This window comes from Oryza brachyantha, chromosome 3 (assembly GCF_000231095.2).
Source record: "Oryza brachyantha chromosome 3, ObraRS2, whole genome shotgun sequence".
NCBI classification, from domain to species: Eukaryota; Viridiplantae; Streptophyta; class Magnoliopsida; order Poales; family Poaceae; genus Oryza; species Oryza brachyantha.
The window spans coordinates 20,315,569-20,378,906 of NC_023165.2; the positions used below are offsets into that span (position 1 = coordinate 20,315,569).

General features: G+C 40.1%; 5 protein-coding genes across 10 annotated transcripts in view; all 5 read right to left on the reverse strand.

The window, feature by feature from the left end:
- Positions 1 to 1,414, reverse strand: part of LOC102722566 (glutathione S-transferase T3-like) — a 3,891-nt gene extending 2,477 nt beyond the window's left edge. Inside the window, exons 1-3 of one of the 2 annotated variants that reach the window (XM_015834917.2) lie at positions 928 to 1,414; positions 696 to 715; positions 9 to 306 (exon numbers count right to left, since the gene is read on the reverse strand). In XM_015834917.2, coding sequence (XP_015690403.2) covers positions 9 to 250 — 242 coding nt within the window. In that variant the 5' untranslated portion in view covers positions 251 to 306; positions 696 to 715; positions 928 to 1,414. Of the gene's footprint in view, positions 1 to 8; positions 307 to 695; positions 888 to 927 lie in introns of those variants that run through there. The other variant, XM_015834918.2, reaches the window with a different exon arrangement.
- A 5,504-nt stretch (positions 1,415 to 6,918) lies between these two features.
- LOC102722846 (patatin-like protein 3) lies at positions 6,919 to 8,545 on the reverse strand. Its single transcript, XM_006651563.3, has one exon. It carries the CDS (start codon positions 8,497 to 8,499, stop codon positions 7,171 to 7,173), a length of 1,329 nt encoding a protein of 442 aa, XP_006651626.2. The 5' UTR covers positions 8,500 to 8,545; the 3' UTR covers positions 6,919 to 7,170.
- Positions 8,546 to 13,323: 4,778 nt separating this feature from the next.
- LOC102714358 (histone-binding protein MSI1 homolog) lies at positions 13,324 to 20,410 on the reverse strand. Its single transcript, XM_006650269.2, has 6 exons — positions 19,924 to 20,410; positions 16,378 to 16,704; positions 15,312 to 15,464; positions 14,339 to 14,463; positions 14,080 to 14,175; positions 13,324 to 13,690 (listed from the first exon to the last, which is right to left on the reverse strand). Exons 1-6 carry the CDS (start codon positions 20,281 to 20,283, stop codon positions 13,462 to 13,464), a joined length of 1,290 nt encoding a protein of 429 aa, XP_006650332.1. The 5' UTR covers positions 20,284 to 20,410; the 3' UTR covers positions 13,324 to 13,461.
- A 2,841-nt stretch (positions 20,411 to 23,251) lies between these two features.
- Positions 23,252 to 29,776, reverse strand: LOC102714902 (phosphatidylinositol N-acetylglucosaminyltransferase subunit P-like). Of its 5 annotated transcripts, none has more exons than XM_040521762.1 (5): positions 29,395 to 29,741; positions 29,152 to 29,296; positions 26,829 to 27,062; positions 23,865 to 24,017; positions 23,252 to 23,708 (listed from the first exon to the last, which is right to left on the reverse strand). In XM_040521762.1, exons 3-5 carry the CDS (start codon positions 26,948 to 26,950, stop codon positions 23,603 to 23,605), a joined length of 381 nt encoding a protein of 126 aa, XP_040377696.1. In that variant the 5' UTR covers positions 26,951 to 27,062; positions 29,152 to 29,296; positions 29,395 to 29,741; the 3' UTR covers positions 23,252 to 23,602. The 5 variants fall into 5 exon arrangements, with proteins under 5 accessions (XP_040377696.1, XP_040377695.1, XP_040377697.1 ...); XM_040521761.1 differs by having other exon boundaries at positions 26,829 to 26,994; positions 29,395 to 29,740; XM_015835399.2 differs by lacking the exons at positions 23,252 to 23,708; positions 23,865 to 24,017; positions 26,829 to 27,062 and adding exons at positions 27,328 to 27,646; positions 27,755 to 27,873; positions 27,979 to 28,307 and having other exon boundaries at positions 29,395 to 29,776.
- A 6,590-nt stretch (positions 29,777 to 36,366) lies between these two features.
- LOC102699298 (homeobox-leucine zipper protein HOX32) lies at positions 36,367 to 41,881 on the reverse strand. Its single transcript, XM_015834501.2, has 18 exons — positions 41,452 to 41,881; positions 40,573 to 40,732; positions 40,200 to 40,315; positions 40,009 to 40,099; positions 39,820 to 39,915; positions 39,631 to 39,744; positions 39,449 to 39,532; positions 39,109 to 39,264; positions 38,921 to 38,995; positions 38,706 to 38,812; positions 38,436 to 38,628; positions 38,162 to 38,350; positions 37,996 to 38,076; positions 37,777 to 37,911; positions 37,364 to 37,689; positions 37,098 to 37,203; positions 36,852 to 37,001; positions 36,367 to 36,722 (listed from the first exon to the last, which is right to left on the reverse strand). The coding sequence occupies exons 1-18, from the start codon at positions 41,730 to 41,732 to the stop codon at positions 36,576 to 36,578; spliced, it is 2,607 nt and encodes an 868-aa protein (XP_015689987.2). The 5' UTR covers positions 41,733 to 41,881; the 3' UTR covers positions 36,367 to 36,575.
- Between the last annotated feature and the right edge of the window lie 21,457 nt (positions 41,882 to 63,338).

The window sequence follows — 63,338 nt, forward strand, 5'->3', positions numbered from 1 at the left end:
GTGCGTACCAATTCTGCATGTGTGAATACGGAGAAGGCATATCCTGTATGTTACGATGATTTGAGCTCCTATCGGTAGGTATGATTGTAGGAGAGCTAGAGCTACTGACATGGTTGCCATTAATGGTTGTAAGTATCCAAGATGGAGAGAAGGGATAAAAATTTGCTCTGGGAGGAAAGGCAGTGCCGGCACTGGTGGGGGAAGACTGAACCTCCGATTGGTCCTTCTGTCCACCATCCATGAATCGCATGACAATGTGCAGGGGCAGGGATGACGGGCAGGGCTGTGCCGTAAAATTTGGAGGTCCTGTGCAAAATCTTAACAAAATCTTGACATAGCACTAAATTAATTGATGAAAATAAAATGAAACTACTTTGGACTGTATTATATATTTGATAGCTTAGTGTTTGATCACCATATGGACCTTCTGATTCTTCTATTCTCCTTTTTTCTGATGCTTATTATGGCCATAATCATATTTTTTTTAATTCGATTTGCTGAAGACATGGATTGAAAAATTAAAATATCAGATAAACCTATCAAATATCACATAGCATACAAGATGTAAAGACTAGAGAAAAAAATAAATTTAGTGCACATTCACAGAGTAGATAAAACGATAAACCAATTTATCTATGTACCAAAATTAAGATTTGGGATGATTCAGAGTTTAAGGTCAGTAGATCAGTACTCACCAAGACTCCAATAGTTGAGACTAGCGGACAAGAAGCAGCAGCAGCCAGCAGCAATGTAGCACCATGGCAGCAGTGCAGACAAGATGCAGATGCAGCAGCAGTCAGCAGCAGTGCATCACCATGGCAGTAGCGCAGAGGTAGACAAGATCCAGCGGTCAGTACTGCACCGACGAGCAGTCCAGATGCAGCAACAATCAGCACTAATGCACTATCCTGACGGGGGCGAGCTTACCGGTGGCTGCCGATGGAGCTAGACGAAGGGGGCACCTCCGCTGGAGCTGGATGAAGGGGACGCCGCCACCGTGCACTGGAACGAGCACGACGCCGGGGGTCACTGGATCTGAGGGGGCGCCGCTGCCAGGCACTCGAATGAAGGTGACAACGACGGAGACTGGCTAAACGGTGACCGCCCTATAGCTTGAAGCAGGCCGCCGACGCCGGGTGCTAGAAGTAGGCCACCGACCGCCGACGTTGGGTTCTTGAAGATGGGCGAGCCGCCGGGGATCTGCAGGCAGGCTAACACCGGGGATTTGGTCCTCGATTTCGCGCTCTCTTGCTGAATGTTCCCGCTCCAACGCTCTGTATTTTTCGCCGTAGCACATTTGATCTGCTAGCTGACTCTACGCAGAGACGAAGAGCGTGCAAAGCTAAGATTTCGCTGTCTCCCCGCTTTTTTCTCGGCAAGAATCGTCTCTCCAGCCGGCTGCATGCAAAACAACAGGTATTCTCTCTCCTACCCTCTCTCTCATCCATGTCAGCAATTTATTTGTGAGAGAGACGCGAGAGAGACAACAAATAGCAACCTTTGTACGTGCCCTTAGGGATGGTTAATTTGTATATTTTGTTGTAATCAATATTAATTATGATAATATTGGTGATAATCAACGTATTCTTTTATTGATTAATAATTTACCATTCCCATTCCATCCATTCACGTCCATACGACCTAAAAAAATTGTTCATTCTACTCATCCAACCAAACAAATAATCATATCTAACAAAACAAGGAGACCATATCCCATCTAAACTTGTCCATGAACTAAACACACACTTCACACTTTTTCTACACAAATTTGGACAAATGCTTATCTAGTTTCATGTAGAAAACTAAGTATTTTGATGATAGACATAGTATTTTTCAGTGTTGGATAGATGCAAATTATCGAGTGTCATATGGACATATGGTGTCATTGTTTCGTTGAAATTAAACATAAGTGAAATAACTTACTCTCTCTGATAAAAAAGAGTTAAGTTTTAGTCTATCGGCGATTTGGGGACTGTGGTCTCCCCACTACGTGGCTTGTGGTGTTTTTGAAAGAAAATCAAGAAGGGTTTAGTTAAGCCATTCCAGTTGGACTAAGCCAACAGAAGAACTTATGTTATTTCGAGAGTAGGTGTGCAGAATTTTGTGCATGCACCCACCTTGTCTCATGAGTGTTATTAGTCGCGTCCTCATTACCGCTTTTAGAAACCGAGGGGCGGTGTCCGCTGTAAACCAGGGTAATGATCAGTGATTGTTGATGTGCTCCTGCTAGGTGGGTCTCGGTCACAATTGCCCCTACGACTGACATCCCAATTTACCTTTTCTGTCGTACATTCTGCATATTGTCGTGCATACCTCAATAGGACATCTTCATGTGTTTGACATCGCTGGTCCCGTCACCGTTCAATAACAGGAACAATATGTACCTACGAAATGCCTCCCTAGGAGATACAAGCAGCATTAATTATGCTCATGTAGTCGACCATTCTAAGGCAGTGTGGTATCCCCTTAAGATTATAAAAGAATGACCGTTCATAGACGGAAAAAAAAGAAAGAGCTTGGGTCTCCAGTCTCGGTAAACAACCACCGAACCATAAGAGCATCACATGACTATGGTATTACACATCCATATAGCCAAACCTGTATACTTGCTTTGCCTCGGCCTCTGCACAGGAGACAACTCTCCCTCTCGTTTTTTCCTAGGCCGAACCCAAAGGGGTTCCACACGACTCTCTACTAAAGAAGCAAGCCCTCTGACATAGTCTATCTAACATATACCTATACCAAGCTACAAAGACTAGAATATCCTTAACCTTTTTCAAACTTGAATGCATTTGTCTCCTATTTTTTAAATATTAATACATTTGTCTTCTGCGTTAACATACTCCAATGTAATACTTGTGTAAAATCGAAGTCTTTGTGAGATAAAATAAATGAGTTAAAATTGAAATCTTTCTGCGACAGAGGTAGTATTAATAATTAACACATAATTCATGGGTAAAACTTTTATATAAGTGTTCTTATTGATAAAAACAAAAGGTAGAAATAAACTACGAAAAAAATCATAAAGTCAACTTTAAATTTAAGTTTTGAAATTTAAACTTTGGTTTATAAGCGTAAGCATAAGTAAAAAGATGGTCTAAGTGTAAGTATAAACAAAAATATGAAGATGAGGTCTAAGCATGATTATAAGAGAAAAGATACGAGCATAACCAATAAAACTCGTATGGTGTTTCTCGACCTTAATGTCTACTTCACCACCCTTTGTCTTTAAATGTAATCAACTGACATGTGAGCTCAATAGCACGTGGAGCTTATGTGTTAGTGTGCAGTACGGCATAGAAATACGGTAGATAATCTGAACTCTTGTGTCTTTGTTTTCTCGTTATCTTTGGGCTCTCGCATGTGTTAGTGAAAAAGAGAGGAGGGAGATCCGTCTCGGCTCTATCTCTTGATTCCATTTTAATTATACCATTGTGCACAGTTATACGTTGTGTATAGATCAAATCATTAATTAAATGAATGAACGAATACACAAATCATATTTGAGATAATCAAACAAGTTGTATTTTGTCTATATATGTATATATGCGGGGTAGAAATATTGTATATATAGAATAATCGTGTAAACAATTGTTTAGTGTTGTTAGGAATTTAGGTCAAATACTAATCTAGACACCGGGGAATAGAATGCTCTGGTTCCGATTCCATTCCTTAATTATCGACGAACGAATTATAAACACGAAATCACATATAAAATTTCGAAATTTGAGGATCGAACTCGAAGCCTTGTGGATTAATTTATCGGTCCCAGGATCGTCGTCCATCGGTTGGTTAATCGTACCACGGGTATGCGAGGACGAACAACGGTGGGAGGTCTCGCGAGATCGACGGCCGGGCTTAGAGCAAATTCAACAGTAAAACCAACTACTAGCTTTAATTCATCTATAGTTAATTTATATAATAGTTATCAACAAAACATTAATATATAGCCCACATATTATACACACTAAGTGTTTTGAAGTCCGTGTCGTAACTAGTTATAAATTAGTAGCTTGCTGCTCTCTCTTCTCTCTTTTTTCTTTAAAATATATTTGTAACGAGATTATAGTCTTGTTACTGTTGAACCTGCTCAAAATTCGTGACGACTAGCGCACAGAGGAGAGATCCATCCCCCACGAGGGGATCGAATCACTGTCGCGCGGCGCCGATCGGTCGCGACGACGCGAGACTTGTCGTCTCGTATCTCCCCGCGCCGCACGCCGTTTCGTCCGCCATGGGTGTTCTCTTGTCCATCCGCTCCGCGCGCCCGCTGGAACCGAGCCGAGAGAAAACCCAACAAAATCCCGGGTGGATACGGCGCTAGGCTGGCGCGCACCGCGCCGCGACACGACGGCAGCCCAGCCGAGAGGCGACAGATTCGGTTACTACTCGTCGCGGCGCGGGTCACGGCCGAGCGACTCGGCGACTTTTGCGAGCCAGGTGGAAGAGGACCACCCCACCCAACCACCCGCCCGTTCATCTCGTCGTCGTCGCTAGTCGCTACCTGTGATCGAAATCCCGATTGATTGGCCAGAATACTCGGGCTCCAGCTCACGTACGTACTCCGCCGCGACCAGCGACCGCACGGGGAACCCTCCCCCAGCTAAACGAGCCAAGCCAAGCCAAATGCCCACGGATAAAGCGGCCCGCGAAGCGCGTACCTGCAGCCTGCCTTGCTACTGCGTGCGTTCGTTGTTCATCAGTTTCACGTGGATTTATTTCACCATCGACAACAAAAGGTTCCATGTGAAAATGTTCAATCATCTATTAAAATAATGGAGGGGATGTTCATGTTCAACTCCCACCGAAGGAACAAGGGGTTGCCGGCGAGCTCCGAGATGATTGTTTCACTTTTCTATATAAAGATACTTTTCTATATAAAGATAAACGACATATTTACGGACAAAAATAATTTACAAATAAAAATTTTAAATACGTATTTGCAGTAATTTAAGAGCCAAACCAAAAAAAAATAAACTTCGATAAAAAACCTAAACTGAACTCCAAATTTAATGCTCAAAAAAATTTTGACTTATAAGTAAGCAAAAGCGAGAAGATTGCTCAGAAATGATCTTATTTTTGCAAACAACAAATATGGCAAAAATTATTGTATAATCGCAACAGAGTAAAAGAACTACCCGAGGGGGGTTAATGGTAGCTAGATAAAAACCAAATCTTTTCACGGAAACAAAATATTACCTTCACAAAAACCTTACCGAAGCCTCTGGTCGCACTGCGAATGTATCACCGGTCAGACCGCCGTTATGTGGCCGGTCAGACCGCTCGCATAACCTCGGTCAGACCGACGTTGTGTGGCCGGTCAGACCGCCAGCCTACCTGCGGTTAGACCATCGGAATCCTAAAAAAACGCCGATCGATAAAGCTTCAAGATGTAGATTGAATCTCTCGATTTTTATTGATCAACCAGTGTTTACAAAGTGCATAGAAAGCACTCCTAACCAAAACTTTCGATCTAGAATCGAAATAGAGTCGAAACCCTAACTTTTCTCTCAAACGGCACCAAAAAGCTCTCCGGGAGCATACCTCCCAGTACCTATTTATAACCTCGATGTCGGTATACAAGGCCCACGTATCTAGCACATATTAGCACTCTCAATCTCGTGGAAAACCAATCCTTATCCGTAACTAACCATATCTCTATCTTTAATACAACAAATCTTCTCAAATCCGGACTCTATCCGATCTCAACTTCCATATCCCATACGCACACAATATCTCCATCGTATGCCACATAGAATCTTCACCACCACGTGCATTGAACTCTAGCCTAAGTATCCCGCATGATATCTCGACCGCCGGACGTCAACTTATCTCCAGGTTGATTCACGATCCATCACCGGCAATACTCTCCTGAGGCATCAAGTCACCTACACATGAATCAAACAAAGAAACCATATTTTAAGACCAAGCTATCTTCAAGTTGACTCATGATTAGCAAAACAACAGTATCCATACGTATAGAAACCAACTAGAAGTCGAATTCACGAAGAACAAATCCGAAACCGAAAAGAAACCGAAAGCTGAAACTTTCGTGGCTAACCTGCCGATCTAACCACCCAGACACTTGCGGTCTGACCGCAGTTGTCTGAAAGGTCTGACCGGCCATATACCTGCGGTCTGACCGCCCGATCAAATTTTCACAAAAACATTTAACTGACAAACCATCAATTTGTTCATCATAAAAACATGTAGATCACTCCATGATCTTACAATTATCTTATTTCAAAATAGAGCTAGTAGAAGTTTGGAAAAGGAATACAAATCATTCAAAACTTAGAAAAAAATAGTCATTAAAAGAGTATCTTTTAACGCAGCCTTAATATTAGCTAAATATGTGAGAAATGATTATATTATAAAATATAAGTAATTAATAGCTATTAGACATGATAAAAAATTATAAGGTCAGTCTCAGCAAAGGTTTTATGAAACTTTCAATATGATTAAACGATATGCACACAAGATGCGACATTAAATTTACAATGAAACATAGGAGTTACTGAGTTAGTTTCAAGGAATGAAACTTGGTGGACTTCCACCAATTATCGACAAACCTTTATTTAGAATAATGTGTTTTATATGTGCACATTTAATATCGTTTGGATGCGTCCTTTTAAGTTAGGGGCGGCACTAGGCGTAGGACAGCTTAGTCTTGAGCCCCACGCCTAGCCAAAAGTTATATTGAAGAATTAATTTTTTAGTTAAAATTTAATTAAAGATTTATATTTTATTATTGAGCTATAGGATTAATAAATTTCTAGTTCAGCACCTGCTTTAAGTGATATGCTAGCATAAGAAAATATAATGAGAAATTTAGTATTGAGAGCATTTGTTTATCAGTCGACTCAAATATGTTTTAATCACTGACAGAAATGAAATCTTGTATCTGACTATGCCTAAGTATTATAATTATAATAGTTTCAGTTCGATTGAGAGTTATTGTACTCGGTGAATTTAGCATCACAACACTTCCATTTCGAAACAAACTTTGCAGGACGCGCGTTAATTAGCGTCCCACCAAAAAGCTGAAGCAAAAAAAACAAACGAACAAATTAAACAACACGTCGCTGTCGTCGCTCGTCAGTAAAAGCCTCAGCGGCATGCACGTACGTACACGTCACGGCCCTAATGTAAAATCCAGCTTCGCTTCAACTATTGGCGGGAGCCGTACGACGCCGGCGACGCCAACGTCGACGCCGTCCTCGTCGTCGTCGCCGACGACGCCGTGGTCGCCGACGACAGCCGCGGCGTGCCCACCTGCTTGATGACCACGTTCGGAAGCGGGCTGCGGCGCCGCCGCTCGTGCTCCTTCACCAGCTCCGCCGCCACGGCGTCCACCTTCTCGGCGTTCGTCCTCTCCGACATCCTCCGCCCGCGGAAGAGCACGGACTCCACGTTGCGCTGGGACAGCATCGCGCCGGCGGCCGCGGCCGTGTCGGCGTGGAGTGCGGTGGTGGCCGTCTTGCTGGCCTGGATGCGCACGTAGTTGCTCCCGCTCGTGTGCCCGAACGCCATGGCGACGGACTCGTCGACCATGTCTGCCACGCCCTCGGCGGCGACACGCGCCAGCTCACGTGGCGACGGGGAGCGTGTGGGCATGGGCGTGTTCCACCCCGCGCCGGCGGAGGAAGAGGAGGAGGCGGCACCGGTGCCGATGGAGAGGACGAGGAGGTCGTCCACGCTGGTGGCGAGGGGGAACTCCTGCTTGTTGTGGAGCACGTGTGTGATGGCCGCCGCGGCCGGGTTGCCCATGGCCGCCACGCCGCCGGACGCCGCGGCGATGGCCGTGCGCCCGTCGACCGACCTGACGGCAGCAGCAGTGCTCCCAGCGGCGCAGGTAGCCGCGCAGACGTCCCGGAGGCTGAAGTCGAAGCTGTCGCTCTCGACGGCGTCGGCGCGCGAGAACACGAACGGAGCGGCCGTGGCGAGGTCGTAGCACGGCACGAGCAGCGGCGCGACGGTGTCCTTGAGCGTGGCGTCGCCGAACACCCGCCGGAACGACCTCTCCGCCCCCCGCGCGCCGCCGCGGAACAGCCTCGCCCACCGCCCGCGCCGGCCGGCCCAGTCCCTTCCAACACTAGCAGCCACGAACTCGAGCGCCTCCTCCGCCGTGTACCTCGGCCTCCCGTCGGCCCCCCTCAAGAACAGCATCGCCGCGAGCACCCCTCCGGCGCCAGACCCCGCCGCGACATCAAAGAAATCCGCGACCCGCGCATCGGAGTCCCCGACGCGCTCCCGCAGCCGGGCCTCGAGCCGCGCCAGCGCCGCCGCGGCGAGCAGCGCGTCGGCGGCGCCCGAGCCGCCGCACCCGTCGATGGCCAGCACCCGCACCCGGCCGTCCACAAACGGCCTCGCCGGCGTGCACGGCCCGGGCGACGACAGGCACCCGCCAGCTCCAAACAGGAACTTGCTCTCCAGCAGGGAGAAGATCTCGTAGCTGAGCTTGTCCACGTCCATCACGGCTACCGGCGACGTCGCCATTGCCAACACGAAAGCCAAGGTGCTGATTTGGATAGCGTTCGAATCAGCTGGTGATGATGTGATTGATAGCGTGATACTGCGACGCGTCCCGCCTCGAGCTCCAGGTGATATATAGAGACGACGGCGTAGCCACGTGGACGCGTACGGACGCATCCCTAGCCGTCGGATCGGGAAGGGAGGGGCCAGGATACGACCGCGCGCGCGAAGGTGGCGCGAAACTGCGCGATACGCATCCGGCTTCCGGCCGACGGAGGGGAAGCTTCCGTGCGGGTGGGGAGGGACCACCTGTCAGTGAACGATGGGCGGGGTGATCGCCACGTGGGCCCGGGATGTCAGTGGGGGTGGGGCCCGGATCACCGACGGGATCGGTGCGTTGTCCGGGGAGGGCGAGACAACGGCTGACCGGAGCGGGATGCCGCAGCGGGATCGTGACACGTCAGGTCGGGGGCCCACGCGTCAGCCGGCCAGCGAGGCGGCTTGCCTTGGCGGCAGTCACATTTTCCCCCTGCTTTCACCCGCCGCGCTTCAAACGGTGTGTTTTTTAAAATAATTTTCAATAAGTTTGTTATCCTAAAAAAATTTAAATAAGTTTACTATCTTAAAATTGTTTTAAATAACTTTATTATCTTATATTGTTAAAGTAGATCTTTAACTTATATAATAATTGATTTATTATTTATATTATTATATAAGTAAAAAGTTAGAGCTGTATTTTTTACGATCTTTTCAAATAAAAAATAATTTATAAATATAAATGTTTTCAGCTATCTTAAAAATACAAAATAAACTTGAAAAATCTTATAATCAACCATAAAATTTTATTTTAGCTTATAATTAGGAACAAATGCAAAAGATGAGATGGATGACATGACATATATATTTGATGCGCAATGAATGAAGGTGGCGTCGGCGCCGGATCTGGGGCGGCGCGAGGCCCATGCGTGGCATGCACACGTGGAGATAGAGAAATGGCACTGTGCAAGCTCAGCTCGACCTGCGTGTACGATCCAGTACAGGTCCGAGTAGCTGAACAAAGATCTGTGTGACTGACTGACTGAGATGTATATTTTAAAGAGATAAGAGGAAAGAGAAGAGATATGGATTATTAATTTGTAGTATAGCTGCACATGGACTCTAAGATAAAATATGTATATGACATGTGAGACAATGTATTAATATTTCGTACATAACTATGATATAAATTGACTATAGATAAATTGGATTTAGTAGCTGGCTATACTGTTAAGTTTGTTCATTGTCATCAAAGGAGATGTACTTTATCAGCAGTACTGGCAGGCGATCTGGCACTGGCTACTCGTGCGATGTGGCTCTCATCACTCCTTGAGTTCGATCTCCTGTACGCTTTGTTTGTGCCATTGTCGTCCCAGAATCGCCCATTACTCATGACCTCTTTAGTTCTAAAAAGTATTTTAAAAAATATCACATCGAATTTTTAAATTTGATACCTAAATAGAGCATTAAATATATATAAATTCATACCTAATTACTACGTGATTAGTTATAAGTGCTACGGTAACCTATATGTGCTAATGATAGATTAATTAGGCTCAAAAGATTTGTCTCGCGGTTTCTTGGCGAAATTTATAATTTATTTTGTAATTATACTACGTTTAATACTTCAGTATGTATGTATATCTGATGTGATGTTTTTTTAAAAAAAATTATAAACTGTCCAGGTAAAATCGAATAACCCCCGGTGGTATTATGTCCAAGAAACAAAATCAATTTTGCTGACATAGCTACAGAACCGGGGATAGCATTGTTTTGCTTTTTGTTTCCCGTGATAAGCCAAAATATTTTAGAATTTGATTTTTTTTTGAAGTTGAGCTTATGATATTTTTTATTATACTTTGCTTTACAACCTTTACTTTTTATACATAAATTATTTTTATTTGCTAATAAGCCATTTCGTTATGGGAGCCTAGGTACGAGAGAGTTTAGAAAGATAATACCGATCCATCCAAACATAATATAGTAATGACAATTTTTTCTGTATTTACCATTTTAAGTGAGTTTAAAATTTTTACATTTTTTGAAAGGTATAGCTTGGGACGCACACGAACACACACCACACTTACACACAACACAACACACACATACGCATTCTTACCACACGCTTAGGATTTTGGGGTGCGCACGCATGTGAGGGAAAAATTCATGGGTGAGACACGCGAGTTAGACCCCACTCGCGTAGGCTGCTCGGGCGCCCGCGCGGCTAGCCACCGAGCGTTGCTCGGTTCTCTAAAACTTTCATATTTTAGTTCTCAAATTTTTTTTTCCAAAAACATCACATCGAATTTTTGGACACCTAAATAAAGCATTAAATGTAAATAAACCAAAAAAACTAATTGCACAGTTATGGAAGAAATCTTAAGACGAATCTTTTGAGCCTAATTAGTCTATGATTAGTCATAAGTGTTACAGTAACCAACATGTGCTAATGACGGATTAATTAGGTTCAAAAGATTCGTCTCGCGGTTTCTAGGCTAGCCGTGAAATTCGTTTTTTCATCCGTGTCAAAAACCTCTTCCGATATCTAATCAAACATTTACATGACACAACGTCATCTTATTATCGACTCGAAAAATTATACTTGAAGCTCGACCCGCCAGTCTACTCAACGTGAACGTGTCACAACGCGGCTACGCCAACCCAGGAAAAACGGGGCTGTACCTTGTTGGTTCTAACAAAAACAAAGCGAAGCCATTGCACGTACGACTCTCGCTCTAATTTAACTTGTAAGACAACACAATTCGTGCTAAAAATTGAGTTCGTAGATATGTTAGGGTTAGGCGGGCGTGCAGCTGGCTTGAGGTTGAATTAACAACCATCAGGTGGTTGAGGAGCTGCCGCTGCCTGATTTGTACTTAGATGCTGTCGCTTGAATCTCTCTCTGTGCCTGCATTATACTAGTACTATTTTACTTGATCTGCTCCTTCTGTGAGCTTTCGTCAACACACACACACACACAAATAAGAATTGCAGATCGTGCACACGTGCAACAGGATACAGTGTTTAAGCTAAGCAAAGCCAGCTCGTGTCTAACTGGCCTTGTTATCCTTTCTATTCCACTTAAAGTGCATGAAGGCCGGTGATGTTCACTTCATCCCACCAGCAAAAGAGAACATATAATTTATAGGTTTATTATAGAGTTGATGGTATGCATTAATGTATATTTGTAGATATATGCCATATTGATGACTGGGCATGCCAAGAATATTAGGGCCACGTTCGGCATTTGGAGTACGAGGGTTAGTTATCCGACGTAGAAAATACAGTAATAGATTAGTACATAATAAATTAATTATAAATTATATAAAATATAAAATAGATTAATATGATTTTTTAAAATAACTTTCGTATAGAAAATTTTCGTAAAAAATACATTGTTTAGCAGTTCAGGAAGAGTGCACATGAAAAACGAGAGAATCTAGGGTTAGTAGTGGGGGATCCAAATGCGGCCTACGTATACCTACATTATTCATGAATATTTTTTTATTTTGTAAACCTTTTATCTTTTATTTTAAAACCAAACTCCATCTGTTTTTATTTCTAGATCTAATATTTTATCCACACCAACCTGCTTGATTAACAATACTGTTACGTCATGAGGAGTGTTTGGCCATGTCGATTAAATTGGTATGGTAGAACCATTACCACCCCAAACAATGCCGCTATGCCAAGAGCGGTAGACATGATAGTGTTGCCATGCCAGTTAAACTGGTGTGTCCAACGGTTCAAACATGCAAATAAAAATCAGTGCAATTTAGTTTCAAAATTAAAAACAAAAGTTTCAAACGCATATTCATTTGGAATTTTGGGTTGATATAAAGAAAAAAATTGCACGGAACTTGACAATCAATATCAAAATGCTCGTGCAACTGATCTATAATACTGAGACCAAATGATGGCAACTGTGATAATTAGATTACAAGTAAATATAAGAAATAGAAGTGATTAGAGGAGAATTAGAGCTGTGGTGCTGAAGTCATGGATATGCTCACAAATACAAATACAGTTTTACATGTGTCCTTTTTAAGAATTCAGTGAGACTCATGAATATATTATCGGGTTTCTCCTCTTGAACGTTTTTTTTTTAAAAAAAAAGATGTACTTGTATGTGCGCGCTGTGCGTGCATCTTTCATGCCGTTGCATCACATATTTTTGTGTGGATTTGACAGGTTTGGATTACGTGGAATTTATATAGAGCTATGGCTGTGGCTCGTAACATCGCTACGTCTATCAAGCAAATTTATTTTTAATTTGAAACAGTTGTGCTCAGCAGAACGTAGAGTGTATACAGTAGCGAATTAAATCTCTGCAAGTGACTATTACTATTATGGGTTTGCCAATACAATCAATGACACTATACATCATAAAATGGAGCAGATCTAAACTATTTGCCTGTGCATCATGTAGTTGGCACAGAAGAAATGGTTGAGAGCTTACTCATGTACCAAACTAATCCCAACAAAAGAATTTCTTTTAAGAACTTTTGGGGGTCCAGCACACAGCTCAGTTATCTCCTGACAAATCAATACAAGCAATTGGTCTTGGCAGATAAAGGTAAATCAAAGACCAACCTTAAGAAAGGGAGAACAATCCGACTAGCACATTTAGATCTCTACCCTTTCATAGAAAACGTTTAAGCAACCTTAAAAACCATTTTGAATCAGCTAAACCAACCTAGAAAACATCTAAAATCCCAACCCCCCTTTCTTCAGCATATTGACATAATAGGTATGAAGATAATCAATGGCTACAACACTGGAATGAACGGGGTACAATGGCAATCAGAGGTAGCTAACTGGTATTGTATTAAGACTGACATTCTGTCGGTAAACTGCCAACCAGGCTAACAAGTTACAACACAGGAGGGTACCTAAAGTCACACAGTTAAGGTTTTATTTTGTTCATATTCTCGTTTTCTACCCAAGGTTTCAGGGAGCCTTCGCAGGGTCATCACTTGGCACATCATCCTCATCATGGTAGATGTTCTCCGCCATTTGCCATATCTGAAGGATGTTGTCCTCAGCGACACTTGCAATCACCCAGTCCTCGCATGGGTTCCAGGAGAAATCAGAGATCTTGCTTGTATGACCTCCATGAATGAACAGGAGCTCCGGAGGGCCATCTTCCGCGTCCTCTGGTGTCTGTTCCTGGTCAATTCTGTAGAAAAGAAGACGTCAATCAGAAAGCAACTTTGTAAATGGGATTACACGGTTGACATAGGTACTAAAAGTAGAGAACCAATTAATAGAAACAGGGTGCAATGCAAGATCAGGATAAGGTGTGACATAAACAATTCTACACAGAAGATGGTGACATAGTCAGCCAAAATGCAGCACTGCACAAGTACTGGGTACATATGCATCAAGTATTACCAACTGGAGGGAGTAGTTATGAACAGTATCACCTATACTAATCCAATGGGAGCATGCTCACTATCACTGATAAAAAGCAAGATAAGAACTGTGCAATCTCCCAAAAGAAATGCACCAGAGGAAGTGAAAAATACTAATAGCCTTGGAACTTTCTTGAAACTTGGGACTTTTTACCTGCTTAGATCCCAGACCATTAACCTTCTGCCCAGACAACAAGATGCAAGTATAGTCTCATTCTTTGGGCTCCATCCAACTTGAAATACTTCCTCCCTGATTATGAAATATTTATAGGTTTAAGACCAGTAATGATAACCAAAAGGCACAGCATGAGCAACAAAGTGAGCCATGCTATGCTTTGAAAAGCTATTTTCACAGCTACAGAGAAAACAGCTTTCAACAAAAAAGTTATAACATTGGGTTACTAGAAACTTACTTGTGGCAATCAAAGGTGTGTAAGGAAGTATCAATCTTCCGAAGATCAAATAGTTTCACAGTCTTGTCAGTTGAACCAGTTGCCACAACCCATTCATTGAAGGGGTTGAAAGCTAGACAATTCACCTAGAAAGGAAGGACAATACTCAATACAAAAATAAACTATTTTTGCACCGTTTTTAGGGAGCCATGTGCAACCCTAAACATAAATGAAGTCTATCATGTCCTCTATGCAACTATAGATGCGGAATTAAATGTCAAAAAAAAACTTGTGCAAGTTGTATTTGTAATATTTAAAAAATACATGAATATTATGTTACAAATCAATATATATTTTTATTTATGTTAGATTGACGAGAGTATATATGTGCATATATATAATTCAAATTTAAGTGCTTTCTATAAATCACGTTAGTATAGTGCCTCTATGCTATCTGCAACACTAGAGCCAATCTGCTATCAACCCGCTATCCACCATTGACTACTGAGATGGCAATAGAAATGCAAATCCAGTAAAATACAGGTTCCCTTTTTAACTGAAAAAGGAACATAAAGAAACAAAAGGGCTCATCCAGAATACTAAGCAATGTGTGTCCAACAGAACATCCTGAAAATACAAATTGATAAAAGACTAGAAAGCATAGGAGTGCGAATATAAGAGGACATGTTGAAAAAACCTATACCAGAAATTGTTTGTTTTGGACTAACACAAAGTCAACGTGAAGACTAAAGTCAACATGAAATCAGAAGAGATCTAGGATTTATTTGGATGATTTTGTCTGAAAACAATATTGAATACAGGATAAAGAATGATAAAAACATTAAGACGAAATAATCATTTGCATCATCAATTCATCATCTCACTTAAGGAGCGCTAACCATGACACAAGACTAGTAGACTACATTCCTTAGTATCTCGGGGTGTGAACAGAAGTCACATAAAAGTGAGACTTAAGGCTCAAAAGGATACTTACCTCACCCTGGTGTGCCATCACAGACTGTACAGGCTTAGTAGGTGCAGGAGAGCGTAAATCCCAAATCAGCAAATTGTGATCATCACCAACTGAGCCAAACAAGTATTCATGCCTCAAATGCCAGGCAACATCTTCAACGACACCATCATGATACTAACCACAGAACAAAATCAGAAATTATTGCATTAAAAGAAAAAATATTACTAATATACACTTTTAGAGACTCAAAGAAGTCACACTAATAACACTGACAAAAACACTGAAGAGCAATTAAAGTATTTCCAGAAATAAATCCTGATTATATTCCATTATAAAATTTGGATCATGTACTACCACTAATAAATGCCATCTTTATAATGCACTTCAACTATGACCACTAGCATGACTGTATGAGCATATGTACTATATTGTTCACATCAAAAGATATCAGCTTCTGAGTTTTTTAAGTAACAATTACTGATTTAGATGACAAAGTATTATTACATTTTTTTCTAATAAAAGGTTACTAGAGAAAAGAAAGGTCAGTTACATGCACATTAGAATTCATTCCAATGTTTAGAACTACAAATCACAGGAGCAATTGCATTCATTAGCAGCTATAGTCAGGGAGAAAAGATAATTTGGATGATGTCATTTTTGTTATGGCCTTCCCCCATCGATTACTAACAGGTATAACTTTTTCCCAGCACTTTTACCCATTATATTTCCATTCAGATAAATTGGTAGATGACTAACTCAGACACTGTTCCACTCTACAAGACAGAAGCTCAATCAAAATTGCAGTTAAATGTTTTACAGGATAAACTTTACACTTGCATTCTATTGATACTTGTCAAAACAACGGTACTTTAGCTTATTTATCTGCTATTTAGGCAAAAAAAAACTTTTGACTATATTCACTATATATTTTGCGCACACCTTAATATATGTACTTGGAGCACATTTACTAATAACATTCACGTGTTCAGATAAACATGCTATCAAAATGTCACAGAAAGAGTAATTCTTTAAACAATACTTCTCTATAGATTGATCAACACAACAAGAATAGGATAATGAGGCATACCTTAAAAATCTGAAGAGCATCAAGAGTTTTGTTTTTACTATTTGCTTTGATATCCCATAAGCAAATTTGAGCATCATCAGATCCACTCAACAAATGACCCTCCTTAAATATACTCCAAGACAAGCCATATCCTTCAGAGTTGTGTCCCTTGAGTCGTAAGTCAGGATTGCATGCACCATCCAGTGGAGGCTTTGATGGGTGCTTGCTATAATCAAAGACATATACTTCTGCACTAACTGTCTTTGTAGCAATTATAAATGAATTCTGGGGCATATATCGAGCTCGATTAACCTCTCCATCATGATTTATCTGTTGAACTATTTGCACCTACAAAAGGAAGAAGCCATATGAAACAAGTGCGATATTGCAAAAGAAGGAAATAAGATAAACAAAGAAGAATATATTCAATGCATTTCTATATGCAATCACAGAAGCATTTTGGTTTATAAATACGAAAAAAAGAGAGCCCAAATATGAGGAAAATCTCTGTCAAAAAGCTTTTATTCAATGCTATATAATGAATTTACATATAATGCAAAAACAAACAAACAATAATAATCACTCGACAAAATACAAATGAAGTAATTAATAGACTACTTTAGGGAACATGCAAGCGCTGATACTTATAAAAATGACATTATAAAATGACATATAAATTCAATAGGAGTTGTATATTCCTAATTCCATCTCTATGGTACAATTATGTTTTTCTACTATAGAGTTCAACAGCAAAAGCACTACTACTGTTAATGAGTTATAGAAAGACATCAAAAACATGCCAGTAAGAAAAATAGCGAGGAATCAGAGTAATAGATGCACAGAAAATTCAATCTCTTGGTCACAGTGACCTTTTTATTACACACAGAAAAGTTAATCCCTAATTTGACAGAACAATACATCTCAATAACTGTTTGTGCATCTAAAAACAGAAAGAGGTAATCATCCCAATCCAATCGACCATATTAGGGGAAAAAAAAAGAACATCACAACATCTCCACTCCATATTACACACGAAAAAAAAAATGGTGTCAAGATAATTGATGAAGAGATTCAAACCACATATATCAAAGCAATAAAAAACTAAAAGCAACAAAAGCTCCATTCATGGAGAGGTCCATCGTAACAAGCCTGATAGAGGTACAAACCTTCCTGGATCCTGCACTACAAGCCACTGTTAGCATTGTTAGATTCACAGTACTCCATGTCCTCAACATCACCACAAGGGCCATGTCATCATCATCACCACAAGGTAGTTGGGCTCGGGCAATTATTAGGAAATTGGGAGATATTTCAGAGTTTTGCAGGTCGTGTGCCAAGCACCACCTTCTGGGGTTGATCATGGCCAGAAAGCGACTGCACAGTACGCAAAGGACACTCTAAAGTGTTGATGATGCAAAGGTCATAGATGAATGGCATGTTACACAGCCAGATCTGGTAATTCTCCTGTTCCTCCCTGGTCTTCATATCCTCCAGCTCCTCGATCCCTACCAACATACTCCTTGTCTTTGTCTTCCCTTTCCCAAAGGCCACATAGAGGATTGAGATTTCTAGGGTTTAGTATAGAGAAAGTCAGGGATTTATTGGTTGCCTCAACTATCATATCTAGGATAAGCTAGATTGGGAATGAGACCCAGGGGGGCCCAGGGCCAGAAGAGATTTCTGGCTTCACCTCTCGAATTGGGTTTACACACGACCAAAAAGGCTGGTAGGGCCCAATTATGCAGAAACAGATACTGTCCTTTGTGCAGGTTCTGTAGCAATAGAATTGTAAAAAGGCAACAAACTTAGAAGGCTGTAATCCTTGATGCAAATTCAAGCATGGGCAAGAAAAGATCCTAATAGCCCTATTCTATTCTTAAGAGGGGGTCAAAGAGTTATCACTAAAAAGGGCTACAAAAGACTAATCAAAACAAGAAAACAACTGAAACAAAGACTGACAATCAATAAAACAGCGAACATGAAAGAGTTAAAATAAATAAATAAAAGAAAGCAGGGGGGGGGGGATCCAGCAGTGGGTCTAGGGGGCCTCTACCCCCCCCCCCCTACAAGCTGGATCCCCCATGGAAAATAGGGGAGAGGGGAGGGGGAAGAAGAGGGGAGAAAGGAGGGGGGTGTGGAGGAAGAAGAAGGTAACCAGCCCCCCCAGCCTTCGGATCTTAGATCCACCACTGCAAGAAGGGGACCAAAAGAAAACACTACAGCTTTTGTATTGGCAGACATTATTGTAGTAACCCACGACTACTACAATCCAATAGTTGCACAGGTATAGTAAATAACTGAAACATTGAAATATCAGTCCCAAGGGCCTTGAGGGAAACTTCATTCTGATCGAGTAGCAAATAAATACCTTGCTTCAAAAAAAAATTAAAATACTACGCTTAGTCACCATTCTTAACTGCAACCTATGAGATTTATCTACTAGGAGCAGATATATGAAACATATTCAGTGGTAAAAGGAGAAAAAAAAACTAATATCCTAAAGTTCATTGTTTTCAATTAATACAAGGGTTAAGTGCTACCTGTGAAGTTAATACAGTACCGATACAGTTGTCCTAAGAACATACTACGAAAACAAATAAACTCCTAGAGTTTCAAATTTGTCCCACAACTAAACCAACTTTTACATTCATACCTACCTCTGATACGCAAATCAAGAAATTTCATTCCATCACTATTCCTTACCTACCCACCTGCTAACACTAATCCCTTGTTAACAAGGGGCATTTTGGTACGAATGCTATCTTTCATCCTTAACTAAACCTTGGGAGGCTAGGGATTGCTTTATTTTGGGGCAGAGGGAGTATATGCATCCAATTAAAAAAATATTTTTTCCAGTTACCAGGTGGGTATAGGTTCAACCTTGTTCAAACTTAGACTAGACGACAAACAAATTCAGCGCAGTTTCATAACTACCATAGCTGAAAATTTGTCTCCATCTAACGGATGAGACAACCGCAGGAAAACACCACTGCTGGTCATTAGCATGAAGAATTGAATGGTGCAGTCTACTCCATCTGCATGGCTAACTAACCTGCAAGCGCCAGATTAATAAGGTAATAGCCCACAAGAACCATAGTGCAAAATCACAACAACAGACCATGCTATCCTCTTCCAAAGCATCTAATCTTCATAAATATATCATACTTAGCCGTTACGACATTGAGCCTGCCAAACTCTTTGAAACCCTAACCATTCCCCTTCCGCGTGCGATATAATCCAACATCACCACCCTGGTACCAGAGTCCATAATTCGAAAGAAAGATACCACTTGTAACCACGGAACACAGCAAGCACCCCAAATGTTCACATGGAGCAGATCAGCATATATCCCCTCCCGCCTGACTAAACCACCAAACTCCCCAACTATTGAACCCAATCAGACCTGATTATAAAACAATTACCAAAGGAAGTCCTAACCCGAACAGAGCAACGCAAGGCCTCAGCCTTACCATAGCACAGCATAACAACAGCAGCAGCGATAATTAGTAGTGTAAGGGGCGGAAGGGAAGGAGGGGGAAGGGAAGTGGGGAGGAAGAGGGATGTAACCTTGCCGGAGGCGGCGCCGAACCCCCCCCCGATCTCGGCGTGGTCGTCGTCGTAGTGGCGCGCGTCGGCCTCGGCGTCGTCGAGGGGGAGCTGGACCTGCGCGAGCATGAGGTAGTTGGGCTCGTTGTCGGAGGTGTGGGTGCCGAGCACCATCTTCTGGACGGAGTGGTCCTTCCCGGCGGGCTCGGCGCGGTCGGGGAGCCACTGCACGGTGAGGGAGGGCCACTCGAGCGCATGGGTGATGACGAGGTCGTACAGGAACGGGGTGTTCTTCTTCCAGATCTTGTACTCCTCGTTGATCAGCCGCTCCTCCACCTCCGCGCGGAACTCCTCCTCCTCGGCGGCCGGCGCCTTCGGCATCTCCCTCCGCCCCGCCGCCGGCTCCTCCTAGGGTTAGGGTTTGGGTGGGGGGAGGCGGGAGGGGGGTTTTGGGGATTGGGGCGGGGTGAAATGGCGGGAGGCGGGGAACGTGATCGGAGGAAGACACCGCTGCTGCTGCTGCCTGCTGGGTGGGACTGACCGTGTGAGCGAGGCTATAAAAATGGGGAGGTGCTGGGTTGGGCTTTGGCCGCTCAACGGGAGGCCCAGCTAGACGAGTCGCTGGCGTCACCGTCGAGTGCCCCCCTACCAATGAACTTAGGCCTTGTTTAGTTCTTAAAAAAAATTTAAAAAAACATCACATCGAATTTTTAGACATCTAAATAAAGCATTAAACATAGATAAATCAAAAAACTAATTGCACGGTTATGGAAGAAATCTTGAGACGAATCTTTTGAGCCTAATTAACCCATAATTAGCCATAAGTGCTACGGTAAACAACATATGCTAATGATGGATTAATTAGGCTCAAAAGATTCGTCTCGTGGTTTCTAGGCTAGCCGTGAAATTCGTTTTTTCATTTGTTTCCAAAAACCCCTTTTAACATCCGGTCAAACATTTAACGTGACACTTCTCCTAAATATTTTCTCAATCTAAACACCACCTTATTAGGAATAAATTCAGCCGAGATAACGTCGGCTCAGTCTAGGATCCCTCGACTCCAAAACCGTTGGAATAAAGTCCAATGACAGCATGAACTCTATTTTTGTCTAGTTTCGTTGACGTGTCATATGGCAAGGTAGGCCCCACATGCGAAGAGCATTTTTTTCTTTACTTCTTTCTTCTTTTCTCTTCCTTCTCTCTCGTGCTCTCCTCTCTCTCTTCTTCCTCTCTTCGTGGGGGCGGTGGCGGCTGGCCGTGCTGAGGTGCGAGCGGCGACGGTGCACTTCATCGCCACCCACCACCGCTCGGTTCGAGTCAACCACCGTCTACGTCATCGTCCTTGGGCCGCGACAAGTGAGGGTTCGACAAGGACGGAGAGCACGTCAGAGTAGACGGTGATGAGGAAGGTGGCGTTGGACACGTCATGAGTATTGTAGGTTGTTCCATGAACAAATGAAGAGGAGGCACGTCGACGTCCAACCAGCACTGTGGTCGATGTCGCTAGGGTTCCTGTTCATGTTGGAGCACACGTAGTACTCCGCCTTTTACCCCCTCCCTCTCGACGACATGATAGTGACGCATCTTCCCGTCGCCGCCTCTTGAGCTCCGTGAGCTTTGAGAAGACCTTGACCACGAGTACATGCAGCCAGAGGCCTACATGTATGCCCCATAGTGGTCGTTGAACAAGTCCTTGGTGTTGGCCAACCGACGGCGGCGCCCCACGAGGTTGTGTGAGTTCTCCCGCCTTGGTTGTACCACGAGTCGAACCGCTAAACACTCAATATCACTCCCATCACTTCATTGTCCCCATTGTGGTCTATGTGGCGTCGTCTCATTCAGCGCTAAGCCTCCACGCCAGTGGCTTCCACACTTGCTCTTGTTGGGCTAGAGGCGACAAGCTGCTCCTTGCTAGCTCGTGTCAGCACAAGAGATCCTCTCCCCTGGCAGCTCATGGTGGCGAGATGCTAGATTGGAGGAGGAAGAAGAGAAGACAGGAAGAACAACATCGAGCTGCTGATATGTGGGGCCACCGTAAGCCACATCAATGAACCCGGGAAAAATATAGTTCATACTGCCATGGGATTTTTTTTTCAAACGGTTTGTATGAGTTTAGGGGTATACATTTCTAATTTTAGGGTTAAGTAACTTTAGACAGACTAAACATTAAGTTGAGGACCTTTAGTGAACTATTCCCAATTTATTATGATGGGTCAGATGAAATAGCTAGCTCAACACTTTGCTGTCGTTTCCCCATGGGTTCGTGCTAGAATTTGGGCATAAGAGAGCCAACACCACAACATCAAAATAGCAGCAATTTCATTGCTTAAGAAATACTAGTACTAGCAGCCATTAATGCCATGAACCCGCTCAAATGGCATAATAACATATGTTCTTATGCGAGTGGCAAGTCTAGGATTTATAAGATATGGGTGGTCCGACCGAATTTTTTCCCTTAACACAATAAATATAACGATGCTAATATATATAATACAAGTATAGATAATAGAATAGACTAAAAGTGTACCAAAATGTATTAAAAGTATTTTAAAAATATATAAAATTAGTAATTAAGTAAAATTTTGACTCAAAGAAGCTTATATGTTAGAAAAGTTTAAATAAGATTACCATACAACTTTTTCTTATTGGATCTACGTCATATAATCGCTATGAAAGTCTTCATTATATCATCCACTTTAAAGAAAGCATTTCTCTCAATAAAGGTGATCACATTGCGTCACTTGCGTGAATACCAATCAATGGATTTTTTTTATTAGAGGTCCGTCGGTATTTTTCGGGTGGTTTAGGTACCACCTGGACCACCCTTTAGCTCCGCCGTTATCTTATGCTTATCATAGCATTCACCCGTCCCTTATTATTATTATTATTATTATTATTATTATTATTATTATTATTATTATTGTTGTTGTTGTTGTTGTTGTTGTGGCGGCGGCGGCGGCGGTTGTTAGTGTGTTTGGATACCACTTTTTTTCATCAAAGTTTTGTCGGTTTCAACAATAATAGCACATGTATATTTGAATCATCTTTTCGCTTCTACTTATAGTTATAAGCCAAAATTTTAATTTTTGACCTTAAATATAAATTTAATTTTGAGATTTTTCTATCGTAGTTTATTTTCCATCATTGATTTTTAGATTGACAGGAATACTTATATAAAAATTTTATTCATAAATTATTTTTATTTATAAATATTTCATTTGGTTTTTCCTCTGTAAAAGCCAAAAGATAGCCCCTACCAAATTTGTTAAAACTTAACACGGTTTTGGCACTACCTATATTTTGGTAAGGCAAAAAAAAAAAAAACTGGTATCAATCCAAGCAAGCCCAAAATCCTTGTTTTCCCTAAACTTTCAATGTCGATAGAGCTTCTTGCTACATAACAAGATTAATTTCAAAACATTGACGGAAATACAGCAGCTATGATCCCGCAAGTTAATACACAAAAGTGAGAGATCGGCTGATCTAGAGACACAAATTGTATATACTAGGTTACAACTTATCCATTATCTAAAAAAACATAGTAGTACAAGGTCACAACTTTCTAAACAGAAGCAAACGTTTCTCAAATACATTTTCAGCAAAAGAAAAATTAAGTGCACATAGAACATTCTTCTTGAGTTGTCAAGATGTGAAACACAATGACTCAACCGGTGACCTCATTACCATAATGATAAACCATTTAATCCATAAGACTTTCAAGATCTGGTCTTTGGTCCATCGTCTTTGCCATTGCACCATCGGGAAAAGCATCTGGATATGTTGCCGCTAACCTCGATTTCATGCTTCTACAACATAAGCATAAGATAAGCTCGTTGTGCAGGAAAACTGTTGTAGAAATCTAAATTTAAATACACACTGGGATAAGAGAACTGGAGCTAAAAGGAGATCAAATGCACAACCGCAGAAGTTCATATAATTTTGAACGGGCAGTGGGAATGTACCTCAACTTCAAGAAAATATGGTCAAGATCAGCCTTCATGGACTTGAGAAGACGAGCTTTACTAGCAAAGTCATTAGAGACCTCCGCAAAGCATTGTTCCGAGTACTCGTTAAAATGTGTGAGAACTGCATTACTATCTTGCAATCTCCCCAGTCTACAAAGTAAAGAAAATGAACAGTGCGGATTTCAGTTAGTTGCAAAAGAAAAGGAACATGGCGGTTCCTGCAAATTCTACTGCCATGGTACAGAAAGTGTATCACTGCAGCTAGCGTTGCTGGTATGTCTAACAAAATACTGTGCATTTTGATAGGAAAATTACTCTCACCAGAAAAGTGAGGCGCCAATCCACCAATAATGCAAACTTGCAAAGGAATCTGTCATTTACTATATAGTGATAAGGATCTTGCAGATCTTTGCATGAAGAGAAAAGTCATGCCCTTTTTGCACATAGCATGGAAAAGGCAATATTACTACCATGGCACTGACAAAACTTGAAGTTTCTGTATGCCACAGATCAAGGCCTGTTTGGGGGAGCTTTAGATTCTAAGAATCAGTTGTTTGGTAGCCAGCTTCTAAGATTCAATAAAAGCTCTGAAACCCAGCTTCTAAAGCTTCTAGTTTCTTAGTTCATTTTTCTAGAATAGCAGCTTTTGAGGACTGTTTGGGGCAGTTTCTGGTAGAAGCAGCTTTTGGGAAAAGCTGCAGCTGAGAGAAGCTCCCTAAACAAGCCCCAAAACATCTCCTGCACCAAAAGACATACTACTACTACTGTCTCAAACCAATATGTTAAGTCACTTAACTGAGGCAGGCTCAACTGTCCAGATTAAAGCAGAGCTCTTGGGGAGGCAGAACCAGTACCACAGCACATCACAATTCACAACTTATTACACAATAATATGATAACATACAAGTTGAGCCCTTTCATAATGTACATAATTTCCATGAACAGAACATGCCAAATGCGCAAAAAAAAGTCACCTATTTGCATATCCCATTTCAACAATCACAAACATTTCATTTAGCATCATCCAAGTTAGTGGATAAACAGGGACCCACAAAACCTCTAGAATATTGGCTGTGTTCAATAAAATTCATACTACCGAACATAATCAATCATCCACTTACTCTGAACAAGACTGCAGAGAGCAACCATAAAGCATTCATGGCAAAGGATTAGTTACATCATTCATTCTTCTTCATGCTCAAATACGGAATATTATACACCTAAAAGTTAACTTGCACAGTAGAGTAGAGTAATGAATACATATACAGGTTGCTGCAGTTTCATAGGAACCTTTCCCCCTGGAGAAAAGCAAGAGATTCCTTGCGATACAAGACATGGTAGATGCATTACTCAGTGCTCCTTTGGATGCAAGAATTTTACAGGAAGTAGTTCATTTCCCGCAAAATCATGAAAATTTCTTATGTTCAAACAAGATCTTAATGTGCATACAAATACTGCTGCAATTAATAAAAAGGTTTAGAAACTAGTCGAGTACCACCACTATAGATATGTTTGAACTCCCAGACTGGTTGAACCAATAAGTTAATAATGCACATAAGTGAGTTTTGAGCACAAACATATAGCAATTATAGACAGATATAATTTGATAGTGCGATATATTTAATTATTCTTTTTTATAAAACAAAACAACTTAAATAGGGAATGTTCCAGGGGCCATTTTAGGTCACTCAAAGAAAATTACAACTACTGTCTGAACTCTTGTTTTAGAACACCGGTTCCAAGTTCCAAGTGTGGAAAGGATGGATGAACGGCATGCCAGTGCAAGACGAGGTACAAGACACAAATATCACATCCAGAACAAGGCCTCCTACAGTCCTACCTTAACTGTAAAGTACTGGACAGGTGGCTTGTCAACACTAGTAGCATCAAAAGTTTAGGCAAATGGATCTTACTCCTAGATATCTGTTGGTCTACCAAATTTTGTGCTGAACTAGTCGAGGGGCAGCCAAGCAGGAAAGTGAGCTTACATGGATGTTTAGGATGATGAGAAAGGAAATTCAAGATGGAAGTGCAAAATTTGGCATGCCATAAATAGGATGCCACCATGATTATGCCTCTAAAATGAGTGCAGATGTAATGGTGCGAATATGGTAATAGTTGACATTTCAAACAGAACTTCCAACTACTTGATTATTTAATGAGGCATCATTAACAGCACACATTTAGTATTGATCTTAAGTATTTGTGAAGCATCAATCACTAGCATATGCCTGACTAGGATAATGCTCCTTCTTGTTGAATATTGCTACACGAACAAAGGGTTACCAGCAGACTTGACAGCCTCCAAAACCTATCCAAGCACATCAGCACCACCAAAGCATATGCATCTCCGGTGAACAAATGTAACTACTTACAATAATCCAATTCTTTTCTCAGGGTACAATAATCTAGTTCTTATAGTAATCGAGGATGCCTTTATCATTCATGATACATAGCCTCAATGTCGCAAAATATGGCATCAATGTGCTTTGAATATATAGAACATCACCTATAAAGGGTTATGTGTCACAGCGCTTGTTTAGCTGTGTAGTGCATACAGCAAACCATGAACAACTGAGAAAATTCTAGCCAAAATTTGTTTGGGTTTCTGGATACACTGCAAACATTGGTTTTCCCAAGCAAGGAGAACACTGAGTTTGATTAACTCATCTAATCAAATAATCATTCTGCTTTTGGGAACCCTTGATGGGGAACAAGAATCAATGTCCCTGAGACCCAACTCCAAACCAAATCATGTCTCCCAGTGTTGATGCATGTAAGTATGACAAAGCAAGGCCACTAAGCCATCAAAGTTTCTTCCTAGAAAACGAGAACCCAGAAAGTACCCTAGGCACAACATCAGAGACCGTAGTGTTCATCAATCAGCACAGATCCTCCCAATGAGCACAAGACAGGCAAAAAATGGAGCAGGGAATGAAAAGGACAAACCATGACACATACATGAGGTGCTGCGTCTGCCTAATGGTGCCGATGTCCTCGTTGTCGACCAGCGACCTGAACTGCACCGCCACCTCCGCAGCCGCAGCTGTCTCTGGCGAAACCACCGGTGGCAACTTATCCATGGCTTCCGCCTATTCTCAACTCCCACAAAAGTCACAGCTGTGTTCTGAAAGATAACACGTCCACGTAGCAGGGGTTCAATGTTTGCAAAGATGGCTGGTTTATTTTGTACGACTACAAAGAAGGTAGCAGATTACATCAGTAAGTTATTAAATCCTGAGTTTCCTTGTCGGTACCATTTCTTAGGGCATTGCAATCCAGCATCCTAAAATTAGACAATAATAATAAATGGAAGAATAAGGGAGGAGGGATTAACATGTGCACCAACAAATGTCTGGTTAGCAAATGGAGCATGCGTTAATACACCGGCCAATTTAACTATTAGCTAGTTTTGTTTTGTTTTCGAACAAGATCAACAAGCTGAAAATTCATCATTTAATTTGCACCACATTAGAAAAAAAATAGAATGGATTTGATGCTAGTATCATGAACGACATCATCTCAGCAGGGTAAAACCCAAAACTAGTATAAATTCAGTGCTCAGTCACACATACAAGCCTATCAAGTTGCAGCAGAGCTGCAGAAGCACTGGTCCTACAATTCAGAATTGTTGGCTCTTGTCAGCGGAGCACCAAACATAAGACTGTTTATTTGATCAACACTAATGTCTGAAATAGGTTCAATGGGTCTCTCTATCTCTTCTTTCGTAGCATGTGCATCTGCAGGATCAACCATGGTGCGCTCGCGACTGTACTCGTCTGCAATTGAAGTAAGATAACAATACTACTATGTAAGATTCGATGCTGATCGTAGTATGCGGTGTACATCAGCTAGCTGTAGTTGATGGCATGAAACTCCCAACTCACCAAAAATGGTGTTGAAGGAGGCAGGGGGAGGAGTGGCCAGGAAGTTAAAGCCCATATAAACAACCATGCAAAGAACAGTTGCCACTATCACGAACGATGGTGCTGCAAGTGCCCAATACCTAAAAGAGAAGCGAGTCAAATTAAGCTTAGCACAGAATCAAGTGATTGACTAATAATTCATCCATACTTGATCTGAACTGATCTATCTGGATGGGGATTCTCACCTGCTCGGATAGTAGGTGATGCCAAGTGAGCGGAGGCAATGCTCAGGCATGTAGGCCCAGACAAGGTAGACAGTGGTGGCTATGACAGTGGTGATGGATCCCACAAAGCCGTACACCTCTGACGGCTTGGGGCCGCCGGCCAATGAGGTGGATGTGGGGGGCAGCGACTGAGACTCGCGGCCAGTGTGGCGATTTCGAAGAAGGCTAAGCGTCTGCCTAGGGCTCCGCACCACCAACGATGGCGATGGAGGCGACGACCACTCCTCCATCTTCCCCTTTCTCTTTCTCCTTTTCTTTTGCCTGTCTTTTTTGATTTAATTGAAATGGCCCTGATGGGTGAAAAGGGTAAAATTATTGGGTCTCCTGAAAAGGATAAAAATTATTGGCGGTCTTCAACTATTTGGGCCTATTCATTTCAGTCTGTTTGGGAAGGGGCCATGTTGGACTGTTAGCTCAGCTCATTTGTTTTTATGCTACAGTTGGCTCATGGGTCATGACTCATGACAGTGCAAGGTGTTAACAAGGTGTTACCAAGGTGTTCAGAGTTTTATTCTTATAAGTGGCCATATTTTGTCTCATCCAAGGTAGGTGTCATGTTTGATAAACAAGGAGGAAACAAGTGTTTTTTCTTTAACGGGACTATATGTATGGCATGTGAATTTAGAAGGATAGATATGTTTAACTAATAAAAAATATATTCAGCTACATTAACGCCCAGTGGCACAATCCCTCCTTTAAAAAATCGGTGAAATTTACAAAGTGGATACTTCTTATAAGAATATTTGTCTTTGGTAAAAAAAATATTGTGGCCATGTGAGTAGTTTTGTGGTATAGAGACTTCTTATGAAACTTTTCGTGGTTGTAAGAATTGTGTGTTTCTATTTCTGTTCTGATGCAAATATTCTAAGGGTTTTTGGATGAGCGTACGATAAATGATGGAATAATCTCATCAAAATTTAAGGACATGAGACTCAATAGCCAAATTAACAACTGCTAAAAAACCCCAAAATAACAACTAGTAGGTGGTGCAGGGCGGGGGCAAATCAAATGTGGGACATTAGGGTTGAGTGAGTCTCCCCAAACTCTTTGAGGGAAAAAAAAAACTCTTAGAAGGTTAACGCGAATTTGAGAAAGAAAAAGGTAAGGGGGATGGCATAGAGGATTGATGCTCACCGGCGGGCGAGGATGCGGCAGACGCAGCAGGACGCCAGCGCCCCCTGCTGCTCGAAGGATGGAGATCCGCGCAGCGGCGGCCGAGGAGACGGGAGCGGAGGCCAATTGGACGGACGGGGAGATCGACCGGAGATGAATAAATGACCTTTTCGATTTTATTTAATCGATTTTCAATATTTTGATCTAGCCAAATACGCACGAAGGGACGAAAATACCCCTGGATTGTTCTCTTCTCATACTCACCCAGAGAGACCTCCGCTGCCGAGCAGACGCCGGAGAGGCCGCTGGAACTGGCGCCGCCGCCCGGCCACCAGGTTCTTCAGCCCTCGGAGTCGGGGCGAGGCCTCCAGGCGAGGGGCGACGGGCGGACGGCCGGAGGACAGAGGCAACGGCAGTCACCGGATCTGGCGCTGCCGGCGAGCGGCCGCCGGTCTTCGCGGCGCGCGGCCAGGAGAGGAGAGGAGGGGCAAGGCGAGCGGCGCCGGTCTTCACGGCGCGGCGGGAGGAGGGGCGGTTCAGGAGGCCGCCGGCGGCGCCGTCGCCGGGCTCTACGGCTCCAGACGAGAGCGAACAGCGGATTCTAGGTGAAGAGAAATTTGCTATTTTAGGTGAATGAGAAGAAAAAAATCCGGGGGTATTTTCGTCCCTTCTTGCATTAACTATGTCAAAATATTAAAAATTGATTAAAGAAAACAGAAAAACATTTAAATGGTGTGTCATCAGACATAGGGTCATTTCACGGAAAACCGCAGTTTAATGGTCATTTTAGCAAGGGTTAGTTAATTCATACCATTATAAATTTATCAGTTTTAAATCATGTCATTATTATTCAAGTAATTAATGATACTATAATTTTATAACTATTTCAAATAAAATTTATAGAAATTTTAGGCCCCTTTGATTCAAAGAAAATTCATAAGAATTTTAGGCCCCTATAAGAATGGAATCCTTTAAAATTATTATGAATTTCCTTTGAATCAAAATTTCTTCCAAAACTTGTATGGGAAGAGACAATTTCATAGGATTTGATAAGGTTCATTCTTTTGGTTCAAAAGACTTCGTAGGAAAAATTTCTATACAAATGAAATCATCTAAGGCTTCTTTAAATCACAAGAAAAAATTGAAGGAATAGAAAAAACATAGAATTCCGATAAGAATGTACGTGTAAAATAAAGGATTGCGAAACACATGAAAAACGTAGGAATTACCGTTTGATTGAACCACAGAAATTTGAGGAGGATAGAGTTAGAACCTCATGGAAAAAAATACTTTGAGTCTTTATCTCTTCTTAAATTCCTGTGTTTTTCATGTAGTCCAAACAAACGGTCATTTCTATGTTCCTCTGTGTTCTGTAATTCTTTGTTTTACGGATACATTCATGTCATAATGCTATGTTTTTTTATTCATTCCTGTGATTCAAAGGGACCTTTTGTTGGTAGAACCTTATAGAAAAAATCATTTGAGTCTTTATCTCTCCTCAAATTACTGTATTTTTTCAATGGTCTAACCAAACGGTCATTCATGTGTTTTTTCTGTGTTTTGTAAACCTCTGTTTTACACTCACGTTCATGTCAGAATCCTATATTTTTAATATTCCTCTGTTTTTTCATTCATCTGGTTCAAAGGGGTCCTAGATTTCATTTCTATAGGATTTTTTGCCTTTGAATCAAATGAATGAATCCTATGAAATCCTATGGAATGCATCTTTCCATATAAGTTTTGGAGAAAAATTAATAAGAGGTAGAACCACATGGAGAAAATCCTTTGAGTCTTTATCTCTCATCAAATTTTTATATTTTTCCTGTGATCCAATCAAACGGTTATTCGTACGTAATCCTCTGTTTTACACTTATACATTTCTATCATAATCTTATATTTTTCATATTTCTCTATTTTTTTCATTCATGTAATTTAAGGAAGGCCCTTAACTGATGATATGGTTCTCATTACAAATCTAAAACTGTATCCATGCCATCGTTCATACTAATGATTAATTTTCTTGAAATTTCTAATATGACCATAGAAATGCGTGGGGTATCGACTAGTTCCTATATTTTTTTCCCCAAACTTATTCCATTCTAATTCTAAACAACATAAACAACATAAAAACTTATTCCACGTACGACGCGCGTCTGCCAACCGTCGGTCGTAGACAGCTCGTACGACACGCGTCGTAAGTATAGCCTTGGACGATGACAAAATGGGAGGTTGAGTTTTCTTTTTTTAACAGGAGCCCAGTCTTTTTTATTTGACCCATCCTAGGATTGAGTCCCATCTTTATTCTAGATATAGCTAGTATATTTTGAAACAAATAAATTATAAAATCAAAATAAAATGGTCAGAGCGAGGTGACAAAGAAATTATAAACGCAGCAGCAGTAAAAAAGGCAATAATAGCCGGCCGGCGCCACCGCAGGAGCGGAACCGAAGGCGCGCAGGCAGAAAGAAGAAGGGAGGGGGAGCCTCGAACGGTGGACATGACATGATAACACGGGCTGTCCGCTGCGCCTCCTCGCTCGGCGCGGCGCGCTGTGCAGAGCTCGCTGCCGCACACAAACCGGACAGACAGATGCAGCACGGCACGGACCCCGTGGCCCCGTCGCAGCGGCGCCTCCTCGTGTTTCTTTTTCTTGTTACTACTTCCCAAAAATTTTCTTTGTCTCGAGGAAAGTCGGAACCGGATCCTCTGCGTGAGAGAAGCTGAGAGAACATCACTAACAACTCATCTATCATATCTTCCATACTATAGAAATAGAGAATAAAGGGTAAAAATTAAGCTCCAACAGAACATCTATCTCATCATCTATTCTTAGATGTCATCCAATCCTCCAAATAGATATAGAGGATGTCATATATAGATGATCTACTAACAAAGGAATACGGATGATGAAAGTGTTTTAGATAATCATCCATCTAAATAAAGATATGCAGAGGATGCCAGGGTGGCATTAGCTTAAATCCTGACCATTCATCTTCGTCCAACGGTTGCAGCTAGATCTGGTATTTCTCGTTGTTCTACTGTTACCGTTATTAGAATAAACTAGTTTACTAGTCCTCCTTTTCTCCTTAATCGTAATATTTGAATTTCGTTTGGTCCGCCAAAAATCATGGTGCTATAGTTATATTAAGTATTTTATTTGGTTAACCAAAATATTTATAAGAGCTGGTTCTTTTTTTAGCTTAAAAGTCATCAAATGACGTGTTTCGTGTGAAAACTGGTACAAATAAGTTGATTTAAAAAAATTATTTCTTAATTTCTAATAATTATTACTCAATTAACCATGTGAATCATATTGTTTTTCTGTGTACGACTAATAAGCCAAAATAAATCGTTAAATGTGCCCCAAGTACATATGGTAATTTACATAGGAAAATAGACTATATAACTCTAATATTGAGATATTAAGCACAAAATGCATCTTAAGAAGGAAGATATTAGCATAATCCTTAAGACCTTAGACCAAATGTGGGCTCCCATCATTTCACTTTTTATAAAAAGACAAATCTATTTTTAGAAATAAAAAATAATTTACGTGAAAAACTTTATACATGTGTTCATAGCGACTCAAAGAAAAAAATGGTAAAATAAACCACGATGAAAAAAATATAACAAATTCAATTCTAAAATTAAGATATAAAATTTAAAGTTTGGTTTATAAGCTGTTGTAACATAATGTTTTGCCTTCACTAAAAGTTATGATGTACATTGGTTTGTTATGTTTAACGATGTTGGTTTTTAAACATTCATTTGACCACTCATTATATTAAAAATAAAACTATTACAGAATTATCATTTATTTTGTCATTGTTTATTTTATCATTAAGAAAATTTAAGCGTGATTTTTTTTCCTATTTGCAAAAATATGAATAAGATTGGATAGTCAAACACGTATCTAAAAATCAACGATATTAACCATAAAATGATTAGAGTATATTAATATATACCATGCATGAGTAGACTATATATTTGCTAGATCAAATTAAGCATAAGTTGGAGTTTACCGTTAGTAATTTTATATAAGAAGTTAAAATATCGATATCATGGAATGGTGATGTACTCTGATTGACAGCACAAGGAAGAGGAAACAAGCAATTAAGCTAAAAAAGGTACTAGCCATGGGATGGAGATGGATGGATAGGACTGAAGCTGATGCCACCCTCTATATTAGCTTCTCTAATGCAGAGGATCCGATTCTGGAAAGTCATGAGACGAGTATATGATTAGTTATAAGTGTTACATTAACTAACATGTACTAATGATGGATTAAGTAGACTCAAAAGATTCGTCTCGTGGTTTTCAGACGAAATCTAATATTTGTTTCATAAATAGACTACGCTTAATACTTTAAATGTATGATCGTACGCGTCGATGTGACTTTCTAAAAAATTTTGGGAACTGAACGCACCCTTATAGCAAGTTCAATAGTATAGCCAACTACCGGCTACAATTCATCTAGTCATCTAATAGCCAATTTATACAATTAGGGATGAAAACGGGACGGGAAAATCCCGTCCCGACCAACACCGTATATCGATTTTCACGCCCGAATACCGTTGTGATAGGAAAAACAGGAAACCGGAAAAAAAACATAAAAAGCCAGCGAAAACAGTAGCGCTGGTTTCCCGATCGTTTTCACGGTTCCCGTATTTTCCTGGGATAATTCCCGTGGACATTCCCGTTTTGAACTCTACCATAATCTTATATTTTTATGAGTATGTGTTGATAGTATCATATCCGCACTAATTTTGTTGCGTCGAATATTTGAAATTTTGTTGCGTCGAATATTTGAAGTGGTTATATGGTTTGTTATCCCATTTTGAAATATCAATTCCCGATTGTTATCGCCATGTTCCTGATCAAAATGAATTGTTTTCGAAATACCATGTAACAGATTTCGTTTTCCCGACCGACGGTCCTGTTCCTGCTCCCGTTTCCGAGATAAAAATGCATGAACGAATGTGGTTAGATAATTTTCCCGACCGTTTTCATCCCTATATATACAATAGCTAGCTACAAAACATATACTATCTCTTTGTACTCCAGCAAATCACCCATTTATAACATCCTCCATATTTCTTTGGATGATGGAGATAATCAGATAATCATATTTCTTTAGAGGATAGAGATAATCATATTTCTTTAGAGGATAGAGAAAGAACATCTAAATATAGAGTTTCTTTATCCTAATATAAATGGCATCTAAAAATAAAGGATAAGATATCCTAATACAAATGGCATCTAAAATTAAAGGATAAGATAGTGTTTTATTAGAGCTCATTTTTCTATCCTCTATTTTCATGATGGAGTTCTCTATTTCTAGGATAGAGGATAGTACAGACGAACTATGGAGGACGTCTATTAGAGCAAGTTCAATAGTATAGCCAACTACTAGCTTCAATTCATCTATAGTCAATCTAATAGCTAACTCATACAATAGTTGCCTACAAAACATCAATATATGGTCCCACATATCATTCACATATTTTGTCTTAAAGCTTATGTACAGCTGGATATAAATTAGTAGCTCACGTCTCTTCTCTCTTCTCTTATCTCTTTAAAATATACTTATAGCTGGCTTATAGCCTGCTATTGTACCTGCTCTAATCGGACCCGTAACTTTGCTCGCAGCTCACTCATCGGACCTCCTATGATACGCTGCATGCATTATAGGCTGAGAGAGAGTATCAGACCAGTCACGGAGTGCCGTTTTTGTACTCTAGCAAATCACCCATATATAACATCCTCCATATTTCTTTGGATGATGGAGATATTCATATTTCTTTAGAGGATAGAGAAAGAACATCTAAATATAGAGTTTCTTTATCCTAATATAAATAGCATCTAAAAATAAAGGATAAGATATCCTAATACAAATGGCATCTAAAATTAAAGGATAAGATAGTGTTTTATTAGAGCTCATTTTTCTATCCTCTATTTTCACGATGGAGTCCTCTATTTCTAGGATAGAGGATAGTACAGACGAACTATGGAGGACGTCTATTAGAGCAAGTTCAATAGTATAGCCAACTACTAGCTCCAATTCATCTATAGTCAATCTAATAGCTAACTCATACAATAGTTGCCTACAAAACATCAATGCTATAAATTAGTAGCTCACGTCTCTTCTCTCTTCTCTTATCTCTTTAAAATATGCTTATAGCTGGCTTATAGCATACTATTGTACCTGCTCTAATCAGACCCGTAACTTTGCTCGCAGCTCGCTCGTCGGACCTCCTATGATACGCTGCACGCATTATAGGCTGAGAGAGAGTATCATACCAGTCACGAAGTGCCGTCTTTGTACTCCAGCAAATCACCCATATATAACATCCTCCATATTTCTTTAGATGATGGAGATATTCATATTTCTTTAGAGGATAGAGAAAGAACATCTAAATATAGAGTTTCTTTATCCTAATATAAATAGCATCTAAAAATAAAAGATAAGATATCCTAATACGAATGGCATCTAAAATTAGAGAAGATAGTGTTTTATTAGAGCTCATTTTTCTATCCTCTATTTTCGCGATGGAGTCCTCTATTTCTAGGATAGAGGATAGTACAGACAAACTATGGAGGACATTTATTAGAGCAAGTTCAATAGTATAGCTAACTACTAGCTCCAATTCATCTATAGTTAAAATCTAATAGTTAACTCATATAATAATTGCCTACAAAACATCAATATATGGTCCCACATATCATTCACATATTTTGTCTTGAAGCTTATGTACAGCTGGCTATAAATTAGTAGGCTATAAATTAGTAGTTCACGTCTCTTCTCTCTTCACTTATCTCTTTAAAATATAAGTTTATAGCTGGCTTATAGCCTGCTATTGTACTGCTCTAATCGGACAGTAACTTTGCTCGCAGCTCGCTCGTCGGACCTCCTATGATACACGCATTATAGGCTGAGAGAGAGTATCAGTCCAGTCACGGAGTGCCGTCTTTTGCATGATTGCAAGGGCAGGCAGAAGGCAGGAACCAACAAACCAACCTGAACCCCCCACCACCACAAAACCGGTCAAAAAAACTCGGCTTGGCCACTCGGCGGGGCGTCGCCATCCCCAGGTGAGGTTGCTTTCAGCCACCGAAACCAAGCCCAACATCGCAATCAGAGAGTTTGGGATGCCACCACGTCGATCGCGCCATTTCACATCCAAAAAACCCCCCCGCGACGGCGAGCAATCGGGTTCAAGAATAATACTAACACGTAAAAGCCACTGATCGATGCATATACCCATAGCAGTAGTTGCAAACGCAGAGTTTCTAGCAGTGTGCTGCTGTTGTTCCACATGATGATGACGATAAAAAGAAACGAGCTGGGGAGGTTTCTTGATAATACAGTAGTACACAAAAGCGATACATAAAGGAGGGTCTTTTATAGGACAAGAGGGGGTCGATACCGGAAGTAGGGTAGGCTCTCAAACGAAGGACCAGTTGACGAACATGAAGGCGAGGCAGTGGGGGGTGTCATCGTCGCTCAGGACCTTCCATGCCACCGCCTGCTCGTACGACACCGGCCGGCCCATGCTCGAAACACAGACGCCACCTGGGAGGTAGGCCAAACCCTGGAGTGGAAGAGGAAGAGATTTCTGGTGTTAAGTTACAAGCACAGAGAGTGTTCAAGTTTGTCCAGAGGATGGGAGGACAATGGAGGCTGGCACTAGGAACGGCGTTGTGGCGTAGTTTGTCTATACCTGCTGCATGATCTTGGGGAACTCAGAACATAGAGCCTTCCGGCCGTCATCGTCGAGGATCTTCTCGAGCGAAATGTCCTGGAGAGCGATCAGCGTCGTCTCCAGCATGTCGAGGCCGGCTTGATTGGCGAAGGTGAACACAGGAGCAGCCTAAATGGTAAGCGGTAGCCAAAAGTTTTTGTTGTTAGGCTTGGCTGATGTAAATATATAGCAGTGACAACAGGAAAAGGCACTGTTGACACTGACCTTCAGGGAGCAGCACATGATTGAATCAGAGTGTTGCCACATTGCTTTCAAGGAAGAATCCGTGCTTTGTGAATCTGTGCGAAGGAGATCAGCTCCAGTGTGGAATCTGAAATTTTGAAGTAAACCAAATTACTGCATTGCAATAAGAAAAATTGAAAAAGAGCCACACTACCAGCAATGACTGAATCAAACAATTGGTGTTCTAATAGCAGGAGGAAATGATCAAAATCAAACAGTCACAGGGTATAGAACAAAGATAGCCATACCGGTAGCTCCTCCCAATCCACCTTGCAAGCGTATGGGCCTCAGGAGATCCTGGAGGGTGCTTTGTTTCAATCTGTCCGCCAAGACGCGAAGGAGCTATTGCCATGGCCACTCTCTGCACTGATGCCACCACGGTTCGCACATACTGCCTGGCCATTGCCGCTACGCTTTCACGAAGGTGGTTTTCATATGAAAACTGGAAAGCTATGGTCAGGACCGATCTTGTGTTGCAGGTGCCTGAGGTGTCACTGGAAGCTCGTGTAGTCCCACCAGACCCAACCTCAAGAGTAGATGCCAGGTCAAGTGTGCGTGTCGCAGATGGTGCATCCTGTAGTAGAGTGCAAAATACCAAACCATTGTTTAGTTTGGAAGATTGGATAATATCCAGCTGCCATAGTAAAACAATTATACTAACCGCCTTGGCATCCAGTGGTATCACTCGGAAGCCTGAAGGTAGCAGTGGTGCATCATCAGCAAAAGATTCATCAATGGGTGCAAAGACAAGCTGGGCACATGCACCTGCAGCATTTTCATCTACACCGCTGCAAAGCTGCAATAGAAGATATATGAAGTCAATCCAACAAGGCACAACAGAAGATACGAAAAGAAGTGTTAATGCTCTCTGAAAATATACCTGCAGAAGGTACATATCTCTTGATAGAACGACCTCATCATGGCAGAGGCTGTGTCCCTCAAGCCTGATAACCTCCAGGAACTGCAATTTTAAAAGGGTTAGTTCAAATATTGATTCAAATTAGTGCTACAAAGTGATTAAAAGAACAAAAGCTACCATTAGTTACCTCTTCATGCTCTAAGGTGTGCGCAAGTGGCAATATAACCTGGCTGCCCATAAAACCACCAGCCCGTAGACCAGGAACTGCATATGGACTAGCCCTCAAAGCAGCAGCAGAATATGCATCAACACCAGGATCAGCCCATTCTGAGCGGTGCTCCCTCAAAAATCGCACTAGGAGAGCAGGTGGTACATTCTACATAACAAAAACAAGCTTTTCAGGTCATAACAACTTATCTAGTCATGCATAATAATTAACTAGATGGGTTGCAAGTAAAAACCTGTAGCAGCATAGATGCCTTTGCACATAAGATGCCACCTCCAATAGCAGAGAACAGCTGGGAGGAGTTGACATGAGATCCAACAAGTTTGTTTGGGGATGAGTTAAAAGCAATTGTCACATCCTCAGCACCATCGCTGCTCATCGGTGACCAGCCATCATCCGGAAATCCATTGACTGCATCATTGAAGCCTCTGCAAATTGCATCGAGGACCTTAGGCATAGAACTTCGAGATCTCTTTAACACGGGCACATAAGCACTAATACAAACCTGCTTAGCCTCTGACTAAATGTTCTCAGAACCGCTGGCTGACGCCCACCTCCATAGGGCATTTCTCCGCTTGATTCATGCGCAATTTGCCTAATGTGACGCAGTGCCTGTAGAAGCAAGCCAGCAGTTGTCAGGCATTATTGATACATTAGTAGCACTATACAGAACACTTAGTACCAATGAAATCTTAAGACAAATGCAACAGTAAAACATACAGCAATTGTCATCTTCTGCGCAAGGATCTTTGGGGATTCATAAAGTGGTCGAAGGACCTCAGGCACGCTCCAAGCCTGCAACAAGATAAGTTTGCCATTGCTAAGGTGGTTACACAAAAGAACAAGTCCACAAATTTGACCGAAGTATCCACAAAACGACGGATGGGGAAATTGCCTCCCCTGCTTACATCCAAATCAACATGATCCACAATGTGAATCATAGAGCCACCCCCCTCACATGGGCGGATCAAATAGCCACTAGGAAGCACATCTGCTCTGACAAAATTTGGAGTGTTAGGTCCTGATGGACCGCCAGTGGATTGAGTCAGTGATCTCTCACATATCTACAGAACAAGGGAGTGAACAACAATTACTAACTCTGAGCACAAACAATATCAAGCTATGCAGAAAACACAACAGAAAAACAATACGGTAGAAAGTGACAAGCCCAACAGCATAATTTGATGAAGGAAGCAACAGCCCAATATAAACTGAAGCACCATGGTAATCAAGGGAAAGAAGTAATACCACAAGACTTCCATCTTCAAGACCACTAGTGTATCGGAGTGTCCAAAAGTCACGTGGTGCCGCCAAAGTTGTCGGTGCATAAGTCTGACAAATTGGATTGCAATTAAAGTCAAGTTACATCTACAGACAACAGAGGACAGTATCAAGTTAACCATGCTGTAAGACTGTAAGAGGATGCATACCTGCATGTAGATAAGCTCAATAGTTCCACCATTACCCGTAGGGATAACATGGAGCACATCCACACACCGGCAATCACGATACCAAGACGGGCGATCCTTAAGGATCTCAGCAACCTATGCAGTAGTCTAGTCTATTAGGAGTGTCTGCTGAATGGAAACACAGCTGTGTGATGTTGAAAAACGGCATACCTTTGTGGGCTCAAGGCTCACAAGGCCGCAAGCTCGTGCTGCTACGCCACTACAATTGTGCGAAACAGCAATGATTCCAATGGAATCCGGACCAGGCTGTAAAGAAATTCCACATTTAATGCATTTTCCAAAAAGAACTGAAGCAATAAACACATGACCCAGTTCTTCCTTCTGCTATAGTTACATTACCTTCATCCCAACCATTTGCACCCAATCGACAGCAGTACCTGTCGCTTTGGACAGGAACTCTGCCAGGGTCTCCTCAGCTATAGCGAGTAGACTGTAACAAACGAAGAGTTACATCAAACTCAAGCAAATGGGCGCAAGGGTAGGCATACAAACGTTCTTAGAAAAGTTAAGCGCAGTAGCACTATAATTACCCAGCTGGGTTGTTCGCGTCCCTCTGTGGACGCGCGGCTGCTGGGTTTTGCTGTTGGTGGTGTTGACCACTTGTAACCACGGACTCACAGCTCGTGTCTGTAGTTGCTACAGAAGGCTGTAAACATCATAGCACACAACATTAGAGGCAGAAACCAGTAACATGAACAGAATTAAGTTAAAGAGATTAAACATGCAGGAATCTATTTCTAGAAGATGCTAGAAGCACTCAGCATGTTAGCCTGTCAAGCTTGAAATTAATAACTAAGCACACCATTTGCCCTTTGTAGTGCTTAGACAGATCATCTTTCTATCTCAAATACTTGCATATCATGAATAATGTCTGATGGGAAGAGCGAAGAGGATGAATCTCACATTATGGAGCTGCTGCCGCATGTATCCGTTCTCGTAAACAAGGCGGGACACCTGCTTCTGCAGCCTGTCATTCTCCTCCATCAACAGCTTGTTCATGGCAGTCAACTTCCGGTTCACGGTCTGCAGGCGAGACGCCTCCTTCCGCTGCTTCTCGCGGCACCTGCGCATCACAAGGAAAACACCATCAAACGGCAGCCACATAACACAACAAGAGTGGCGTCTGCACAGGCAGAAACTGTGGCAACGATCCTTGGTGTACAAGATTCAATGCTGTGTTGTGTCTCAAACAGGCATATGGCATCCCAGGTGAGCATCAATCGTGTTAGGTAAAACGCATCCCAGCTGCACATTGCCATGGCATGAAACTGATAAGCAGGAACCTCCATAGTCCTTGTTATTTGTTTTTTTCCCAGCTGAAGATGAGATGTAATATCATCGAAACTTCAAATCTGGTTTAAATCTGAACATTGCGGCGGGTATGCTAATCCTGTCTACTGAATGTTACTAAGAGTTTGAGACACACCCAGCGATGTGCAGACAAAACCGGCAAAAAGCTCGAAAGGGCAGAAGAACTCGATCACAAAAACCTGAGGCGTTTTAGACCAAAATAGCCAACGGAAAACTTAAAATTTTGGTAGGACATCGACATCTAGGTGATTGCATCCACAAACTAAACCAAACACACGAACCCCTGAAAAGGACAAGAAAGCTGAGAACCAAAACCAAAATTTTTTCCCCTCTAAAAAACTTTTTTTTTGCTTAATCTGGAACTGAAAAACGGGATTCACGAAAGCAGAGACAGGAAGGAAATTAATCTGGAAGGAAGCACGAGAGGGTAACAGGAGCAGCAGATCGAGAGGCGTGGGGGGAGGAGCGCACCTGCGGTTCTGGAACCAGACCTTGATCTGCTTGGGCTCGATGTTGCTGAGGATGGGGCACTCGCGGATGAGCTGCTGGCGGCGCAGCGAGCTGGGCTTGGGGCACTCGCTGTACACCCGCTCCAGCGCCTCCACCTGCTCCGGGGTGTAGCGCACGTACTTGCCCGTGTCCACCTGCGGCGCCCCTCCGCCGCCAGGCGAGGACCTGTCATGATGCTGCTTCCCCACTCCTCCTCCTCCTCCTCCGCCGCCGCCACCGCCGTGCACCATCGCGGCCGCCATCCCGTTCGCTACGACCAGGGCCACCTCCGCCCGACCGAGCGCGTTCGCAGTGGTAGCAGGTGGTGGAGCCACGGCCACGGGCGCCGCCGCGTCATGCCTCCAGGAGGGAGGGACGGCCGCCTCCCGCGCGCGCCATGGCGGCGGCGGACTCTGCTGAGGAAACTGCGTGGGGGGCGGGGGGGGGGAGGCGGGCGGCTGCTTTCTTCCCGAGCGGAGGAGCGAGCCGGAGAGGCGAGGCGAGGCGAGGCGCGCAGCGGGGCGGGGGGAGGAGCGCGAGGAGGAGGAAGGGAAAGGTAGCGAGAGGGAGGGAGAGGGAGAGGAGAGAGAAGAGGTGGGGGTTGGTTTAATAGTAGTGGACAGGGGAAGCAGAGCTGAGAGTGACGGGGCGTCTCTCTCTCTCTCTCCTGTTGTACTGTAGATCAAAGCAGCGTGGTACTGTGGTTATTTACTGGTAAGCCCGTGACCGTCAGCCGGTTTATTTATATATATATATATATATATATAAGCACCGTCCGACATTTTTTATGCTATTGGTACGATGGAGAGTTCTTGGCGTCCCAAAAATTTATTTAAATTTGGTTATCTATATCTTTATTTAAATGATTATCTAAAATAGTTTTATCATTTGTATCTCTTTCATGTATAGATGATCATCTAAAATAATTTCATCATTCGTATCTCTTTGGATGTCATGCACAAATGATCATCCAAATATAGAGTTATCTTCTCCTAATACGGATAACATCTAAAAATATATGATAAGATGGATGTTCCGTTAGAGCTCAATTTTTACTCTTTATCCTTTATTTTTAGGATGGAGCATGAGATAGATGAGCCGTTGGGATGCTCTTAGGTTTAAAAATCGTATGCATAGCATTTTCATATATATATATATATCAGAGTGTTTACTAATGTGTGTTTTATTTTTTCTAGAAAAGTAGGATATTTTTGGCTTATAAATGTACTTAGATGATGTTGTTCCCTATGCCCCCGTTCCATCTGAAACTGCATTAGGCTTACCCTTGTGGGTTGGTTACGAAGCGACAAGATATTTAAGGGACTAACCCGTGTAATGAGATTAGTTACAGGAATTTAGTCATGAAGTGATGAATATGGCAAAAGATTATGCTCATGCAAAAGAGATTAAGGAACTAACCCATATAGTGAGATTAAGTATCACACTCTCTTTTAAAAGATTAATTGTTAGAGTGGATCGCATTAGAGGTAGGAGTGAGTTGCTTGGGTTGTGATCTTCGGTGTCACCCAGGAACAGCTTGGCATTCAAATTATTGTTAGGGCTTGTGTCAGTCTTTGGGCCGTGTATCAAATTAGAGTCCAATAGATATGTGTCCAGAGATCCCTGGTCAACCCTAGGGTATTTATACTCAGTAGCTATTATTGAGTTAGGGTTAAAATTAGCTTAGGTTTAATTATGTTATTTAACAATGTCACAATTCATCAATTTGTGAGTACCCAACTTCGAGTAATCATTTATCCGCAATTAAGTTGCAATTTCCAAGTTCCTACCTGTATTCGTCAATTCACAAGTAGGAATTAACCTTCTTAGTGGTGTCATTCAAATAACAAATGGATGATAACTAGAGAATACGTGGTGCTATACGGACGATAATCAGAGAATACATGATGCTATAATTATAGGTTCATATTGCGTCAATCGGAAGCCAGATTAACGTGTGTCTCATCTGTTCAAATCGAGAATGATCAAATCCCGACATAAGATCAGACAATACCGTTGGCTTCGGTAACTTTTCAATCGTGCAAAATCCCTTAGAGCATCCTCAACAGCTCATCTAAATTTGGTCATCTGTACTTTTATTTGAATGATTATCTAAACTAGTTTCATCATTCATATCTCTTTGTGCTCCACTAAATCATCTATATATGACATCCTCTATATCTCTTTGGAGAATGGAGAGAGATCATCTAAATATGAAGTTTCTCTCTCTTAATATGGATGACATGATAGGATAGCCGTTTTGTTGGAGCTTTATTTACAGTCTTCATCTTCTATTTTTAGGATAGAGGATGTGATATATGAGCTGTTGGGATACTCTTACACCGTAGTAGGATATTAAGATCGTGGCTTGAATGGTTCATCAACGGCCCCATTCGAGCCACTCTACTATTTTTTTAATGTTAGGTGTTCCTTAATTACTTTGGCACCAATGAAATCCGTGCATCCTGAAAGCCAACAGTGGTGTGTGCGCTTCATAACCGTGTGTTGATTTTATCGTTTAATTAGCTAGTCTCACCAACACATGCTTATTAGAGCAAGGCTAATAATATAGCCAACAAGCTGGCTATAAGATCTCTTATAGTCTTCTCTTAGCCCACCCATATACTAGTTAGCTATTCGTCATTAATGTAAGACCCACATGTCACTCACACAGAGTTTCTTGGTTCCTATGCCTAAGTTGGCTACAAACTAACAGTCTGCTTACCCTTTCTCATCCCCTCTCTCCTCCGCATAAGCATATAGCCAGCTTATAACCTGCTATTATACTTGCTCTTACCGCACCCATCGTGCATCACATCTTTGTTATTGGTTTTATTGGCCTCTCTCCCCACTAACCTTGTTGGCGACATGTGTGCCGCTTTCTGATTTTGTTTGACTGCTCCAAACTACTACGACTCTTTTTTACTCGTGTTTCCTCGATTTCCACGTACACATCTCACGAACAGTTAAACATTATGTTTAAGGTCAGTCTCACCGTCCAATTTAAAACATATAACTCGATGAAACGATGCGTAAAAGCTACTACTCACAAGTTCAACGTTTCACCATACAATTTCCAAAGCTAAATAAAACATTTAATTATTTTGCTGAAAGTTTAATTGCATGTAGACAGTGTTTGATTCCATGAAACGTCTCAAGTCCCTCAATACGAGTTTCACTGTGTTACCGAGGATTTGATAACGGTGCCCAAACATTTCATGGCCATGAAGTGAATTCCCTCTCTCTTCTTACAGTTTTACGTAAATATTGTCTTTTGTGCTGATGTGTCACTTTATGGCACCTCTACAAAACCCCATTGAGAATGGTCTTACGCAAAAATTTTATATAAAAAATTGATTTAAAAATCATATCAATCCATATTTTAAGTTTTTTTATAACTAATAATTAATTAATCATATACTAATATGTTGCTAAGTTTTCTACGCCGGTTACTTAGCCCACAAAACATCAGGGCCTACTTCGTACTAGTTAGCAAGTCATTCACTCTTTTTATTTTTTAAAAATGAATTTCTCCCAATATTGTCGTCAATAACTTTTCATAGTTAATTAATACTTGAAAAAAATTCCTTCATGGAAGGGGTGTTCCTATTTCATCTCATAGTTTGTGTGTTTGTGGTAGAGGGGAGGGAAGCATGGAAGTGGAACAAATGAAGGGACTCTTAAGTGGTGTGTTTTTTGCCATATTATTTTTTGATTTTTGCATGCATGTCTTTTGAACTATTAAATAGCATATTTATGCAAAAAGTTTATAAATAGAAGTTCATCTTAAAGAGTAGATTTTCAATTTTATATTATTTAATTTAATCGTCTATACTATTAGTATGAAGAATCAAACAATCTTTCATATTTTATCAGAAAAAGAACACAACAAGACTATGTTTTGAGATTTGTGTGTTGCCAATCTAACTCGGTTTATGCAAATCATACCACTCCCCCGCCCCCTTTTAAAGATAGACAAACATCATAAAAAAACCTCACATTACTACAAATCTAAACATATCTCTTATCCAAATTTTAGGGGCATTTATTTTTTGTCACTGCTACAATATCATGTTACATATTTGACACACCACGATGGCTATGGCTGTCATATACACATCAATTAAATGCCAAACTGAAGAGTGAGAAATAGTTAAATATCCCCTAATTGTATGGATATATCATATATGTTACTCTCTCCGGTCAATAATTTGTCACCGGGATTAAGTTGTTAAATACTTAGTTTAAATATAATACAAATGAGATACCTAGATTCCTCTCGAAAAGGACTGTCATAATATCATAAACTTATAAATTTATTTTTAACACAAATTTATTCGTTGGAATTCTGAAATGTGACCAAATATTATTTTTTCTAAACAATAAGTATTTTTTGTCTGGAAAGAGGAGTATATAGGTTGTTATATTTTGAAACAAGACCTACGGGATGCATGGACCAAAGAGAGAGCCTCCAATGGCACGCAGGGCGGTCAGCTAGACAGCTGTGGGTTTTGTGCGGCTCCATGGCAAGCAAGGTTTTGGTGTGGTTTTTGTGCTGTAGGACTGACTGGAGGGGGGGCCTATCTCTTCTTCCTCCTCCTCCGTCTGCTCTGCTGACGAGATGAGAGCTTGGGAGCCGCGTGTGTGTGGCGTTATGCTTTTCATGGCGGCCTGCGCTGCACATGCTCCATGGCAGCGCGGGAGCACGCGCGCGCGCATGGGGGCGCCGCGCCCCAAAAACGCTGCCGCCTACAGGCCCCACGCTGCCGGCCTTTTGGAGGTTTGAAGGAATGCCCTTGCCATCCCTCCTCTCCTCTCTTGTTCTTGTTCAGCAAAATCTTGGTGCGTGCTTCGAACCTGCAAAAATAGGAGTAACGCAAGCTGTCAGTAACTAAATTTAGATGCCCATACATGATGATACTCATACTAGCATGCACTTCTCCTGTTATATATTATAAATCACTTTGGTTTTGCCCGAAAAAATCACTTTGGTTTTGTCTAAGTTAAATCTCTTTATATCTGATCTTATCTATAGAAAAATACAACAATGTTTTAACACAAATAAATATTTAATAGATGTTAGTATGTTTTCGTGTAATTTGGGAGGTTATAATGTGAAATCGAGGGAGTACGCCAACTATGATCGATGATAAATGCAGCCAACCTTTTAGGGCTTATCCGAAATACAGGATAGGAAGAAACACATAAATATTGAAATGAAGCAAAATCGAAGAACATAGGAAATAAGTGAAACGTAGGCCGTGTTCATTTTGAATGGTTTTGGTATAAGTTATCCGACACAGAAAACGTGCTAATAGATTAATACATGATTAATTAATTATAAAAATAAAAAAGATTAATATGATATTTTAAAGCAACTTTTCTATAAATCATTTTTGCAAAAACACATCGTTTATAAGTTAAAAAACGTGCGCGCGAAAAACGAGAGAATCCAGATAGTTAATTGAGACAGCCGAACGCGGTCGTAGTGTTTGGAACAAAGAAATTAGCTAAACAAATGAATCTTCCTAAGCAATCACATACTTAAAATAATGATTTTTTAGGTGATTGTGAACCGTCTATTGCTTTGGATCCAACGGATCTGATATTATTCTACTACACCACTAGTATGTATAGTAAAAATTATATAAGAGTAAAATTTGAACTAAAATATATAATTTTACGATAAAATTGTGTGTCATATATAATTTTAAAATAGTTAAATTGATAAATATATCTTACCAAAGTTTAAAATAAAAAATATATAGTTAAATATAAATTTTATTACACTACTGCTACTACCGCAAGTAAAAGGTACCGTAACATTATCCTAAAACAAAACTTACTTATGTTGTTCTTTAGTTATACTCCATTGAGGTTTTGGGCATTGATTTGGCTTGAACAAATCAAAGGAAAAAGAATATAGAGGTTTCAGTGATGTGCAAATTTCTATGTTTTTTTACTTATGAAATATATGGCAAAGATACACTTGCTCCACTTCTCCTATACCCCAATCCTCTATTCCGAATGAGTGAATGTATTTTGAACCCTCCATTTTTTTTCTCAAATATCCTTCAAAAAGAAACAACACCCAGGGCCTATTTGATTAGGAGCAATTAAACGGTTTTCAATAAAAGTTCCCGTAGAACCCTTTACGGTAAAAAACCATGAATTAACCGAAAATTTTGCCAGCTCGTTAATTTTGTGGACATTTTGGAGCAAGCCTGGTGAAGCCAGGGCTTGCAATGATGAGTGTTTTTTGGATCACCACATTGACATGTTGACTCTCTCCCTTTTCTTCTCCTTGAACACCATAGTAGCAAACACAATTTGTGTTTTGTTTGAAAGTTTACTCCAGCTGGAATCTCTCTGCTTCGGCCTGGTAGCTGGTACTACAGTCTTTGGAACATTCTCCCTCCTGATTTTTTTTCTTACGATGTTTGACCATTTGTCTTATTCAAAAAATTATAGAAATATTATTTATTTTGCTTGTAAAGTAGTCAAAAGAACTTTAAGCATACTTGTTATTTTTATATTTGTACTAAACTTTTAAATAAAACAAATTATCAAATATCATGTAAAAAAGTTAAAAATCTTATAATAATATAAAACAGAGACACTACCGTTGTACGTAGAGAGCAACACCAACACAGTAATCACCTCACGAGATGGAGAGAGAGAGAGAGTCAGAGATGTCTCTCTTTCTTTTTGGCTTTTGGACTGTGTATAAACTGTTCATATATACTGTGTATACTGACGCGATTCCGTAGGACTGGTAGGAGTACAACGTCAGTGCACTCTCTGCATCCTTTCTTGTTGGCTTTCTTGTACCCCTATGGCCTCGTCTTATAGTTTTTAATTACGTTCATGAGCTAAATTTAAATTCTTAATATTAACTTTGAAGTAGATTTTTGAGAGTTTTTAATTGAATTTTATTTTTTAGCTTTTACTTTTAGATCATGAAAACACGTATAAAAGTTTTATTCAAAAATTATTTTTCATTTATAAATGTGTCATTTGGCTTTTTGCCTAAATAAGTTCATGTTTGATTCACCCTAAGATTATTATAATCTGGCTTATTATGAGTAAACTAAAACAAATAGATAAATTATCGTAACGAATTATTATAATTTAGAGCCCAAACTACTATAATCTGATATGTTTATCTAAAGATGTTTATCTTAGATGATTGGTTGGTTGTAAACCTACTGCCCTTGGGTACTTTAAAAATATAATAACTCATATTTATCATTTCTTTCTAATTTAGCTTGTAATAATCTAGTACTCTAACTCAATAATCCATATTACAATAATCCCTAGCTAAAACAAATGAGCTCAAACCAAACAATCATCCCTCTCATATGTGTGCACAATTGCATAATTGCATTTTCAGCTCTAGTTGATTTCAAAGCCGGCAAATTGGCTTCACCGTTGGGGCTCACAAACCACGAGTACTTAGAAAGTGTCTGTTTTAGGGACTTTAGGCACATCGAATGTTTGGACATTTATTATAAATAATAAATGTATATTATTAATAAAACCCATCCATAATCTTGGACTAATTTACGAGACGAATCTAATGAGCCTAATTAATCCATGATTAGCCTTTGTTATGCTACGGTAAACATTTGCTAATTATGAATTAATTGGGCTTAAAAATTCGTCTCGCGGATTAGCTCTCATTTATGAAATTAGTTTTTTAATTAGTCTATATTTAATATTTCAATTAGTGTCCAAACATCCGATGTGACATGGGGCTAAAAAGTTTAGCCCTATCTAAACAACCCCTTAGAGTGTATCTAAGAGCAAGTACAGTATAAGTGATATAAGTAGGCACTAAAAATGTTCACGTCACATTTATGTGTAGGTGGAGAAGAGAGAAAAGGAAATAAAGGAAAATTAGGCTACAGATTTACAACCGGTTACAACACAAACTCTAAAATATTATGTGTATGGGAGTTGGATCATATATTAACGATGTAGCATATGTTTATATGTAACTATCAAATAAGTTGGTTCTATATTAACTTTTAATGATTTGAAAATATTTTGGAGGTAAGAGTTAGCTCTCCCGTACCTTGCTTTTAATGTAGTACTCCCTTCATCCCCTTCGTCCTATAATAAGTGTATTTCTGTATTGTGTATATTTAATATTTGATCATCCATCCTATTTAAAAATATGATTAGTATTTTATTTGTTATTAGATGATAAAACATGACTAGTACTTTATGTGTAGCTATCTTTCAATTTTTTTAAATTTTTTTAAATAATATGAATGAATGCTCAAAACGTTAGACATGAAAAATCTATAAATACAGTTATATCATAACATATGTGTATAATTTTTTGAGAGATATTTAAAATATAACTGGTAGGAACTAGGGACTATTGACTTGGCTGAGTGCACCTGAAAAGAAAGTTTTTTTTTTTTGCTTCGATTAAATTTTGTTTGCCTTTTGTGCCGGCGGAAGACCGGGGGACAGCACGAGGAACGCCACTTTTTGCCTGTGCTTCATTCATGCCGATGTCCATTCAATGCATGTGCTGTACACCGATAGTTACAATCAGATTTTGTCAAAAATTTAAAACTTAATTTACCTGTCAAGTACTTTTCAGTGTTTAGTTTAAAAACATGGTATAAGTTAGTCTATTTAGATTTTCGTATAAATTTATTCTAATGTAAAATCGTGGGTCAAAATTTCAAAATTTGAGACTATCTACCGAAATCAGTTACAACCATCTTCATGTTTGTTTGTTTGCTGGTGCGTGGTGGTAGCTCTGTCCTAGTGACAAGCTGTAGCTATCTCAGGTTACCTGCCATTAATTACTTTTTTTTTCATGATTCTCAATTTATTCTTTGATTGATGCATCAGATTTGCTGATGAAGTGTTAATTAGTCAAGCAGTATTTATAACTCCATCCCTTTCTAGTTAATATCATATTGTTATAAAACATGACCATGCTAGAATATGAAAACATTTAGTACCAGTGAAGAAGCTCATGAGAAATAGGTATATTCTGCAGTATTCTCTAATGGTAATAAAACTAATCTAGAGAAAATATTGAGTGATAGAATACAAAATATTATATGATCCCTATATATGGGGGCTTATAATAATTCCTATAGAGCAGCTCATGGGAGGTTCTTTATATTCTAAAATTGTCTGCTCTTGAAATCCACTCTTAGGCCTTCTTTGAAATGGATTATCTTTACGAGAATTTCATTGAACTAAACTGATTTCTATGAAATTTATGTAAAATTCTTCAAAAGTAGCTTTTAGCTTAAATAATCTCAGTTTTCCTATATCCAATGGGATAAACTCCTGTTCGTTCTACGTTATAAGACTTTCTAATGAATCCAGACACATATACATTGAGATAATGATAAATCTAGACAAATATAAAAAATCTTATAATATGAAATGAATAAAGTACTAGTTTTGACATGCGAAGAACTTGGATAAATACACTCAAGACAGTTTTTAGCTCGATCGATCGCAAGTGGATGTGCAAATTAATAACAAATGCCATTTTTCACACACGGGGTATCCATCGCATTTCATTGAATAAAACGTAAAGGGTGCCGACAAGAGTTGCTGTCAGTCTAGTGTATAATATATGTCATGATCGAATGGTTTAATTTCCCAAATCGACGTATCGAAAAGGAAAAATAAATATACCAGATGATGAATTGTTTCGCTAGCTAGCTCTGTCTAGACGACAGCAACTTCAGAAGCAACCCCAACCGTGTACGATGAGCCCTTGTTCGAGAATGCTGGGCAATCCACGTACGTACGTGCCGCCGTGCATCTCCTGGTCATGAAAGAGCTAGGTGCAAGATGAAAATTAATATTGCTATAACTTCAGCCATTAAAAGGAGATGTTCTAAATATAGTTGTTAAGAACTTGTGATCAACCTATATAGAATAGAATTTGCCTATATGTCACTCGACGCACTTCTCGTTGTGTCACACGATTCTTCCGCTGTCCTTTTGCCCTACCGTCTTCCGCCTCGATGCTTTCACGATATATATGTATATATATATATATCGCTAACATGTGAACCCACGAGGTGTGACCTAGAATCAACTTAGGGGGTGTTTGGTTCCCTAGAATTTTTTTTAAGTTCCTGTCACATCCAATGTTTGGACACTAATTAGAAGTATTAAATATAGATTATTAATAAAACCCATCTCATACTCTGGACTATTTTGTAAGACGAATTTATTGAGCCTAATTAGTTCATGATTAACGAATGTGATGCTAAAGTAAACATTTGCTAATCGTGGATTAATTAGACTTAAAAATTTGTCTAATGAAATAGCCTTTATTTATACAATTAGTTTTATTATCAGTTTATATTTAATACTCTTAATTAACATCCAAACATCCGATGTGACAAGAGATTATAAAAAAAATCTCCAAATCCAAACAGCCACTTAATTCCATCGCCTCTCCTTTATTTTATCAGGCCAATACCCACCCCGTACCGTCCTTTTGTTTTGGCTTGGTGGCTTTCGTTGCTCGTCCTAACCATTTCAATGATAACCTTCTCCGCCGCTAATTAATACGAACCGCATCGCCGGCATCTTCTTCGCCGTGGCACCACCAGAGCCCTAGAACTTGGGAAGGGCGATGGCGTTTCGGACGAACGTATATTGTACTCGATAGAGTCGAACAAAATTAAGATCCAAATTCCCCGTCGTCCGTTGCAGATGGACATAGGTTGATTATAATTAATTAGCTGGAGGAGATATCCATATAGTATATCTCACGTATTGGATTCCTTGGCTACCAGCTGGGTCATGCGTACGTACGTACAGGCGGGAGGTAGGCGCCGCGTGTAGTAAATGTAACGTACAAACTACGGAGTACTCCGTACTAGCTAGCTAGGCATATACATACGCATGATGCACGCCTACATTTTGGTCATTTGAAAAACTTATTTTATAAATAGATTTTTAAAGAAACTTATTTCACAAATGGATCATTTTGATCACGTCAACGGATCATTTTGATCACGTCAACGTCATTGACGCGGTCGTTGTATAGGACGGCGCCAATGACATTAGCGTTGTCCTATACAACGACGGCGTCAATGACTTGGCGTGGTAAAAAAGGTACATTTGCAGAATAAGTTTTTCTAGGATCTATTTGTAAAATCCTTTTTTTAAAGGACCAAAATGTCAAAATTTCAGCAAATGTATTTGTACCATCCGTTTCCAAAATACTATATTTTTATGTATGATACTTCAAGGTAGCATGTTTAGATAATATGATACCTTCCAAGTAACATGATATCTCACATGTACCATGTATGATACCTGAACAGTATCATATCTGGTACTAGTTGTATCATGAACAATATCATATCACCGGTAGCGAATCCTCATCGTCGTCGCCACCATCGTTGTCCCCGTCGACGAGCTCACCGCGCTGTCGTCGCCGAGCTCATCGCCATCACCGTCTTCCTCTCCGGCACCAATAGGTACCGCTACAAACGAAGCTCCAGAAGCCCCATCGTGCACATCCTCCAGGTGGTTGTCACCGCCGCTTGGAAGCGAGGGCTCAATGTCATGCCTAGAGTTTTAATTTCTGGGCATGACGCTCAAGCAGCCCCTCACAACCACCGCGCTCTATAAGGACTCTACGTACGTCCGGATCTCACACACCACCCTGGATACTACGTGTCCCGTCATGGACGGTATGCCGTCACGTAGTATTTTCGTTAGGTAAAACTAGAAAATTTTTTGAGCATACAAGCAGCTCATCCATCTCTATTCAAGTCCAAGAGTAACAATATATCAGTATGGTCATCCAGTATGTGTATATGGTATGCTAAAATTGAATGAAATTTTTGGAAACGGGAGAGTACAGTACAGTCCCCACCCCCTTTTGACCCACAGCTACGGTCGGGTGGCCTCGCGGGGCCGGACGTGTACGTATATATCGGCGGAGGCTCGCGCGTCCGTCCACGGAGACAGAATGTGCTTGCAGCCGTGCCAAAATGCAGATCGAGGTCCCCTCTGCTGCTGCTGAGGAGGAGGAGGGAATGAATCAATGAAATGAAATTAATGTCTGGGGTTTCGATCATCATATTAATTATGGTCCCTTTTGGCTTCATGAGTGCCTCTTTTCCCCTTGACTTCAACCCCTGCAGGTTGGGTATATGTAGGTGGTGTTTAGAAATCTATACAGCGTCATCCCGTTCGGACGGGAATCAGTTAATAAAGAAAATACGACGCCCATCGTCTTCTTCGTTGATAAGTATTCCTTTGTCCAAGCGTTTCCTCCCACGGCGCCACGCGCCCTCCACTTGTCGGCGTTGCCTCCTCCTACGTCAGCATCCTCCCTCTAAGTGGAGGAGATCCATCTGTCGTATTCCTTTCTCACGGACACTGCCTCCCCCGGAGCTTCACATTTGCGTTGGCTCGTGGACTCGGTGCCAATGATACTACATGATATCAGGTAATATCATTTGGTACCAAATGGTACGAGCATCTGCGTTTGACTCGCGCACTGGGTGCCTATGATACTGCATGATACCGGGTGCTATCATCCAGTACTAAATGAAACTCAGAAAAACTGTAATACGGGGTTCTCTTCCGACGGGATAGTTAAACGATGTTTTTGTCGCACGCATCTTTTTTGCTACGACGCACTCGTCTCCCCTACCGTGCTTTTCGCTGCTTGCATCTCCCCGCGCTCACACCATGCACCCATGCACGCGAACCTCGTTCTCTTCGTTTTTCCTCTCCCCCAAGCGTGGTTACCGGACAGCGGTGGGTTCGCTGGAGGAGGAAGGAGGGGTCTGTAGCCATTCGAAATTTACACTGGATACCAAAATTTTCAATGGTTAATACCGTCAGTTATCATCCGGTATCATTTGATACTTGTTGATACTAAGTGGTATCAACAAGTATCAATATGGTATCATCCAGTGTAAAAATTATAACATATGTATACATGCTGGAATTAGGTGATACCTTCTGGTATGATGTGATACCACAAGTACCTACTGATACCAAATTTTATACTGGATGATACCTGATGGTATCATCTGGTATCATATGATACTTAATGATACTAAGTGGTATCAACACTTGTTTCACATGTCATCATCCAGTGTAAAAATTATAACTTGTTGATACATGATAAAATCATGTGTATACCAAAATTTATACTCGATGATACCATCAGTTATCATCTGGTATCATCTAATACCTTGTTACCAAAATTTACATGTTCCATATGGTACCTAATGTTACCAAAATTTATACTAAGTAGTATCAACACTTGTTCCATATGGTATCATTCAGTGTAAAAAATATAACATGTTTTTACATGTTGTCCATATGGCCTGGCGGTGAAGTATCGACAGCGGAGAAGTATCAACAATGACGGTAATACGGCGAGACCGAGCAGGGCCCATGCGTCAACGTGGTATCAGCGATGGTGGCCGATGATACCAACCAGGAACCGTGCACCATCAGTGAGGTAGGAGCAGCGGCGGTCAGGTGGCGAGGTAGACAACGGGGCGCTGTGGCGAGGTATCGACAGTGACGCAGGGGAGTGTGGCGGTCCGGCGGCCTGGCGGAGTGCGACGGAGAGGGGCAGTGCGCCGACGCAGGGGAAGTAGGTAGACAACGACGGCGTCGTGGCGAGGTATTGATGGTTGCGCGGGGGAGTGTGGTGACCTGGCGGAGTGCGACGGAGAGGGGGAGTGCACTGACGCAGGGAAAGTACCTCAGTGGGGGATTGTGTGCCGATCAAACAAGCGGCACGTGGAGACGTGCGGTCGGACATGCAACGCAGGGGTTATGTTCTACTAATATGTCTCGTGCCGTACACAGGATGTGTCACGTCAAATATTTGACCGGATGTTGAAAGGGGTTTTTGGACACGGATGAAAAAATGAATTTCACGGCTAGCCTAGAAACCGCGAGACGAATCTTTTGAGCCTAATTAATCCGTCATTAGCACATATTGGTTACTGTAGCACTTATGGCTAATCATGGGCTAATTAGGCTCAAAAAATTTGTCTCAAGATTTCTTTCATAACTGTGCAATTAGTTTTTTGGTTCAGCTGTGTTTAATGCTTTATTTAGGTGTCCAAAAATTCGATATGATATCTTTAGAGAAAAATTTTAGGAACTAAACAAGGCCGTAATATATGTTTTGATGGATCTCTCGGTGGTGTTGTACGTATTTGAGTTGTCTATTTCTATCTGATTAGAAGGGAGACGTGCACACTTATACATCGATACATTTCACTGCCAACGGACATGTAAGTATGCGATGCAAACGGTCCATGGTATTTTTTTCAAAAAAATATCTTTACGGTGTGTTTTGTTGTAGCTAAGGAGGTATCTTTTGGTCTGCAGCTAAAAAACGAAACAATATATTTGCAAATGTAAAATATTTTATAAATACAAATTATATATATATCTCGATTTAAAAGTTAAGACTAAAAAATAAATTGCAATGGAAAAAACCAAAAAAAAAATCAAAATTTAAAATTTAGCTTATAACTAAACATAAGTGAAAAAGATGAGGGTGTTAGACGGTGACGGCGCCTATTGTTAGAAGCACCGGAGTAGTTTTAGGCTAAGGACATAAGACATGTATATGGAGGTGATTGTTTGGTGAGATATTTGCAAATGGAAAGTAAATAAAACTTTTATATATATATATATATTTAGTGATTTAAAAGTCAATACTAGAAAATAAACTTCGGTGAAAACTCTCCTAAATCAACTCTAAATTTAAGGTTAAAAATTAAAAGACAGGGTTAAAAACTTGCAAAATTTCTTTTGAACCATCTGCGTATGCACGCACAGAATTGTTTGCCATCAGGATTTAAACTCTGCTAGTCAAAGTATGATAATTTTATCTATAACATAACCACACACCAGGGCTGGTGTATTGGTTGAATACCTGAATCCTAGTACATCACCAGGATGATACATGTCACTGACAAGGAAAAGGGGATTCAACTATTTGAGTGATAGTTTTGCTTGTATACATTGATTTAATTAAGGCCTAAGTGTTCAGATATTCCTGTATAAGCATTTCAAAAGGCATTCCTTTGACCGAGTGGCTGACAGTTGGGCACCACCAACCATTTTGTTCATGGGGGGGCCCGCTTGTCAGTGTCACATTGGATACTAAATCGCCGAGGGGACTGGAGAACGGGGATCTGCAAATTGACTAGTCTTCTGTACACCTCATATTGAAGGGAAGACAATCATCATAATTATAATAGATGAGAGACCTTGTCTGGTACTTGTAATCTCCCTTTCTATGATGCAAACTTTTAAGCTCTAGGGAGTATATATGCAAGAGTTAGAGCCAAAAATGAAAAAGACCACACATATGCATTATTGCACACCCCCATGGAGACATAGAAGATGACACACTAATTGAAGGGCCTATCTAAATTCTTTTTGCTGTTCCTTTGGTCTTTAGAGCACTCTAGTAGTAGCTAAAAATGTCCCAGGAAAAAGGGGTCCTCATGCATGTCTGACAAACTGGTTTATATGTTGCTTACAAGCTACACATGCTGTCAGCACTGAAATACACATCCACAAAGCATGGAATTTTTCCTAAAAGGTTACACATATTATGCATGCATTGCACAACACAAATTGACAATTGATTATTGCTCTCATATTAGATACTACATCCGTACCTAAATGTTTAACGCTGTTGACTTTTTTTATATACGTTTGACTATTCGTCTTATTCAATTTTTTTTATCAAATATGTAAAACTATATATACATAAAAGTATATTTAATAATAAATAAAATGATATAATAATAATTAATAATTATGTAATTTTTTTAAATAAGACAAGTAGTCAAACGTGTATAAAAAGTCAACGACGTCAAATATTTAGGGACGGAGGGAGTAACACCTAATTCGTTTATCTTATCATGCGCATGCTTTTTACCTTTTGAAACGACCATGGCCTACAAAATAAGAAAGAAATGAATTATTGCAATATAATAGTGGTGTGAACTGAGAGAAAACTTCCACACTGCAAAATCCAATTGATTTGACTCGGTTTTAACGGAACATGAATAACTAAAGAGCTAGACAATGTTACTCCCATACTTAAGACACCAAACCAAATTATGAAATTCAGACTCATATTGACAAATTCAAATGACAAAAGGACTCATTTAGGCCCTGAGAGTAGGTACAGACTATAAACCAACTACAAACATATTTTAAGGAGATAACAGATGAGAGAAGGTTAGTGAGTTACAAATTTATAGCCAGCTGTAGCACGAACTCCAAGACACAATGTGTGTATGACAAGTGAGACATGTTAGTATATGTTTTGTAGGTTGCTATTGTATGAATTGAATATTAGATTGACTATAGATAAATTGAAACTAGTAGTTGGCTATACTATTGAACTTGCTCTAATATATCACAACTACCATTAGAGAGAGTACTTAGTGGGGCACCTGAGATATGTTAGTTTTATTAGCACATTGCTTTGGAGCACCCAGCCCCTAGTGTTAGGGGGCAAAGCATGAGCTGAACCAAAGAAAAAAAGAAGAAAGGCATGCATTATATTACCTTTTTTCTTGGGCTTTGGTGATGTGCCTTGCATCCAAAGGGATGCCAGTTCCACTAATCCCCACAAATGCAGGCTTTACCTCATGATCACATATTGTGCCCGTGGAAAAGATGAGGAAAAGTTCCGGTGCAAACCGCTAGTGTGCGTGTGTGGAAAAAATTAAAGCGATATTAGTTAATTAAAGGTGTTAAGGAAACACTAATCTTATACTCCATATTTATTAGGTGACATGTTCATGCCAATTTCAGATGTTTTTGTTGATGCCTGCTGACTGATCAACGATCATTATTGTTTCTTTCTGAATTAATCATCTCACTTTTCCAACTACAAACTGGAAGTTTTCCGGTTATTCACGTAGGTTGGCGTGTGAATAGTTTAATCACTTTCCGATGTCATTATGTGATTATTGTATTTCTTAAACACCAATTTTTCTCCGCATACATGGTTCCAGATCTTTTATATATTTTCTGTGTACATCGCTAGATATCGATCGATGATCTAATTAACCTTGCATTAGAAGTGATGTAACTGCAATAGTTTATTCAAGAACCCCCAAAATGAGATGTTTTCAATCACATTTCCTTATCAATAAAGAATAACTTGCAATGTACCATCTCACACCTTAGATATATACTACTATAATATTAATGATAAGTTTGTTTGTGAGCTAATTAACTTTACCACACATTTTTTTTACCAAGATGACTAACTTCAGTGTTTTCATACTTTTGTGGCAAACAAATGGCTTGTTTGGTTGCTCAACTAACTTTGCCACACTTAATCTATGGTAAGTCATAGTTTCGGTTGATAGTGTTTGGTTTCTATGCAATTCTAATTCGTCTAACACTTAGATCACATGACATTCACTCTATTTTCTTCCTTAACTTTGCCTAAACTTAGTTTATCATTTTGTTTATCATAAAAGTCTGACTAAGACTAAAGTTAGCTATCTTAGTTAAGAATGTATGATAATGTCAGCTCTCAACTAAACAGACCCAAAATGACAAACTAATTTTAGGAAAAGTTAGACAAGAAAATAAAGTGAATGACATATAAGATAGGTAAGAATTAGTCAAGTTAGAGTTATGACGGGTTTCTAATACTATCCATCGAAACTATATCTTACCTAAAATTATATGGGGGGCAAAGTTAGTATTCTACCAAATAAGCTCTAAGAGAAAGTTCTTCAAATATAATGCAAAGAAGATCTAAAGTTCAGTCGTTCTTTCATATATGGTTTCGTCACCGTCACCCAGACATGAGCGACACTGGTACATGAAGATCTATACTCCTCCATTTCAAAATATTAGGGAAATTGATCTTCACCAATTGATCCTGATCTTGACCTTGACGTGACACAAGCACATGCAGCCACACCTTGCCACAACCAGAAAAAAAATCCAACGATGTTGCTACGTACCGCACGCCTTGCTATGGAGTGCACGTATGCAACGGCCAAGGACAGGAAGCGGCTGGACGAGCTTGAGAACGCCGTCGACAGAAGTCACAGAACAAATGCAATCTGTATTGCTGCTGTGCGTGCGCCGGTTGCAGGGATAGGGAGGACAAACACCGCCGCCGGCCAAAGACACGCAACGACGAACGAACGCCACCGCCGGAGTAAATCACCCGATAGCTCTGATACCACTTGTTAGGAAAATAGACGCATAACCAAGAAGCAGATTTAACGTGGAAACCCTTGCAGGAAAAACCACGGGCGCCAACCGGTAATAACCACTATGAGGTGATGATTACAATAGCAGGGGAATACACCGGGCCGTCGCACTCTTCCCGTGCAGCTTACAAGGGATATATATAAGGGGAAATCAAGGAGTCCTAATAGGACAACGCTGACAGAATCCTATTAGGAAACTAATCCTACTCCTACTCCAAGTAGGAAACGGTTAGAAGAACTAGTAATATAATCCAAATATAGTAGGACATTCCTAACCCAATGACTAGAATGGTATAACATTAAATAAGTTGTTATCTAGGATAAAAGATGATGTGGCAAGTGAATAAATAAGAAAAGAAAATGAAACCATGTCTTGCATGAGACATGGTTTCTACACAACATTCAAGATATCATGTGAGATAAGTAGCATTAAATTGAAGTATGGAATAGTGGTGTTTGCATTGGAAGAGTAGCGTCTAGCACTAGTTTCTTGATGATGTGGAGTTTATAGAAACTACGTCTAGTGTTATGAGTTGAGAATGACCTAATTAGATAATAATTTGGATCATATCTCTAACACAAAATATTATAGAATTTGAACGTATCCTATTGTATAAAAATTTATAATACTATTCACAATATTGCTTGTACCATCGGTCACTTTTTATTTAAAACTATTCCTATTTTATTCCCACGTATCCTTTCGCTATTATATGATCATTCTGTATTTATTAAAAGATACCGTAATATATACTTTCTTTCCAATATTAATTTATGCTAAAAACCTAAAATATTAATAATTTAGGATGAAGTTATTACTTTCTACGAATTAATTAAGATAAACTATCGATCGACTGATCGACACATCAAACACGAAATAATTCGAGGGGAAAAGTTCCCCAGAGAAGTCCTCGTCTCCTTGGTTCTTGAGAGTTCAGAACGGCTGCAGGCAGGTCAGCAGAGAAGCATAAAAGCTGCCAGCAGGATATAGGCAAGATCATGCATACCATCCATCGGTGGATTAGGGCATATCTAACAATGAGAGTCTTCTATATACATCTAATCAGACTAATCATCTTACGTGATATCATTCACTTAAAAAAAATTAGATGCCATCTCTTCGTTCGTCTACTCGAACTTGTGTTTCCAAGCTACCTACGACATTTTTTACAGAAAACTTTATGTATTAGTTACATGCAACAAATATAAAAATAATATATAAATATTATACAAACAACTAAGTAGACACTCCATTATACAACTAATCTATTTATTTGTCTGTGTATATATATATATATATATATATATATATATATATATATATATATATATATATATATATCAAATTCAGTTATCCATGCTGTTATATATGTCCTTAGCAATTGGATGAATGAAATGAATGGATGCAGAATTGCAGAGAGAGGCAGCAGTGAATATGCCATAATGCAATTTAGTGCTGGCCTGTGTCTGTGTGCATGCTTGCTCTGTTGGTAAGACATGAGCATGCATGGTTATTGAGAGTTATAGCTGACCTTGTGTTTGTCTGACAGAGGGGCCGGTTTGCATGCATTCAGTTGGCCTGCACCTCTCTACCTTTTGGTTAATTATATTGCTAGTAGCTGCCTGAAAAGTATTTAATCATGCATGTACGGAGTTAATCGAATTAACATAGGGAAGTTAATTTGAGATACTTTAAAGTACATATATGTATTAAAATGTCCCTGATTCATCTTGACCATTCATGCAAACACTTTAGTTTAGCTCTTCGTATTACTTGGGCAATTATTGCTGGTCAAAAGTTGGTCATAAATCTGTGTAATGTGAAGTATAGGGTAGCTCGAGTATATATATATATATATATATATATATATATATATATATATATATATATATATATATATATATATATATATATATATATATATATATATATATATATATATATATATATATATATATATATATATATATATATATATATATATGTTAGTATAGCATGGTCCAATCACTTAGATTAACTTATATACTATTGTAATCCGTTCGTCTCATAATAAAATAACTTATTGAGTACAAACTTTATCATAAAGCAAACCGATTTCTACTTCTTGCTTTGCTTACCCTTGGTTGCTAACTCGAAAAAAATTCGTCCTTCAATACCCCTTATATTGTCAATTTTACCATCTTAATAATAAAGTACCTATAGGTACCCAAGTCAAACCGCAAAACCCACAAAATTTTGATATCTCAGAATATAAAGTATATTAAGGTATCAAATTTTATACTAGAAAATACGTTAACTCTTGTTACTTTATTAAGAATGGTAAAATTGCTTTCCTTATACCCACCCGCCGGAATTACTTTGAAATTAATAAGGGTCATTTTAGTCATTTCTACTCCGTATCTTCTTGAGAATCTAGGATTGTCTCTTTTTTTTGGAGGGAGTATATGAGATGATCAAAGGTACGTGTGCAAAATAACTATTGTTAATAATGTAATCATATCTAATTGATCCCAAACTCTACGCTAATTAGAAATGGACACATACACAATTCAAACCAAATATATGTGGCCTGTAGAACGAAGTTACACTCCACCATCATCGGAACACTCATTACAAATTTACAACACAAGAAGGCCCAATTAATTAAAGAACGGAACCATATATAAACACAAGCTTTCATGTTAGTTGACTAATATGTGTGGCTTCACATGATTTGTCTAAGTCCATTTGTATAAATGAGCTTGCTGGAAAGGGCAACTCTTCGGTGTATTTTACTGCTAGTATTATACTACCAGTAGAAAAAGAGTATTTTTTACTTTGTTAATTATTTGATTAGCAGTATTTTATAATTTTTCTTTTCTTGCAATAAAGATCATAATAAAAATGATGATATTACCCCTTTAAATTTCTACTACATCTAATATTGTTGGTAGTATAATTTAATCACAGCCATCGGATAAAAATAGATTAACAGTATGAATTAAATTCTACTATCAGTAGAATGCACCGGAGTGCCCGCACGTTGGAAAAATATGTTCATTTCTTTTATTTTAAGCTTGCAAGATTCCATATCTGGATTCTCTGCATATTGAAAGATTTCGTCGGTTTGCAAGAGACCAATAGACGACGAGAATGCCAACGATATCATCGTTTTTTTTTTTTGTCATTGACAATAATCCACGTCTATCACGGCCGGCAATGTAACCTTTTTCACTATGTTATACAAAGATGTGACATTTCATCATTTCATTCCAAACTGTTATAAATGCCTTATATATGTAACGATTTTCTACACATTACACACGAGTCTCTACACATCCATGATAAAAAATAAATTGTAACATGCGGATTATCCGTTTGCAGACGAGCCTAGAAATAATGGGTTTCTATGACAGTGAAAGGTTTCTCTTACCACACAACTGCTGATCGATCGAGCTGCCACGATCTCCATCCTACGTCCCAGCTAGCTCGATCGTACACTCGATCTGGCTTAATCATACACACACAATGTTCTTTCACTTTCCTAAATATTTCCTGTGGCAGAGGTAAACGTAATGACCTGTATGATTGTTGATGTTGCACATATATAGTTATTACGC

Coding starts and splice junctions, on each gene's coding strand:
- LOC102722846 (XM_006651563.3), bottom strand. CDS start 8,499: ATGGCGACGTCGCCGGTAGCCGTGATGGACGTGGACAAGCTCAGCTAC.
- LOC102714358 (XM_006650269.2), bottom strand. CDS start 20,283: ATGCCGAAGGCGCCGGCCGCCGAGGAGGAGGAGTTCCGCGCGGAGGTG. Junction 14,464..15,311: donor TGATGGCACACCAGGGTGAG/GTAAGTATCCTT, acceptor CTTCCTTTCTAG/GTGAATTGTCTAGCTTTCAA. Junction 14,176..14,338: donor CACACCTTTGATTGCCACAA/GTAAGTTTCTAG, acceptor TTTCATAATCAG/GGAGGAAGTATTTCAAGTTG.
- LOC102714902 (XM_006650271.3), bottom strand. CDS start 28,247: ATGGAGGAGTGGTCGTCGCCTCCATCGCCATCGTTGGTGGTGCGGAGC. Junction 27,874..27,978: donor ATCACCTACTATCCGAGCAG/GTGAGAATCCCC, acceptor CTTCTCTTTTAG/GTATTGGGCACTTGCAGCAC. Junction 27,647..27,754: donor CTCCTTCAACACCATTTTTG/GTGAGTTGGGAG, acceptor CTTCAATTGCAG/ACGAGTACAGTCGCGAGCGC.
- LOC102699298 (XM_015834501.2), bottom strand. CDS start 41,732: ATGGCGGCCGCGATGGTGCACGGCGGTGGCGGCGGCGGAGGAGGAGGA. Junction 40,316..40,572: donor TGCGGCAGCAGCTCCATAAT/GTGAGATTCATC, acceptor TGATGTTTACAG/CCTTCTGTAGCAACTACAGA. Junction 37,690..37,776: donor TACCACTGGATGCCAAGGCG/GTTAGTATAATT, acceptor ACTCTACTACAG/GATGCACCATCTGCGACACG.